Raw genomic sequence first — 55,950 nt, 5'->3', positions numbered from 1 at the left:
GAAGGGAAGTAGACTACTCAAGAATTTCACATTTCATTTATTTTATTATGCCATAATTAAATAAAGAAATCAACTCAGAAAATATACTAACACAAATAAATAAAATGAATCAATGAAATGTTGCTTGACCTTCTTTTGGAACTTGAGTAAGCAGTAGATTTTTTGGGGTTTTTATAGAATTTGATAGTGGAAAAGAAACCACTTTCTTTTCTTTGTCTTTTTTGGTGTAACTACTTGAGCCGAATGAGAGGAAACTTTCACATCCGATTTTGAGGGGGGAAGATCCAATAGGACCCTATCCAAAATTTTCTTTTGCCAGGCCCATAACTGAAGAACCCACTTTCTTACGATTACGAGGTTCATTCGAATATGAGATCAATCCTGGAAATACAGCATCCCACTTTTTTCTACTACCCAAGGCTTAAAGACATTTTGAAATAGAAAAATTTATGGAGCAAGTGCTATCCGAGAACAATTAGCTGATCTAGATTTGTGAATTATTATAGATTATTCGTTGGTAGAATGGAAAGAATTATGGGAAGAAGGCCCACAGGTAATGAGTGGGAAGATCAAAAAGTTGGAAGAAGAAGGGATTTTTTGGTTAGACGTATAGAATTAGCTAAGAATTTTATTCGAACAAATATAGAACCCGAGTGGATGGTTTTATGTCTATTACCAGTTCTTCCTCCCGAGTTGAGACCTATTATCCAGATAGATAGGGGTGAACTAATGAGCTCAGATATTAATGAACTCGATAGAAGAGTTATCTATTCGAACAATACTCTTATCAATCTATTAACCATAAGTAGATCTACGCCAGGGGAATTGGTAATGTGTCAAGAGAAATTGGTACAAGAAGCCATGGATACACTTCTTGATAATGGAATCCATGAACAACCAATGAGGGATGATCATAATAAGGTTTACAAGTCTTTTTCAGATGTAATTGAAGGCAAAAAAGGAAGATTTCGTGAGACTCTGCTTGGCAAACATGTTGATTATTTGGGGCACTCTATTAGTGTTGTAGGTCCTTCACTTTTATTACATCGATGTGGATTGCCTCGCGAAATAGCAATAGAACTTTTCCACATATTTGTAATTCGTGGTTTAATTAGACAACAATTGGCTTCGAACATAGGAGTTGCTATGAGTAAAATTCAAGAAAAAATGCCGGTTGTATGGGAAATACTTTAGGAAGTTATGCAAAGGCATCTCGTATTGCTGAATAGGGCACCCGCTCTGCAGAGATTAGGCATACAGGCCTTCCAACCCATTTTAGTCGAAGGACATGCTATTTGTCTACATCCATTAGTTTGTAGGGGATTCAATGCAGACTTTGATACGGATTAAATGGCTATTCATGTACCCTTATCTTTGGAGGCTCAAACGAAGGCTTGTTTACTTAAGTTTTCTCATATGAATCTCTTGTCGCCAGCTATTAGAGATCCTATTTCAGTACCAACTCAAGATATGCTTATTGGGCCCTATGTATTAACGAGCGGGAATCACCGAGGTATTTGTGCAAATAGATATAATCCATGGAATCACAGAAATGATCAAAATGGAATGTAATTTCTATGATGCAATTGGAGCTTATTGGCAAAAAAGAATCCATTTAGATAGTCCTTTGTGGCTCCGTTGGCAACTAAATCAATGTGTTATTACTTCAAGAGAAGCTCCCCTCGAAGTTCACTATGAACCTTTGGGTACCTATCATGAGATTTATGGGCCCTATCTAATAGTAAGAAGCATAAAAAAAGAAATTTTTTGTTTATACACTCAAACCATTGTTGGTCATATTTCTCTTTATCGAGAAAATGAAGAACCTATAAAAGGATTTTGCGTAGCCTACTCATATGATACCAATAATATGGTATGCAAGCTAAGTAATTCTATGACACCAGTGTGAATTCAAGTCTCTCCGGTTCAAGTAAGACCATAGTACCTGAATTTCTACACGAATCAAGATAAAAAAAGGAAGTTTTCCAATCATTGTCTCAAACCCATTGGCAAACCCCACTTAGCGAAATATGGAGGTACTTATAGCAGAACGGGCTAATCTAGCCTTTCACAATAAAGTGATAGATGGAACTGCCATTAAATGGCTAATTAGTAGATTAATAGACCACTTCGAAATGGCATATACATCACATATCCTAGATCAAGTAAAGACTTGGGGATTCCGACAAACCACTGCTACATCATTTTGTTAGGAATTCATGATCTTTTAACAATACCTTCTAAGGGATGGCTAGTCCAAGATGCTAAACAGCAAGGTTTTATTTTGGAAAAACACCATCATTATGGGAATGTACACACGTTAGAAAAATTACGACAATCTATTGAGATATGGCATGCCATAAGTGACTATTTGTAACAAGAAATGAATCCTAATTTTAGGATGACTAACCCTTTAATGCAATCCATATAATGTCCTTTGCATGGATCCATACATCTCGATCGGAAAAGAATCAATAGAAAAATAAAGAATCAGAATTGATCGATATATTTCTCGAAACAAACGAAAAGGAAAAGAAAGATGAAACATAAATCATGGATCAACTAAGCCCTTTTAGGGACTTGTTTAAGAATAAGAAAGAGGAATCTCATGTAAATACCATGGAATAAGGCTTGATCCTGTTCATGGGGATTAAGTAAAAATTCCATTCCAAAAAGTTTGAAACAATTGGGATTTTATGGAGATTGGATGGAGTTACTAATTCATGATCTGGCATGTTCATAATGAAAACTTCATTATTGATTCTACGAGAATTTTTATGAAAGCCGTTCATTTGCTTCTCTTTGATTGAAGTTTTATTTTCCCAGAATGTATCCCAATTTTTAGCCTAATTCTTCTTCGGATGGTCGATTCAACCTCTGATAAAAAAGATATACCTTGGTAATATTTCATCTCTTCAACAAGTTTAGTAATGAGCATAATGGCCCTATTGTTCCGATGGAGAGAAGAACCTATTATGCTCCCTAGTGTTCCGATGGAGAGAAGAACATATGATTAGCTTTTTGGGAAATTTCCGAACGAACAATTTTAATGAAATCTTTCAATTTCTTATTTTGCTATGTTCAACTTTATGTATTCCTTTATCCATATAATTCTAAAATTGTAGAATAACACAAAAACAAATAAACCAAATAAAGATAGATCAAACCTGAACAAAATTTAGCTCTCATACGAACCTAGGACGACCTGCTCCTAAACCCGTATTATATTAGCCCGGATCTCAATTAAGTTCAAGTTCTAGTGGAATGGACCTCAAGCCCTAACCAACCTGTGGTTAGAAACCTTGGTATAATGTAGACGCCACAATAGGGGATGGAAAATCTATTGATAAGTCAAGCTAAAACAACCAATTCTCTAATGGTGTTTTAGGTGTTCTCAAAGAACAAAGAGATAATTAATCTCACAAGTATTTTCTTAATCAAATCAAAGTTGTATTCTTATGGAAAAATAAGCCTTTAAATAGGTTTTGAAAGAAACAAAATAAACCCTAAAAACCCTAGGTAAAACCGGCCACACACATAAAGAAACCTAGTTGGCCGAAACTATACTTCCTTTCCTAATCTAAGTTTGATTAATTAATTCCTTTATATTAAATTAGGAATTAATTAATTTACAATGGAAAGAATAAAATAAAAACCTTCCTAAAGTTATTTTTCCAGAAAATAACTAAATAAAAGCCAAAAAGTAATGGTAGTTTCCTAAAAAAAAAAGTAAAAACAAATTAGGAAACTAAAAATGCTAGCCTTTTGATCAAGTTGACTTTGATCAATCTTTGACCTCTTTGAGCTTCAAATCAGCTTCTAGGTTCTTTTTAGGATGCCACATAAGCTGAATATGAAGTCCCACACGTTGCCCATGCTTGGAAAAATAAGAAAAGGCTAATACAGTAAAATATAGTAAAGCCAGCAAGCAATACAGCAAATTCGGCCAAATTGTTGATGCTGTCCATACAAGCCCTTTTTGATTGCATTTGAGGCTGCTTTAACTTGATTCCATGACCTCTTAGGCATATGTATTGAACCCATAAAGCATTGGAACCATTTCATGCTTCCTGGACTCCAAAAATGTACCAAAACCGTCACCCGGGTCTGTATCGGCTTCCACCACTTGGATGCTTAGAATAGGCTTTGTATCTTCAAGTATGGACAAGCTCTGTTGAGATTGATTACCCCCTGTGTAAATACTCCCAGTTTGTCCTTAAATCTTTTAATTTAAGCTCTTGTGATTGGCCTAGTCTTTATCCGTGTCGAGTCAGCACCCTAGCGGGTTATCGGTTGAGCGGCCTCGGGCGGAATCACATCACTTCCAAAGAACAAGGCTTTTTTCGAATAAGCCAATTCATTTGGGACCCTGTAGATCCACTTATTTCCTATTCAAAGATCAGCCCGTTGTCTTTGTGTTTTCACATCGAGAATTCTTTGCAGATGAAGAAATGTAAAAGGTGCTTTTTACTTCCCAAATAGATCTTCCTACATCTATATATAAACGCTGGCTTATTAAGAATAGTACTTTGAATTGTTGATTCATTGCCAGAGATGGCTTAGAACCAATAGTTCATTATCTAATAGATTTTTCCGTTCTAATACTCCATTCGAGAGTTATCAGTATTTATCAAAGCTGTTCGTATCTAATGGAATGCTATTGGATCAAATGACAAAGACATTGTTGAGAAAAAGATGGTTTTTCCAGGATGAAATGAAAATTGGGCTCATGTAACAAGAGCAAGGTTTTCCATTCCTTAGCCAGAAAGATATGTGGCCATGAAATAGGGATTAAGTGGAACAGAATTGACCAGGTGATAGAGTCGTGGAAACACCCATTTCTTCCATATTTTGGACCTCAGCTCCATGGAACAATATACTACTGTTGAAACATGGAGTGATACGCACCTAGGACGACCCGCTCCTAAACCCGTATTATATTAGCTCGGATCTAATTATGTTCAAGTTATAATGGTCACCTTGACTCCTAACCAACCTATGATTAAAAACCTTTGTATATAATGAAGACGCCACAATAGGTGATGGAAGGCCTATCGATAAGTCAAACTAAAACACTCATTCACTAATGGTGTTTTAGGTGTTCAAAAGAACAAAGAGAATTCAATCTCACAAATAATTTTCTATATATAATTCAAGCTTAATTCTTATTGAAAAATAAGCCTTTAAATAGGCTTTGAATAAACAAAATAAAACCCTAAAAGGATTAGGAAATTTCAACCAACATAGAATCCTATTACGAAATTGCCTAATTTCACACTCTTTCCTAATCTAATTTGGATTAATTAATTCCTTTATTTTGAGTTAGGAATTAATTAATTTACAATGAAAATAATGAAATAATAACTTTCCTAAACTTATTTTTCCAAAAAATAAATAAATAAAACCCAAAAAGTAATGGTAATTTCCTAAAACAAAAAGTAGAATCAAATTAAGAAACTAAAATACTAGCTTTTTTACTAAGTTGATTTGACTAATCTTTGACAAACTTGAGCTCCAAATCAGCTTTAATATGCTTTTTAAGATTCCAAATAAGCTTATTATGGAGTCCCACACATTTCCCTTCCTTGGAGAAAAGAGAAAAACCAACTCAGCAAAATACAGTAAAGCAAGCATAAATACAGTAATTTTTTGCCAGATTTTGAAGCTGTCTGTATAATTGCGTACAAGTTGGTTTTTCTTCTGCCTTGACTTATTTTCATGACCTCTTAGTGATATTTATTGAATCCATAAAGAGTTGGAACCATTTCTTGCTGCCCAGACTCCAAAAATGTACTAAAACTGCTACTCGGGTCTGTACCGGCTTCCACCACTTGTATGCTCATAATAGGTCTTGGTTCTTCGGGAATAGACAAGCCCTCTTGAGAATGAATAATGCCCTTGATAACTGCAGAAAGGTGATCCCTAAACCTCTTAGCTTGAGCTCTAGTGATTGGCCCCGTCTTCATCCATATCGGGTTGGTACCCCAGCGGGTTGTCGGTTGTGTAAGCTCGGGCGGATTCGCATCATTCCCCTCCTCTTGAAAAGGATTTGCCCTCAAATCAAAGTCATCACCTACCAAAAAAGGAGACAAATCAGCAACATTAGATGTAGCACTAACATTATACTCACCCGGTAAATCAAGTTTGTAAGCATTGTCATTTATCCGCTAAAAAACTTGAAAAGGTCCATCGCCTCTCGGCATCAATTTGGATTTCCGCTGTTTGGGAACCTCTCCTTCCTCAAGTCTTTTCATGAATCTGCATTACAAAATCAGCCTTTTGTTTTCTATCTAGATTAGCACGTTCACTTAAAGGTAAAGGTGTTAAATCTAATGGAGTCAAAGGATTAAACTCATAAACAATTTCAAAAGGTGTATATTTAGTTGCTGAATGTAAAGACCTATTATAAGCAAATTCAACATATGGCAAACAATCCTCCCACGTTCTCAAATTTCTACTAATTAATGCTCTCAACAATGCAGACAAAGTTCTATTCACTACTTTGGTTTGTCCATCAGTTTCTGGATGACAAGTAGTTGAAAATAAAAGCTTGATACCTAACTTAGCCCATAAAGTTTTCCAAAAATAACTTAAGACCTTAGCATCTTTATCCAAAACAATAGTCCTAGGCATTCCATGTAACCTCACAATTTCTTTGAAAATAAATTAGCAACATTAGATGCATCAGTAGTTTTATTACATGCAATAAAATGTGCCATCTTAGAAAATCTATCCACAACAACAAATATTGAATCCTTACCTGTCTTTGACCTAGGCAAACCAAGAATAAAATCCATTGACAAATCCACCTAAGGAAAGGAAGGAATTGGCAAAGGCTTGTAAAGACCATGCGACATCAACCTAGATTTGGCTTTTCAGCACTTCAAGCATCTTTCACATATTTTCTCTACATCACTCCTCATGTTAGGCCAATAAAAAATATTCTTACAGCAAGGATAAAGTTTTAGAAACTCCAAAATGACCTGTTAAACCACCACCATGACTTTCCTGAACTAGTAACTCCCTAACGCTACAATTAGGCACACAAAGTTTGTTTTCCTTGAACAAATACCCCTCAAATATGTAAAATTTATTAAATCCATGTTTCAAACAGGTCCTAAATAATTCGCCAAAGTCACTATCATGCTCATAAAGTTCCTTTGATTGTTCAAAACCAAACAATCTAGCATTTAAGGTAGAAAAGAGAACATACCTTTGGGATAATGCATCGGCAACCACATTTTCCTAACCTTTTTTGTAGCGAATCACATATGGAAAGGTCTCAATAAATTCAATCCCCTTGGCCTGCCTTAGTTTGAGCTTTCCTTGGCCTAGTGTGCTTCAGAGATTCGTGATCCATAAGAATCACAAAATCTTTTGGCATGAGATAATGTTGCCACGTTTCCAAAGCCCTCACCAAAGCATACATCTTCTTGTCATATGTCGGGTAGTTTAGTGCAGCTCCACTCCATTTAATTTCTCACTAAAGTAAGCTATGGGCCTTCCTTCTTGCATTAATACAACCCCAATACCTACACTCGAAGCATCACATTCAATTTCAAAAGTTCTGGAAAAATTTGGCAAAACTAATAAAGGTGCATTACATAGTTTTCGTTCAATAAATTAAAAGAGTTTTCTTGTACTTCCGCCCATTTAAAACCAACATTCTTCTTTCCAACTTCATTCAAAGGTGCTGCGATGGTGCTAAAGTCCTTGACAAATCTTCAATAAAAGCTTTCCAAACCATGAAAGCTCCTAACTTGAGTGATAGAAGTGGGTGTCGGCCATTCCTTGATTGCTTGGACTTTAGATTGGTCAACTTTGATTCCTGCAGCACTTACTACAAATCCTAGGAAAACAAGCTCATCTTTGTAAAAATCACACTTTTTCATGTTAGCAAACAACCTTTCTTTCCTAAGGGTATTTAAAACTTGCCTAAGATGGTCTACATACTCATCCAAGTTTCGGCTATATACTGAAATGTCATCAAAATACACAACCACAAATTTACCAATAAATGGATGCATAACATGATTCATAAGCCTCATAAAAGTACTAGGTGCATTAGTTAAAGTAAAAGGCATGACTAACCATTCATACAGCCCATATTTAGTTTTAAATGCGGTTAACCATTCATCACCTTCTTTCATTCTAATTTGATGGTATCCACTCCTAAGATCAATTTTAGTGAACATGCAAGCACCATGCAATTCATCAAGCATATCATCTAATCTAGGAATTGGATGTCTATATTATTTATAGCCCTACAATCAGCACACATTCTCCAAGAACCATCTTTTTTAGGCACTAATAAAACAGGAACAGCATATGGACTCATACTCTCATGAATATAGCCTTTATCAAGTAACTCACTTACCTGTTTATGTAACTCCTTTGTTTCTTCGGGATTGCTTCTATATGCTGGTCTATTTGGTATGGAAACTCCTGGAACAAAGTCAATTTAATGCTCAATCCCTCTAATTGGTGGTAATCCCTTTGGAATTTCATCCGGAAAGACATCTTCAAAATCTTGCAAAAGAGAAAGAATTGAACTTGGCAATTCAAGTTCTTCAAGGTTAGCTTGATCATTAAAATAATTATCTTTATAAATCATGACCAGCAATGGTTTTTTACTGAAGATAGCTTTATTTACATCTTCAAAACTCAAATAAATTTTTTTATTCTTTCTTTCTTTTCTTTCTTTTGCTTTCTCTCTCTCAGCCACCATACTACCTTCCTCACTCTCGGATTTCTCATTTTTTTCACTCCAATTTCGACCTCTCTTGGTTTTTCCACTCAAGTTGAGTTTTAGAACACTTACCTGGTTGGTCTTGCACGGGTTGGACTCCTTGGATGGGTGTTGTTGTCGTGGGGGCCATACTAGTTCTCTCATTGAGTTGTTCGGCCACCCTCCTTTGTTGTATTTATATTTGATCTTTGTACACCTTTTTAGGAGTTAATGCCTCCAGCTTGACCTTTTTACCTTTAAATCTAAAAGGAATACTATTCTCTCTACCATAATGAATAGCATTTCTATCAAATTGCAAAGGCCTACCAAGTAAAATATGTCCCGCATGCATAGGCACAACATCACACAAAACCACATCCACATATATTTATCAATGCTGAATTTTACTTTGGCTTGTTTATTTACTTTCATCTCACCACTATCATTTAGCCATCCTACTCTATATGGTTCTGGATGTTTAATAGTTTTTAAGCCTAATTTATCAACTACAATGTTACTAATTACATTAGTATAACTCCCACTATCAATAATCATGCTACAAATCTTACCTTGAATCTCACATCGGGTGTGGAAGATGTTCTCTCTTTGAATTTCATCCTCATCTTTGCATGCAGCCAGCACTCTCCTAGAAAGCAAGCTCAAGTCATCCCTTGAAGGTCGGAGTGTCTTGGGTTCCTCATGCTCATCATCTCCGACTTCTCCATCTTCAATTTCAGTTTCAGCATCAATTTCTTCACTTTCGGATTCTAGTTCGCCATTACCTTTCAACGCCATAATCCTCCTCTTGGGGCATTGGCTAGCAATGTGTCCTCGTCCCTGGCCCTTAAAACACACAATGCCATTACCTTCACTTTTGTCCGCTTGGACAGATTCGGTTCTAGTCTTTCTCTTTGGCCGATTTGAACTTTCTTCTCCAACTTTCGACTTTAGCTTGCTTTCATAGGGTGGGTTGTTTCTCCAGCCACTTGGAATTGATCTCCCGCTTCTGGAAACTCCTCCAAACTGTGAGCCTACACCCCTCCTCTTGAATTGATGCTCCAATTTAATAGCCACATACAACATCTCCTCTAATTCCACATATTGTTGCAATTCTAGTTGGTTGGCTATCTCACAATTCAAACCACAAAGGAATCTTGCCATGGTTGCTTCTCTGTCCTCATTCATGTTTAATCTCATCATAAGCATCTCCATCTCCTTGTAATAATCCTCCACGGACTTACTTCCTTGAGATAGGGATTGAAGCCTTTGATGCAGCAACCTATTATAATGGGATGGTACGAACCGCTTCCTCATTGCTCCTTTCATTTGGCACCATGTAGTGATCAAGTCGTCACCAACTCTCCTTCGGGTATTTTGCCCATTGGTCCACCATTGGAGTGCATAATGGCCAAATTCCATTGCTGCCAATTTCACCTTCTTAGCTTCCGAATAGTTATGACAATCGAAAATCATCTCCATTTTCTCCTCCCATTCCAAATATGCTTCCGGATCACTTTTTCCCATGAAAGGTGGAATGTTTACCTTGATATTCCCAAGATCATCATCTTCATTCCTTGTTGGTCTCCCACAGATTGGCCTTTCTTGAGGTTAAAAAATTTCATCAAACCCCTCTTGCAAGTCATCTCCATAGTTACTTCCCCCGAATTCCTCTCTTGGTCGCCCTCAGCCTCCTCGACCTTGACCTTGTCCTTAATGAGCATCTAACCATATATTTGGCACTCCTTGGGATGTTTCTAACCTGTCAAGCCTTTGATTTAATTGGTCAAATTGAATATTCATCCTCTGTAGTTGCTCCAAGACAGCCTTCATATCCGTTTGCTCACCACTCCCCGAAGCTCAGGAACCGCCATGGAATCCTACGAACTCTTTTTCATTAATTCTTAAAGATGGATCTCCTCTTCTCACCCTTGAATTTGCCATGTTAGTATAAATAATGCAAAAAGAAAATAAGACCTCACCAAATTTCACTCCCTCACATGTTTCACTCAATAAAGAACTCGACACTCGTGTTTGCACACTAATTTCGGCTTTTAACCCTCTTTTGTGCTCACACTTTCTTGTTTTTTTTCCCTCAATGAATTATCTCAAAGTTCTAATTAAAACACCCACAAAACAGCAATTATATCACAAGTATGTCTTAATTAAACTTATCAACAAAACAGTAGCAAAAAGTAGGCAATACCCAAAGAAATCAACAAAATCTAGTTTTCAGCTTTTCCAGGCAAAATAAAGCAAATTAATGAGAAAACTTTGGAATTTTTAAGAACTAGACTAGATGGTAAGAGATTAAGGATTCAAGAATAAAATTTAGGAAAAGAATTTTCAAACTCAAACAAGAATCAAATCGAATAAAAATGTAGAATAATGTTGGTTGTTGTTCTTGTAATTCAAGTTTTGTATCAAATCCTTTAACTAATTTTAATCCAATAATTTAAGCACCCAAAATTCCAAATATCCAGCAGCAAAAATAATTCTCCAGCAACTTATCGACAAACCAGCAGCTCCAATAAATTTCCAGCAAACAAATCAAACTCCAACAAACCAAATTTTTTTTTTTTTTTTTTATTAAGGTGCAGAGCGTGTATGGGATGGATGCAACCTTAACCTAATGCTAAAATTGTAGAATAAAAGAAAAACAAATAAAGCAACTAAAGATAGATCAAACATAAACAAAATTTGGCTCCGATACCAAATGATATGAACCTAGGACGACCCGCTCCTGAACCCGTATTATATTAACCCGGATCTAATTATGTTCAAGTTCTAATGGTCACCTTGACCCCTAACCAACCTGTGATTAGAAACCTTGGTATATAATGAAGACGCCACAATAGGTGATGGAAGGCCTATTGATAAGTCAAACTAAAACACTCATTCACTAATGGTGTTTTGGGTGTTCAAAAGAACAAAGAAAATTCAATCTCACTAATAATTTTCTACATATAATTCAAGCTTAATTATTCCTGAAAAATAAGCCTTTAAATAGGCTTTGAATGAAAAAAATAAAACCCTAAAAGGATTAGGAAATTTCAACCAACACAGAATCCTATTAGGAAATTGCCTAATTTCACACCCTTTCCTAATATAATTTGGATTAATTAATTCCTTTATTTTGAATTAGGAATTAATTAATTTACAATGAAAATAATGAAATAATAACTTTCCTAAAATTATTTTTCCAGCAAATAAATAAATAAAACCCAAAAAGTAATGGTAATTTCCTAAAACAAGAAGTAGAATCAAATTAAGAAACTAAAATACTAGCTTTTTACTAAGTTGACTTTTACTAATCTTTGACCAACTTGAGCCCCAACTCAGCTTCAATATGCTTTTTAAGATGCCAAATAATCTTACTATGGAGTCCCACATGTTTCCCTTGCTTGGTGGAAAGAGAAAAAGCCAACTCAGCAAAATACAGTAAAGCCAGCACAAAATATACTAATTTTCGGCCAAATTTTGAAGCTGTCCGTACAAGTTGGTTTTTCTTCTGTCTTGACTTGTTTTCATGACCTCTTAGTGATATTTATTGAATCCATAAAGAGTTGGAGCCATTTCTTGCTGCCCAGACTCCAAAAATGTACCAAAACCGCTACCCGGCTCCATACCGGCTTTCACCACTTGTATGGTTAGAATAGGTCTTGGTTCTCCGGGAATAGACAAGCCCTCTTGAGAATGAATAATGCCCTGAATAAATGAAGCAAGGTGATCCTTAAACCTCTTAGCTTAAGCTCTAGTGATTGGCTCGGTCTTCATCCGTATCGGGTCGGAATCCTAGTGGGTTGTCGGTTGTGCGGGCTCGGGCGAATTCGCATCATGGAGGAATTGAAATCTTAAATCAAAACATTAGGGATGGATGGTATGAACTGCCTAAACAAGAATTCTTGAATAGGGAACAACCAGAGCTATTACTCACTATATCAAAAAATTTCCATTAATGAAAGATATAAATCCATTGGAAAATCAAAAATACGAATGTTGGATGAAATGGTTGTTTCCATCTACTATAATAATGAATCATTGGTTTAACTGAATAACTAAATCAAATAGATAGACATTTCTCTTCGTCTCAGGTCAACGGATATTCTCAATTGACCCCTATATGGATAGTATACATTCCAGTTGACTGACTAATTCTAATTGTTTTGAAGCAATCCATAGAGTGGTTCATCCTATTCAGATATTCACGACCAATAAGTACTGGATTCTCTTTTAGATAGGCCCTGAAAGAAGAAGGAAAGCTAGAATGCCAACAGGCGTCTATTATTGAATTCACTCGACCGGATAGTACCCATTTTGGGAACGTCCAACGTCAAAGTCACCAGATGGGTAAGTCGCCAATCCCTAAAATGGACTATGTAATGTACTTTATCTGTTGGGTTACTAGGGGGGGCATTTTACCTGAGGTTTCTATTGTATCAATCTACCCTTGTGTGATTCCAATTGAAGCATATACTCGAGGGGTGGGGTGGGTGCAGGATGGATGATTTCAAAGCGGACTCCCCATTCATTAGATAGAGAAGATCACCAAGATTTTGTGATCCACTGTCGAACTTATTCCAATTCACTGAGCATTCTCAATACTATGCCTTGAAAAATACTTGAATCTTTGCGCACTTTAGCTTGAGATTTTGAGTCTCATGTGTCTACCATTTCACCACCAAGGCATCTTGAAATTGAATCGTATTCGATGAATATGAAATCTCTCCAATGTGATGTATGGAATATATGACAAAGGTGGAGTGTTAGAGTATTTCTATTGATCGGTCTTGTCATATAGGCTCGAATCGGACATCCAATTGCTTCAATTTGAATTATTTGGAGGGTGCCTTATCTTATATTTATATATTATATAAAAAAGATGGACAATCACACTTATTTCTCGATTCAATAGAAGCCCAAAGAGGTGAGGTGAATAGGGTCCCAAATAATGAGAGATACGTAAAAAGCAGGTCCGATTATGCTTATCCCTAATCTTAAATGGAATGTAACGACGTAGGGATCCATATGAAACATAGTATCTATTTAGATACATTTGAATGACCCCTTCTCAAAATTAGAATGTATATAACCCTATTTCGGTCTAGTCTGCTATGGAATGAACTTATAATCATGGAATCGACTCGATCATCATATTATAGATTATAAGTTCATAACGCTAGCCCAATCCCATTTTGGGCATAACAGATCTGCTAGTTCTTTGATTTCAATTAGTAAGAGGGATTTTGAACTAAGAAATAGTTTCTAGAAGCTAAAAAAAGGTATCCTGAGCAATTTCAATAATCGGGTTCTGATGTGATTCCGCCCGAGCCCGCTCCACCGATAACCCACTGGGGTGCTGACTCGACACGGATGAAGACTAAGCCAATCACAAGAGCCCAAATTAAGAGATTTAAGGGAAACCTGGGAGTATTTATACAAAGGGTAATCAATCTCAATAGAGCTTGTCCATACTTGAAGATACAAAGCCTATTCGAAGCATCCAAGTGGTGGAAGCTGATACGGACCCGGGAGACGGTTTTGGTACATTTTTGGAGTCCGGGAAGCATGAAATGGTTCCAATGCTATATGGGTTCAATACATATGCCTAAGAGGTTATGGAATCAAGTTAAATCAGCCTCAAATGCAATCAAAAAGGGCTTGTACGGACAGCATCAACAATTTGGCCGAATTTGCTGTATTGCTTGCTGGCTTAACTGTATTTTACTGTTTTAGCCTTTTCTTATTTTTCCAAGCATGGGCAACGTGTGGGACTTCATATTCAGCTTATTTGGCATCCTACAAAGCATCTAGAAGCTGAGTTGAAGCTCAAAGAGGTCAAAGATTGATCAAAGTCAACTTGATCAAAAAGGCTAGCATTTTTAGTTTCCTAATTTGTTTTTACTTTTTGTTTTAGGAAACTACCATTACCTTTTGGCTTTTATTTATTTATTTTCTGGAAAAATAACTTTAGTAAGGTTTTTATTTTATTCTTTCAAGGTTTTTATTTTATTCTTTCCATTGTAAATTAATTTAATTAATCAAACTTAGATTAGGAAAGGAAGTATAGTTTCAGCCAACTAGGTTTCTTTATGTGTGGTGGCTGGTTTTCTTTTGTTTTTAGGGTTTTATTTCGTGGCTTTGTAGCCTATTTAAAGGCTTATTTTTCAATAAGAATACAACTTTGATTTGATTGAGAAAATACTTGTGAGATTAATTATCTCTTTGTTCTTTGAGAACACCTAAAACACCATTAGAGAATTGGTTGTTTTAGCTTGACTTATCAATAGGTTTTCCATCCCCTATTGTGGCATCTACATTATACCAAGGTTTCTAACCACAGGTTGGTTAGGGGTTGAGGTCAATTCCATTAGAACTTGAACTTAATTAAGATCCGGGCTAATATAATACGGGTTTAGGAGCAGGTCGTCCTAGGTTCGTATCATTTGGTATCAGAGCTAAATTTTGTTCAGGTTTGATCTATCTTTATTTGCTTTATTTGTTTTTGTGTTATTCTGCAATTTTAGCATTAGGTTAAGGTTGCATCCATCCTATACACGTTCAGCATCTTAAAAAAAAATAAAAAAATTCATTCCTAGTTGAATTAGGATTTCCTAGTTTTATCGTATTTTTGTTTCCTAGTTTGTTGGTTGTCTTTTATCATTGTTCTTGTTAATTTGGTTTCTGTTGATTTTTCTTTGCTGTTTTAGTCTTAAATATTTGCATTCATATATTCAAAAAAAAAAAAAAAAGAAAACAAGAAAAAAAAAAAAATAAAGAAGTTTGCGGCAACATTTAAAAAAAAAAAACTGCACATTTTGTTTATTTGGAGGTCACGGGTTTGGTGTTTGTTTTGGAGTTGGAATTGCAATTTTGGTAATTATTCTTGCTACTGCAGTTGTTTATGTTCTGTGAGTGAAAAAAAAAAAAAAAAGAAGGTAAAGCCGAATAAAATAAAAAAAAAACAAAAAAAAAAGAAGAAAAAAAAAATATTTCGGTTTGTTGGAGTTTTATTTGTTTGCTGAAAATTTGTTGGAGCTGCTTTTTTTTTAGTATTTATTCAATATTTGAGTTGCTGGAGAATTATTTTTGCTGCTGTATATTTGGATTTTGGGTGCTTAAATTATTTGGATTAAAATTAGATAAAGGAATTGATACAAAACTTGAATTACAAGAACAACAACCAACACTTTTCTATAATTTTGTTCTCTTTGATTTTTGTTCGTATTTGAATTTCTTTTTCTGGAATTTTATTCTTGAACTCATAATCCACTACCATCTGGTGCAGTTTTCAAAAATTCCAACGTTTTCCCATTATTTTGCGTTTTCTTGTCTAGAAAGCCGAAAAATTAGGATTTGTTGGATTCTTTTGGTATTACCTACTTTTTGCTACTGATTTGTTGATAAGTTTAATTAAAACATACTAGTGATCTAATTGCTGTTTTGTGGGTGTTTTATTAGAACTTTGAGATAATTCATTGAGTGGAAAAAGGCAAGAGTGTGTGAGCTTAAAAGAGGGTAAAAGCCGAAACTAGTGTGCAAACACGAGTGTCGAGACCTTGTTTGAGTGAAACACGTGAGAGAGTGAGTATTGTGAGGATTTATTTTATTTTTGCAGTATTTTACTAACATGGCAGATTCTAGAATAAGAAGAGGGGATCCACCCTTGAGGATCAATGAGGAAGAGTCCGTAGCATTCCATGGCGATGCCCGAGCTACCGGGAGTGGAGACCAAGTGGACATGAGAGTTGTTTTGGAGTCAATACAGAGGGTTAGTGCTCAAGTTGAGCATGTGAATCAAAGAATGGGAACACAAGAAGCCTCACAAAGAATGACAAATACAAGAAATAGGCAAGAATTCCATGGAGGACGAGGCCGAGGGCGAGGAGGTCGCGAGAGACCAAAAGAGGAATTTGATGAGGAGTCATTCGGTGGAGACTTTGAGGAAGGTATGGACGAAAATTTTGCTATCCAAGATAGAGCTGGCCATGGAAGATATAGGAGGGACGAAACAGATGACAATCTTAGCAATATCAAGATCAACATCCCACCATTCATGGGAAAAAGTGATCCCGAAGCATATTTGGAATGGGAAGAAAAGATGGAGATGATATTTGACCGCCATAATTATTCGGAGGCTAAGAAGGTGAAATTGGCAGCAATGGAGTTTGGACATTATGCACTCCAATGGTGGACCAATGAGCAAAACACCCGAAGGAGAGTTGGTGATGACTTGATTACTACATGGCGACAAATGAAAGGAGCCATGAGGAAGCGATTCGTATCATCACACTATCATAGGTTGCTGCATCAAAGACTTCAATCTTTATCTCAAGGACATGGATCTGTGGAGGATTATTACAAGGAGATGGAGATGCTTATGATGAGATTGAACTTGAATGAAGATAGGGAAGCAACCATGGCAAGGTTTCTTGGTGGTTTGAATCGTGAAATAGCCAATCAACTAGAATTGCAACAATATGTGGAATTGGAGGAGATGTTGGATGTGGCTATTAAATTAGAACATCAATTCAAGAGGAGGGGTGTAAGATCATGGTTTGGAGGTGTTTCCAACAGTGGAAGGTCCAATTCAAGTGGCTGGAGGAACAATCCCATCTATGAAAGCAAGCTAAAGCCGAAAGTCAAAGAAGAAAGTTCAAACTGGGCAAGGAAGGAGACAAGAACCAAATCTGTCCAAGCACCAAAGAATGAGGTAAAATTAGATCCTAAACCTTCTAGAACTCATGATGCTGTGTGTTTGAAGTGCCAGGGAGGAGGACACATTGATAGCCAATGCCCAAATAGAAGAATCATGGTGGTAAAGGGCAATGACGAGCTAGAATCGGAAAGTGAAGAAAGTGAAGATAAAGCCAAGCAAGAGGAGGAGGACTTGGAGGATGAACCCAAAACCTTGCAAGCATCCAATGCTGAATTAAACTTGCTTTCTAGGAGAGTATTTGCTGCATACAAAGATGAGGATGAAATTCAAAGAGAGAACATCTTCCACACCCGATGTGAAATTCATGGTAAGATTTGTAGTATGATTATTGATAGTGGAAGTTGTACAAATGTAATTAGTAACATTGTAGTTGATAAATTAGGCTTAATAACTATTAAACATCCAGAACCTTATAGATTACAATGGCTTAATGATAGTGGTGAAATAAAAGTGAATAAACAAGCAAAAGTAAAATTTAATATAGGTAGATATGAGGATGTAGTTTTATGTGATATTGTACCCATGAATGTTGGACATATACTATTAGGTAGGCCATGGAAACTTGATAAAGATGCTACTCATTTTGGTCGAGAAAATAGTATTGTTTTCAGGTTCAAAGGGAAAAAGGTCAAGCTGGAACCATTATCTCCTAAAGAGGTTTACAAAGACCAATTACAAATGCAACAAAGAGAAGCCGAAAAGCTCAAGGAAAAAGCAAGTATGGCACCAACGGCTTCACCATCCTTTCAAGAAGGTAAGAATGAGGTTGCTGGTCAAGGTAAGGTTTCTAAGGCTCATATTGAGTGGAAAGATCAAGGAAAAGCCGAAAGAGAGGGGAAAGAAAGTGGCAAACCCGAGAGCTTGGAAAAGGAAGGGAAATCCGAAGGTTTGCGCCAATCCAAGGGGGAAAAAGAAAAAGAAAGAAAAGAAAGGTCAAGTAGCAACTTTTATTTGAGTTTAGGGGATATTAATAAGGTTATTGAGTGTAAGAAACCTTTGCTGGTCATGATTTATAAAGAAAATTATTTTAATGATCAAACTAACTTTGAAGAACTTGAATTGCGAAGTTCAATGATTTCTCTTTTGAAGGAATTTGGAGATGTCTTCCCAAATGAAATTCCAAGTGGACTACCATCCAATCAAGAGGGACAAGGTGAGCTTGCTGTCCAAGGTAAGTCTTCTAATACTCAGGTTGTGTGGAAAAATTTTAATAAAACCAAGAGTGAGAATTTTGGTGTAAAATCCGAGAGTGAGGAAGGTGAGATGGCCGTGAGTGAGAAAGGAAAAGGAAGACAAGAAAGGAAAAATACAAATTTTTATCTTAGCTTTGGTGATGTTAATAAAGTAATTATGAATAAGAAATCATTGCTGACCATGAATTTTAAAGATATTTTTTTAAAGATGTCTTTATTGCATAGAACTTTATCTGCATTGTTGAGAGCTTCACTTAGTGGCAATTTGAAAATTTGGAAAATATTGTTTGCTAACTTTAAAAAGTGTAATTTTTACCATAATGAGCATGTATTTCTAGATTTTGTTGTAATAGTATTTGACCCAGGAGAATTGGTTTGGTTGCACTTATAAAAGGAAATGTTTCCTAATCAAAGAAAGTCAAAGCTCATGCCGCCTATAGATGGACCTTTTCAAGTTTTGGAGCCCAATAACAAGAATGCCTACAAGCTTGATTTACTAGGTGAGTATAACATGAGTGCTGCATTTAATGTTGCTGATTTAACTCCTTTAGCTGCAGGTGATGATCTTGATTTGAGGACAAATCCTTTTCAAGAGGAGGGGAATGATGTGATTCCGCCCGAGCCCGCTCCACCGATAACCCACTGGGGTGCTGACTCGACACGGATGAAGACTAGGCCAATCACAAGAGCTCAAATTAAGAGATTTAAGGGAAACCTGGGAGTATTTATACAAAGGTAATCAATCTCAACAGATCTTGTCCATACTTGAAGATACAAAGCCTATTCGAAGCATCCAAGTGGTGGAAGCCGATACGGACCCGGGAGACGGTTTTGGTACATTTTTTGAGTCCGGGAAGCATGAAATGGTTCCAATGCTTTATGGGTTCAATACATATGCCTAAGAGGTCATGGAATCAAGTTAAATCAGCCTCAAATGCAATCAAAAAGGGCTTGTATGGACAGCATCAACAATTTGGCCGAATTTGCTGTATTGCTTGCTTGGTTTACTGTATTTTACTGTTTTAGCCTTTTCTTATTTTTCCAAGCATGGGCAACGTGTGGGACTTCATATTCAGCTTATTTGTCATCCTACAAAGCATCTAGAAGCTGATTTGAAGCTCAAAGAGGTCAAAGATTGATCAAAGTCAACTTGATCAAAAAGGCTAGCATTTTTAGTTTCCTAATTTGTTTTTACTTTTTGTTTTAGGAAACTACCATTACCTTTTGGCTTTTATTTATTTATTTTCTGGAAAAATAACTTTAGTAAGGTTTTTATTTTATTCTTTCCATTGTAAATTAATTTAATTAATCAAACTTAGATTAGGAAAGGAAGTATAGTTTCAGCCAACTAGGTTTCTTTATGTGTGGTGGCTGGTTTTCTTTTGTTTTTAGGGTTTTATTTCGTGGCTTTGTAGCCTATTTAAAGGCTTATTTTTCAATAAGAATACAACTTTGATTTGATTGAGAAAATACTTGTGAGATTAATTATCTCTTTGTTCGTTGAGAACACCTAAAACACCATTAGAGAATTGGTTGTTTTAGCTTGACTTATCAATAGGTTTTCCATCCCCTATTGTGGCGTCTACATTATATCAAGGTTTCTAACCACAGGTTGGTTAGGGGTTGAGGTCAATTCCATTAGAACTTGAACTTAATTAAGATCCGGGCTAATATAATACGGGTTTAGGAGCAGGTCGTCCTAGGTTCGTATCAGGTTCATTGATATTTCTGGAATAGTAGATGCTATCACACAAACAGTCATACTCAATTTGATGGAATTGTTTGATCTTAAAGGGGATCTTCTATAATTTTGCATGTGAGGGGTTATTTCTTGGTTTCATCCAGTCATTAATAACTTGATTACTTTTAGATAATAGTAGATAAAAACAATGCTCATAAAGAGTCCTATTGAAACCAAGAAATATAGGCCTGCCTACCATCCACACCGGAAACAATGCAGTTTTCCGAAAAAACCTGCTAGTGGAGGAAGACCTCCTAAGGATAAGAGATATAGGGTTAAAAAGAGAGTCAAAAAAGAATCTTTCATGTATAATCCTGCATAATCTCGAATGCTATCAGTTCCGATATGTAGACCAAATGATACAATGCAAGCAAAAGTTCCTAGATTCATGGAGATATAGAACAACATATAAGTTATCATGCTTGCATATCCACCATTTAAGTCTCCAACAATTATTCCAATAATTACATATCCAATTTGACCTATGGACGAATACGCAAGCATATGTTTCATGCTTGTTTGAGTAATAGCAATGAGATTCCCCAATATCATGCTAATAATAGCTAGGATTTCCAAAAGAATATGCCATTCGTTTGATGAGAAATAAAAGGGAATAGCAAAAATTCAAGTGGTTGAAGCTGAAGCAGCTACTTTCAAAGTAACAGAAAGAACAGCAACAACTGGAATGGGAGAGTCAGAGTCAAAAAGAGGATTCCTCACTTCTTTCTCTCATTCAAAACCGTTCATGAGACTTTCATCTCGCATGACTCCTAAGTGATAAAAGAAAGAAGAAATTATCTTCTTTCTTTTTTGATTACCTTCCTCGCGTATGTATAAGACCGAAACCCATTCAATTTCTAATAAGGATTACTAATCCTTAACTTTTTGAGGAATCCTTCATCAATGGTTGTGAATGATTGATTTTTCTCAATTTTTTTGACCTTGGTTCCATAGAAGCAAGTCAGAAAGATTAAGAAATAGAACCATCTGATTTGATTCGTTCTCAATAGCCATAAGATGATCATCTTAGGGTGAACCTTTTGTCAATGGATATTCCTATTACACTCGTAGTCTCTGAAGAATGAAAACTAACTATGTAGCATATACATTGAGAATTTTCAAGTATTGTATACATCATTAGTCTGATCTTTTGTAGGAACTACCTGTAATAATGAACTTGCAAAATGAATCTCTTTATCATAAGGAGACTCGGTGTTCCTGACCTTGCTTCACCTTAATTGTTATTTGAATAAGTAAAAGTTATGTCTTGGTCCAAGTGGGGATAGCATTTCTCTTCTGCATGTCCATGGAGTTTTGAAAAATCCAAACATCTCAGGGATAGATAGAGAGGTAGGAATTTATCGAACGAACCGCACTCCTTCGTATACGTCAGGGGTCCATCAACACATTGATTAGAGTTAGTTGAGGTAGTTTGGCTTGGTTGGTTACTTTTAATGCTTTTGTATTTATTGCTCAATATGGCAGCATGCCTTATTGTCTTTTTGATGTATTTAAAAGTATGAAAATTGTAATGAAAAACGTTGAGAAATAAAATATTCAAAAAATAGATTTTGAAAAACAACATTTTTGGCTCTCTCTCTCTCAACTACTACATTTTTGGTTTCTTCTTCTTCCCAAAAGCTAACAACCTTTTCAAGAACCCTAAACCTCCATTAAAACCAGAAACAAAACCTAAACAAACCCAAAAAAAAAAAAAAAACAAAATCAAGAACCAAGAACCAAGAACCAACAACAATCATTCTTGACTAACACCTTGAATGATTGTGCTCTAGGGTACAACAACATAAACCTACACCAAATTCCATCATGGTATCAGAGCATAGTGTAATTTCTTAGGACCTTGTGAGCTTTCAACCTGGACCATTTTATTTGTGAGAGGATCCCCCACCTAAAGCCTTCCAACCAAAACCAAAACCTCCCAAAAAGACTAGTTAAAACTCACCAAAACACCACCACCCGAGAGCTTTTTCTTGTGTCCATTTTTCTAAACTTTTCAAAAACCATTTTTTCAAATGGCCTCACAATCCTTTGCAACCCTAACACCACATAAGTTTGAAGGCCAAAACTATTCCATTTGGAGTATAAAAATGAAAGCCTACCTTCAAGCCTTTGGTTTATGGGAAGTCATAGAAGAAGGTTATGTAGTGGAGGAGTTGAGAGCTAATGCAACCTAAGCACAAAGAAATGCACATGAGGCCGAAGTTGCCAAGGGGTTCAAGGCCCTCACTGCCTTGCACTCCTCCATGAGTGATTCCATTTTTACAAGGATAATGTCATGCACAAGTGCTAGAGAGGTTTGGATAAAGCTTCAAGAGGAGTTCCATGGAAATACTAGAACTCGGCAAATGCAAGTTTTAAACCTAAGAAGAGAGTTTGAGACCTTGAAGATGAAGGATAATGAGCTTGTCAAGGATTTCAGGGAAAGGATGCTCAAAGTGGTAAATCAAATTCGGGTCCTTGGTGAGCAATTTACCGATCAAAGGGTAGTAGAGAAAGTATTGGTGAGCTTACCTGAAAGGTTTGAAGCTAAGATTTCCTCCCTTGAAGAATCTAGAAATCTTAGTGAAATAACCTTGAGTGAGCTCATCAATGCTCTTCAAGCAACCGAAAAAAGGAAAGCCATTAGAAAGGAGGAGACCATAGAGAGTGCATTCTATGGTTGCCACGGCAACAAAAAGAAGAATAAAGGAAGGAAGAGCAACAACACCAACCAAACCGGTTTTACAACCAACAACAACACAAACAACAACAAAAATGGATGGAATCAACAACAACAACAAAGCCATCAAAACCGAGGAGGACATCCACCTTGCCCTCATTACAAGAAGCTTGGACATCCACCATCCAAGTGTTTTTGGAGGCCGGATGCATCTTGTGAAAGATGTGGAGAAAAAGGCCACATTGCCAAAGTATGCAAGCAAAGGAGACAACAAGCCAATGTAGTTAATGAAGAAGCCGAGAACCTATTTGTGGCCACATGCCTTAAAGCCACAAGTAGTTGTCTTGGTTGGCTTGTGGATAGTGGTTGCTCACACCGCATGAGTTTCCAAAAGGATGGCTTTATGGAGCTTGACCGAAACTACAAAACCAAAGTGAATATTGGTGATGGCCGGTTCATGAAAGTAGAAGGCAAAGGAGATGTGTGCTTGAACACCAAGGAAGGTACCAAAATTATAAAAGATGTGCTATATGTTCCTAGTTTGTGTGAAAACTTGCTTAGTGTAGCACAATTGGTAGAAAGAGGCTTTGCTTTAAATTTTGCAAAAGATGGATGTATCATATATGATGCTTGTGGTAATGAGCTGTTTAAGGTACCATTGAAGGAAAAAAGCTATAGATTGGACCTGGTTAAGAATGAACAAGCCTTAAAAACCAAAGTGGAGTCCATTTCTCAACTTTGGCATAAAAGGCTTGGGCATTCTAGCTATGGTGCCATGAAAAACACCAATGCCATTGTGAAGGACATGCCAATGATTGAGGAGATGAAAAGCCTATGTGATGTATGCCAACTAGGGAAATCCACACGGCTTCCATTCCCCAAAGCCGGTTCATGGAAAGCTAAGGAGAAGCTTGAGCTAGTCCATTCGGATGTGTGTGGACCGATGAGTTTGTCATCAATTGGAGAATGTAAGTACTTCCTAACCTTCATTGATGACTACTCAAGGATGTGTTGGGTATATTTTCTAACAACCAAGTCACAAGTGCTTGAGAAGTTCATGGAATTCAAGAAGATGGTGGAAACCCAAAGCAATGCAAAGATGAAGTGCTTGAGAACCAACAATGGTGGAGAATATACAAGCTTGGCTATGGAGGATTTTTGCAAAGAAAATGGAATGGTGCATCAATTCACAACACCATACACACCACAACAAAATGGTGTTTGTGAGAGGAAAAATACGACCTTGATGGAGGTGGCAAGGTGCATGATACATGAGAAGAACATGCCAAAGAAGTTTTAGGCCGAAGCCATATACACGGCTAGCTACATCCAAAATCGAGCATACACCAAAGCCAATGAGTCCAAGACACCCTATGAGATATGGTATGGAGAAAAACCATCTTTGGACAACATAAAAATCTTTGGAAGTGTTTGTTTTCTACATGTTCATCCACACATGAGAGACAAGCTTGACAAAAGGGCAAATGTGGGCATCTTGGTCGGCTTTAGTGAGGTTACCAAAGGTTTTAGGGTTTTCAACTTGGAAACCAAGAAACTTGTGGTAACAAGAGATGTGAGGATTGATGAAGATGCTGTTTGGGATTGGACAAAGGAGGAGCTTCTTGTCCATGAAGATAATGCTCAGTTGGATGATGGAGAAGAAGAAACCAATGACAATGACAATGAAGAAAATGAAGATGATGAGGAGGATGCACTTGAGACCATTGGAGCCGAATTGAAGATTGAAGATGGTGTTAGAGGAGAAAGGCCATTGCTTGAAATATATGAAAGGTGCAATGTTGCCTTGAGTGATCCTACCAATGCTCAAGAAGCTATGCAAAAGAAAGAGTGGATGGAGGTCATGCAAACCGAAATGGATATGATAGAAAAGAATGAAATTGGTCTTTGGTTTCTAAACCTAAAAACAAGAAACCAATTGGTGTAAAGTGGATCTTTAGGACCAAGTTCAACCCGGATGGAACAATATGCAAGCACAAGGCAAGGCTTGTGGCAACAGGCTATGCACAACAAGCGGGTGTAGATTATGGAGAGACGTTTGCACCGGTTGCAAGAATGGAGACCATAAGGCTCATCCTATCCATCTCGGCCTCAATGTCATGGAAGGTGTACCACCTTGATGTAAAGTCGGCTTTCTTGAATGGTGTGCTTCAAGAGGAGGTTTATGTCAAGCAACCCGAGGGCTTCATTGTTCAAGGACATGAGGACAAAGTCTACCATCTACATAAGGCACTTTACGGGTTAAAGCAAGCACCTAGGGCTTGGTATGGCAAGATTGATGGTTACTTGACCTACCAAGGCTTTAGGAGGAGTCCAAATGAGCCAACACTATACATAAGGAATGAAGAAGGCATGATTGTTATCTCACTCTATGTGGATGATTTGTTGGTCACGGGTGAAAATGAAAAGAATGTGGAAGTTTTGAAAAATGAACTTGAAAAGGAGTTTGACATGTCAAGCCTTGGTGAAATGAATTACTTCCTTGGAGTGGAAGTGATGCAATGCTGTAGGGGTATTTTCATATCTCAAGAGAAATACATCAAAGATCTTTTGAAAAAGTTCAACCTTGATGAATGCAAGCCAATGTCAACACCAATGAGCCAAGGAGACAAATACAAGAAGGAGGATGGCACACCAAAGGTAAACCCGACCCCATATAGAAGCATGATAGGAAGTTTGCTCTATGTATGTTCATCAAGACCGGATATTATGCATGCCACATGTGTTTTGTCTAGATATATGCAAGCACCATCCCAAAACCATTTTGTAGGTGCCAAAAGAATTCTTAGATACTTAAAAGGAACACAAGACTTTGGAGTTTGGTATGATAGGCAAGATGTGATGAGATTAAGGGCCTACTCGGATAGTGATTGGGCTGGATGCTTGGATGATATGAAGAGCACTTCGGGGTATCTTTTCTCACTTGGTAGTAGACCATTCACATGGAATGCAAAGAAGCAAGCAACAACCGCTCAAAGCACCACCGAAGCCGAGTACATTGCTTGCTCTTCATGTGCAAATCAATGCATTTGGCTTAGGAAATTATTGGAGGACCTTGGTTATCCTCAAGAGGGTTCAACCATCATCAAATGTGACAACACTTCAGCCATATCAATAGCCAAGAATCCCATTCAACATGGAAGGACAAAACACATACCGGTGAAGTATCACTCTTTGAGGGAGTTTGAAGAAAATGGAGAAGTAAGCTTGGAATATATCAAGACTGAAGATAACCTTGCAGATTTCTTCACCAAGCCACTTCCAAAAGCAAGATTTGAGACCTTGAGGAAGCTTCTAAATATTTCAAGCAAGAACACCAAGGAGGAGTGTTGAAATGTGGTGATCTTGCCACAATGTGCAAGGTAGTTCGGTTACACTTGCACTCTTTGTTCTGCAACATCAAAGACCAAACATTGTTTATGTCTATGTATTTTATTTTATCTTGTAATTTTCAAGAACAATATCCTTTTTGTAATGCCCTAAGCTCATTATCTAGCTTAAGGCCTTTTTTGTCTAGTTGCTGGAATTGTATTTCCAGCAACATAAGTCCACTTCCTTGGATGCCGTTTCAAGTAGGTTTGGTATTTGGATCTGAATTTTGGATACAATAAACTAGATATGCAGAGGAAGCAGCAACAAAAATAATGGCCCAATTTGGAGCTGGGAAGGCTGAGTTAAGCCCAAAACAATCTGACCCTTGTGCAGTGTTGTTGCCCAGAAAACTGGGCAAAACTGCCTCGGGTTTGATTACTTTTGAATGGGTAAATGGACTTTGTTTCATCTGGTTTTTGGGTAGAACATAGTTTAATATTCAAAAAGGCTTCCCTACAATTTTCAAGTGAAATGGAGCTGGTTTTCAAATTCAAATGCCTTAGACAAGCTGAACTGCCCATTAAAGAAGGTTTCTTGCATGCCCAGCACATTGATTAGAGTTAGTTGAGGTAGTTTGGCTTGGTTGGTTACTTTTAATGCTTTTGTATTTATTGCTCAATATGGAAGCATGCTTTATTGTCTTTTTGATGTATTTAAAAGTATGAAAATTTTAATGAAAAACGTTGAGAAAGAAAATATTCAAAAAACAGATTTTGAAAAACAACATTTTTGGCTCTCTCTCTCTCAACTACTACATTTTTGGTTTCTTCTTCTTCCCAAAAGCTAACAACCTTTTCAAGAACCCTAAACCTCCATTAAAACCAGAAACAAAACCTAAACAAACCCAAAAAAAAAAAAAAACAAAATCAAGAACCAAGAACCAAGAACCAACAACAATCATTCTTGACTAACACCTTGAATGATTGTGCTCTAAGGTACAACAACATAAACCTACACCAAATTCCATCAAGGTCCCCATACTACAGAAGGCTGTAAGCAGTGGCAACTATATTTGAAAATGAATTGGTTATCCATAAAGATAAAGAAAGCTTTCTTGTAGTTCCGCTTCTTGCTCTAAAAATGAAGAAAGACTTGTCGTAAATCGCCGGTTGGGTTTAGCCAGGAATAAAGAATAGATGGAGACATCCAACCCTTTAGTGTCCACGAAATCCAATGTGAGGACACTAGAGATTTTTTTGATCAGAACACTCGGGTAACATTCACAGGAAGGTTGAAGTGGAACCAGCCCTGCAATTGTAATCCTTTAGTGGCCTTCCTCAGCAACGTGTTTCAAAATAAGCACTTTTCTTTGGCTGTCATTGAAAGAGCTTTCTTCTCCCTTTGTTACTGACTTTGGTACAGATTCGGACACCTGTTAGGTAAGTAGCTACTCCAGCTGATCTAACTCCAGATGATCCAGCTTCTTTTAAGGATAGGTTAGAGTCACGGATAAAGTGGACTACCCTCGGTGACCCCCCGTTCTTTCTAGTGGGTTTTTTCTCGTCCCTTTTAGGATAAGAATACTGTGACTAGGGAAATGAAAAATGGAATTGAAGGCATAGTCTCAATAAAAAGAATTGAACACCAACCAACGAGTGGCGGATTTTGATGGAGTCTCGCAGAAGAAGAGCCTTACTCTATAGGGGCACCGAGATGCGAAACGCATCATCGATAGGCTGTTGACTAGGATCGTTAGCAAACAATTCAATTAACTGGTCAAAGATCTGGATATCATTAGTAACCAGTTGCTGAAAAGGCCGCATTTCATTGGCTGTCGGATGTAGTTGATTGGGGTTAGACGAACTAGGTTGACCCCCTCCTACCCTTGTGTTTGTGTGGGAGGTCCGCCCGCTCATTCTCCTTTTCCGACAATTGGATAGGCTGTACCAAGAGAAGAGGGAACTTCCATTGGAACTTCCATCGATCGAGTTTCAGTTGCTTTTTCTGTTGATCCAGGTGAGAAAGCTTACTAAGCCTGCCTCTGCTTTTGTCTGTCTCCTAAGGATAGCTCCTTCGTTTGAGAGCCTTTACACGAGTTCATTGAAAAGTCGACGAGGGAAAGGTATCGAGATTTAGCGTAGAATGAAAGCGCAGGATATAAGGGTAGGCCTGTACCCAAGCATCAGGAGATGTGAGAGACCTCGCTTGAAGAAGCTTATTGTGTGTGAAAATCATGTCACGGCAGCTTTCATTTTTTTGAATATAATGGTAGGGCTTTCATGGTATTGGTTGGGGTAAGGGGTAAGGAGTCTCGCCGGCTAATTAACGGTAAGGGACTGGGACGTGTTTCCTACCACGGGGATGGCCCATCCTGAGACTTATGGTGATGTGTTCTATGTTCTGGTCTCAGCACGCCCCCCTTTCATGGTAAGAAATCAAAAATGACAACTCACCATTCGAAATATCTCCCTTCGGGAGCTATTTCTCGTCCCTTTATGGGGTAGCTAATAAGCTTGTTATCTCTCCGTTTCGGTATTTATTAGCTCCGTTACATTCCTAAACCCTTATCCCGCCCACCCGGGGCTAAAGTATGCGCATACATGCACACATGTATGTGCGGGTTACACGGGTGCCTGGGTGCGTGCATAGTTCCAGTTATTTCCGCCAATAAGTTGTTTCGGTTTTCACAAGGCATAAAGGGCTATTGTTTGGCATGAGCTTCTGTCTTCAGTACTTCCTTTGAGCCCCATATACACCATCACCTCTTTTGCGACTGCTAAAGATATTTGGGATTACATAAGTCTTATTCTCAGGGTGGATGATTCTCCATCTTTCCATCAGTTGCAACATGAAGAACATGCCTTAGCTTATGGGAAAAAAAAATAAAAGAAAGAAAAGAAGTGTCTGGCGAAGTGGGAGGCGCATTTCTTTCTGTTGGTCTCGGTGACATTGGAAGTTTCATCCTTGCTAAAGAAAGGAACGGCCAAGTCCTAAGGTCATAGGGGAACGGATGAAGACAAGACGACACTGGTTGTTCAATGCACCTCCAAATGGATTCATGATAGATGATTGGCCCTCCTAACAGATGATGAGATTCTCAATTGATTTGATCGAATTTAGAAAAGTCTTTATCATTATTCAGAACAGTGGAGCTTTCGATCAAGATGTTCTTGCCGGCAATAAACCGATGCATGAGCTGAGGCTCCCATGTCCCGCCGACCCTCCGAAAAAGAAAGGTTGTAAAATGGCTCATAGGGAGTCAGCTTTCTTCATCAACATTTTCATTAACGCCTTCCGCCTTGAATAAGTGGAAATGCTTAGCCCCAAGAAGATGTTGTTAATGGCTTTTTTAAGGTAGTCGTCTAGTAAGAATGAATGAAACTTCAACCTTCGATCGGAATACTTTAGAAGGCATCTAGAGGGCCTCTTTTCGGCTGGTCATACATAACCCGAACCCTTAGGTTAAGGTTAGAGGGACGAGACTAGATGCAAGAAGGGGACAAATTATCCAACTTTCGTTTTTTTTGCTTTTCTCCATAAAATGGAAATCTCTCCGGTCAACATCTTTCCTTTTTTCTTTTTTATGCATTTCTTTATGGGCTTTAGGAAAAGGAGAAGGTGTATAACGTGTAACGGGCCAAAACGCCATTTAAGGAAGAAAGAAAAAGGATGGAGACTTTTCAAACTAGCATAGCATACAGGATTGGGTGAGATCGAAGACCTAGAAGTGGACTCTATCTTTCATAAGACTTTCCTAAAGCGCTATCGGGCTAAGAAGGGCGGTTATTCTGATGAGTTAACCTAGTTCATTAGTTCTAGCTATCCTCGGACTTGCTATCCAATGCATGTATTTTACCCTTATGCGATGATTTAGCTTCTTATCTTAGCTGATAATTCAGAACTGGATGGTATTAAAGAATGGGAGCAGGGCTTTAATAAAGAAGAATTTTTGAAGAAAGGGGGTTTTTGAAAGATATGGACTTGGACCACTAGTGAGGCAGGTGCGGATGGGCTTTCATATCCGGTTGATAGAGGAGGATTTCACTCATTGGATTGCTTCTTTGTCTTGGCTTAGCTCGTTAGGGAGAACGGGATTACTTGAATATGCAGGTGATGGTCCCACTTCACCCCTTGTTTCAACCGCGGCTTGGATAACGAGAAGGGGAATCTGCTTTTCACATTTATATAGACCCTAACAGCTATCCAAGCTCTACTTTATGCTAGTACTTGATCGATCGGTGAAGTCCTCTTATTTGAATAACCCATCAATGCCGCACTTCCTGCTCTAACCGCTACCAGCCATCAAAACATTCCGGACGAGCCACACGAAATAATCCTTTCTGTTTCTTAAAATCACCTCCGGGAGAGGAAAAGCTGAGCAAGGAAGGTCAATATCATAATTACATCTTCCTAAAAGAAAAGGATTTGCGTAAAAAGTCCTTTTTTTTTAGAATTCTTTCTCCCGGAAAGAAGAATCTTCAAAATATATATATAATTTCAATATATATATAGTAAGTAAGTAGGGCCCCAGAACGCTAAAAAGGTGGGGGAACCAGAGTGGTCACGATAGGAAAGATAAATGACTATAAGGAACCAACGATTCTCTCTTCTTAAATAACCTATAGCCTCCACACTGAATCAGCATTTGATAGATTATCCAACCTGAGCAATCTTAGTTATTGGTGGGGGTTCGGTCCGTTAGCTGGTATTTGTTTAGTCATTCAGATAGTTACTGGCATTTTTTTAGCTATGACTATCCCCCCGAGGGGGGTAATGTACCTATCTCCCATGAGTGGATCTCATTATATGACCATTTTTATGTAACCCGAGGGCCTCTTAAAAGTCCCCATAATAGGGAGTGGAGAGTTCATTTTAAAAAGGGTTTAAGTTACTTCTTTTCTGCATCAATCTATGAGAAAGAATGGAGGATCAGACGCGAATCGAGTGAGCTCATTCGCTTTTTTTTGTCTATTCTGGAAGATCTATGATTTGGTAGCAGAGAAGGGTGTAGCTTGGAGGTAGTGCTTTTACCTTTTTTTTATTTGGTCATTAATGCATCAATGGAGTCAACTTAATGATGCGAATCCACCCGAGACTGCTCGACCGACAACCCGCTGGGGTGCTGACCCATTACAAATGAAGGTGGGACCGATCACTAGGGCCCAAGCCAAGAAGTTCAAGGATAATCTTGCTGTTTTCATACAAGGAATAAGTCATAGTCAATAGGGGTTGGCCACATCTAAAGAACCAAGGCCTGTTTTACTCATACAAGCAATAGAAGCCAAAACAGGGTTGGGTGATGTTTTTGGTGATAATAAGGAGGCCGGGTTGTATGAATTGGAACCCCATTTTTATGGGTTCAATTCATATGGAGGATGAGTCATAGAAACCAGCCAAAGCAGCTTCAAAGCCGACCAACAAGGTGGTTTGCGCACAAGGAGAAGGAAAGGCCGGATTTGCTGTATTCCTTGCTGGCTTTACTGTATTTTACTGTATTAGCCTTTTCTCATACTTCCAAGCAAGGGCAACGTGAGGAACTTCACAATAAGCTTATTTGGCATCCTACAAGGCATATTGAAGCTGATTTGGAGCTCACTTTGGTCAAAGATTGGTCAAAGTCAATTTAGTCAAAAAGCTAGTATTTTAGTTTCCTAATTTTATTCTACTTTTTGTTTTAGGAAACTACCATTATTTTTAGTTTTTATTTATTTATTTTCTGGACAAATAAGTTTAGGAAAGTTATTATTTTATTATTTTCATTGTAAATTAATTAATTCCTAATTCAAAATAAAGGAATTAATTAATCCAAATTAGATTAGGAAAAGGAAAGTTTCGGCCAAGGTAGACTTCTTCATTGTGTGGCTGGTTTTTCCTAGGGTTTTTAGGGTTTATTGTGTTTCTTTCAAAGCCTATTAAAGGCTTATTTTTCAAGATGAATACAACTTTGATTTGATTGAGAAAATACTTGTGAGATTAATTATCTCTTTGTTCTTTGAGAACACCTAAAACACCATTAGAGAATTGGTTGTTTTAGCTTGACTTATCAATAGGTTTTCCATCCCCTATTGTGGCGTCTACATTATACCAAGGTTTCTAACCACAGGTTGGTTAGGGGTTGAGGTCCATTCCATTAGAACTTGAACTTAATTAAAGATCCGGGCTAATATAATACGGGTTTAGGAGCAGGTCGTCCTAGGTTCGTATCATTTGGTATCAGAGCCTGGTTTTGTTCAGGTTTGATCTATCTTTATTTGCTTTATTTGTTTTTGTGTTATTCTGCAATTTTAGCATTAGGTTAAGGTTGCATCCATCCTATACACGTTCAGCATCTTAAAAAAAAAAAAAAAAATTCATTCCTAGTTGAATTAGGATTTCCTAGTTTTATCGTATTTTTGTTTCCTAGTTTGTTGGTTGTCTTTTATCATTGTTCTTGTTAATTTGGTTTTTGTTGATTTTTCTTTGCTGTTTTAGTCTTATAAATTTGCATTCATATATTAAAAAAAAAAAAAAAAAAAAACCAAGAAGTTTGCGGCATCATTTAAAAAAAAAAAAAGAAAAAACTGCACATTGTGTTTGTTTGGAGGTCATGGTTTGGTGTTTGTTTTGGAGTTGGAATTGCAGTTTTGGCAATTATTCTTGCTACTGCAGTTGTTTGAGTTCTGTGAGTGAAAAAAAAAAAAAAGAAAAAAAAGAAAAAAAGAAAGAAGAGGTAAAGTCGAATAAAAAAATAATAAAAAATTTCAGTTTGTTGGAGTTTGATTTATTTGCTGGAAATTTGTTGGAGCTGCTGGTTTTTGATTATTTATTCAATATTTGAGTTGCTGGGAAATTATTCTTGCTGCTGGATATTTGGATTTTGGGTGATTAAATTTTTTGGATTAAAATTAGTTAAAGGAATTGATACAAAACTTGAATTACAAGAACAACAACCAACACTTTTCTATATTTTTGTTCTCTTTGATTCTTGATCGTATTTGAATTTCTTTTCCAGGAATTTTATTCTTGAACTCATAATCTACAACCATCTGGTGCAGTTTTCAAAAATTCCAACGTTTTACCATTATTTTGTGTTTTCTTGTCTAGAAAGCCGAAAAATTAGGATTTGTTGGATTCTTTCGGTATTGCCTACTTTTTGCTACTGTTTTGTTGATAAGTTTAATTAAAACATACTAGTGATCTAATTGCTGTTTTGTGGGTGTTTTAATTAGAACTTTTAGATAATTCATTGAGTGGAAAAAGGCAAGAGTGTGTGAGCTTAAAAGAAGGTAAAAGCCGAAACTAGTGTGCAAACACGAGTGTCGAGACCTTGTTTGAGTGAAACACATGAGGGAGTGAATATTGTGAGGATTTATTTTATTTTGGCAGTATTTTACTAACATGGCAGATTCTAGAATAAGAAGAGGGGATCCACCCTTGAGGATCAATGAGGAAGAGTCCGTAGCATTTCATGGCGATGACCGAGCTACCGGGAGTGGAGACCAAGTGGACATGAGAGCTATTTTGGAATCAATACAGCGGGTTAGTGCTCAATTTGAGCATGTAAATTAAAGAGTGGGAAGACTAGAAGCCTCACAAGGAAGGCCGAATACAAGAAATAGGCAAGAATTCCATGGAGGACGAGGCCGAGGACGAGGAGGTCGCGAGAGGCCGAGAGAGGAATTTGATGAGGAGCCATTTGACGGTGATTTTGAGGAAGGTATGGACGAAACCTTTGCTCTCCAAGATAGAGCTGGCCATGGGAGATATAGGAGGGAAGATATAGATGAAGATTTGGGAAATATCAAGGTTAATATCCCACCTTTTATGGGTAAAAGTGATCCCGAAGCTTATATGGAGTGGGAAGAAAAGATGGACATGATATTTGACCGCCATAATTATTCGGAGGCTAAGAAGGTGAAATTGGCAGCAATGGAGTTTGGACATTATGCACTCCAATGGTGGACAAATGAGCAAAACACCCGAAGGAGAGTTGGTGATGACTTAATTACAACATGGCGACAAATGAAAGGAGCCATGGGGAAGCGATTCGTACCATCACACTATCATAGGTTGCTGCATCAAAGACTTCAATCTTTATCTCAAGGACATGGATCCGTGGAGGATTATTAAAAGGAGATGGAGATGCTTATGATGAGATTGAACTTGAATGAAGATAGGGAAGCAACCATGGAAAGGTTTCTTGGTGGTTTGAATCGTGAAATAGCCAATCAACTAGAATTGCAACAATATGTGGAATTGGAGGAGCTGCTGCATGTGGCTATTAAATTAGAGCATCAATTCAAGAGGAGGGGTGTAAGATCATGGTTTGGAGGTGTTTCCAACAGTGGAAGGTCCAATTCAAGTGGCTGGAGGAACAATCCCATCTATGAGAGCAAGCCAAAGCTGAAAGTAAAAGAAGAATGCTCAAATTGGCCAAGGAAGGAGACTAGAACCGAATCTGTCCAAGCACCAAAGAATGAGGTAAAATTAGATCCTAAACCTTCTAGAACTCATGATGTTGTGTGTTTTAAGTGCCAGGGAGGAGGACACATCGCTAGCCAATTCCCGAATAGAAGAATCATGGTGTTAAAGGGCAATGACGAGCTAGAATCGAAAAGTGAAGAAAGTGAGGATGAAGCCAAGCAAGAGGAGGAGGACTTGGAGGATGAACCCAAAACCTTGCAAGCATCCAATGCTGAATTAAACTTGCTTTCTAGGAGAGTACTTGCTGCATACAAAGATGAGGATGAAATTCAAAGAGAGAACATCTTCCACACCCAATGTGAAATTCAAGGTAAGATTTGTAGTATGATTATTGATAGTGGAAGTTGTACAAATGTAATTAGTAACATTGTAGTTGATAAATTAGGCTTAATAACTATTAAACATCCAGAACCTTATAGATTACAATGGCTTAATGATGGTGGTGAAATAAAAGTGAATAAACAAGCCAAAGTAAAGTTTAATATAGGTAGATATGAGGATGTAGTTTTATGTGATATTGTACCCATGATTGTTGGACATATACTATTAGGTGGGCCATGGCAATTTGATAAAGATGCTACTCATTTTGGTCGAGAAAATAGTATTGTTTTCAGGTTTAAAGGAAAGAAGGTCAAGCTGGAGCCATTATCTCCTAAGGAGGTTTACAAAGACCAATTACAAATGCAACAAAGGAGAGAAGCCGAAAAGCTCAAGGAAAAAGCAAGTATGGCACCAACAGCTTCACCATCCTTTCAAGAAGGTAAGAATGAGGTTGCTGGTCAAGGTAAGGTTTCTAAGGCTCATATTGAGTGGAAAGATCAAGGAAAATCCAAAAGAGAGGGGAAAGAAAGTGGCAAACCCGAGAGCGTCGAGAAGGAAGAAAAATCTGAAGGTTTGCGCCAATCCAGGGGGGGAAAAGGAAAAGAAAGAAAAGAAAGGTCAAGTAGCAACTTTTATTTGAGTTTAGGGGATATTAATAAGGTTATTGAGTGTGAGAAACCTTTTCTGGCCATGATCTATAATGAAAATTATTTTAATGATCAAACTAACATTGAAGAACTTGAATTGCCAAGTTCAATGTTTTCTCTTTTGATGGAATTTGGAGATGTTTTCCCAAGTGAGATTCCAAGTGGACTACCACCTATTCGAGGGATAGAACATCAAATTGACTTTGTTCCAGGGGCTGCCATACCAAATAGACCAGCTTATAGGATCATTCCCGAAGAGACCAAGGAGCTGCAAAAACAGGTAAGTGATTTGCTTGATAAAGGATATATTCGTGAGAGTTTAAGTCCATGTGCTGTTCCTGTTTTGTTGGTACCTAAAAAGGATGGTTCTTGGAGAATGTGTGTTGATTGTAGGGCTATAAATAATATTACCATCAAATATAGACATCCCATTCCTAGATTAGATGATATGCTTGATGAGTTGCATGGTGCTTGCATGTTTACAAAAATTGATCTTAGGAGTGGTTATCACCAAATTAGGATGGAAGAAGGTGATGAATGGAAAACCGCATTCAAAACTAAATATGGACTGTATGAATGGTTAGTTATGCCTTTTGGATTATCCAATGCACCTAGTACTTTCATGAGGCTTATGAATCATGTAATGCGTCCATTTATTGGTAAATTTGTGGTTGTTTATTTTGATGACATTCTAATATATAGCCGAAATTTGGATGACCATGTGAATCAACTTAGGCAAGTTTTGCAAGTTCTTAGAAAGGAAAGATTATTTGCTAACATTAAAAAATGTGACTTTTGCAAAGAAGAGCTTGTGTTTCTAGGTTTTGTAGTAAGTGCTGCAGGAATCAAAGTTGACCAAGCTAAGGTGAAAGCAATCCAAGAGTGGCCGGTTCCTACTTCTATCACCCAAGTGAGGAGCTTTCATGGCTTGGCAAGCTTTTATCGAAGATTTGTCAAGGATTTTAGTACCATAGCAGCACCATTGAATGAAGTTGTCAAGAAGAATGTTGGCTTCAAATGGGGGGAAGTACAAGAAAAATCTTTTAATTTGTTGAAAGAAAAATTGTGTAATGCACCTTTGTTAGTTTTGCCAAATTTTTCTAAGACTTTTGAAATTGAGTGTGATGCTTCGGGTGTAGGTATTGGAGCTGTTTTAATGCAAGAAGGAAGGCCCATAGCCTACTTTAGTGAAAAATTGAATGGAGCTGCCCTAAACTACCCGACTTATGACAAGGAGATGTATGCTTTGGTGAGGGCTTTGGAGACGTGGCAGCATTATCTTATGCCAAAGGAGTTTGTGATTCATACGGATCATGAGTCTTTGAAGCATATCAAGGGTCAAGGAAAGCTCAACCGAAGGCATGCTAAGTGGATTGAGTTTATTGAAACATTTCCATATGTGATCCGCTACAAAAAAGGTAAGGAAAATGTGGTTGCCAATGCATTATCCCGAAGGTATGTGCTCTTTTCTACCTTAGATGCTAGATTGCTTGGATTTGAACAATTGAAAGAACTTTATGAGCATGATAGTGACTTTGGAGAAATTTTTAGAATCTGTTTGAAACATGGATTTAATAAATTTTACATATTTGAGGGGTATTTGTTTAAGGAAAATAAACTTTGTGTGCCTAATTGTAGTATTAGGGAATTTTTGGTTCGGGAAGGTCATGGGGGTGGTTTAATGGGTCATTTTGGTATTTTAAAAAATTTATCCTTGCTGCAAGAACATTTTTATTGGCCTAACATGAGGAGAGATGTTGAGAGAATTTTTGAAAGATGTTTGAAGTGCCGAAAAACAAAATCAACATTGAAACCGCATGGATTGTATAAGCCTTTGCTGATTTCTACCTTTCCTTGGGTAGATCTGTCTATGGATTTTTTTCTTGGGTTGCCTAGGTCAAGGACAGGTAAGGATTCAATATTTGTTGTAGTAGATAGGTTTTCTAAGATGGCACATTTTATTGCATGTAACAAAACTGATGATGCATCCAATATTGCTAACTTATTTTTCAAGGAAATTGTGAGATTGCATGGAATGCCAATAACTATTGTGTCGGATAGGGATGCTAAGTTCTTAAGCTATTTTTGGAAAACATTGTGGGCTAAATTAGGTACTAAGCTTTTATTTTCAACTACTTATCATCCACAAACTGATGGACAAACCGAAGTAGTAAATAGAACCTTGTCTACATTGTTGAGAGCATTAATTAGTAGAAATTTAAGGACTTGGGAAGAATGTTTGCCACATGTTGAATTTACATATAATAGGTCTTTACATTCAGCAACTAAATTTAATCCATTTAAAATTGTTTATGGTTTTAATCCTTTGACTCCATTAGATTTAACACCTTTGCCTTTCAGTGAGCGTGCTAATCTAGATGGAAAACAAAAAGCTGATTTTGTAAAGCAGATTCATGAGAAAACCCGAGCAAACATTGAGAGGAGGACCGAGCAATATGCAAGGGTGGCTAATCAAGGCCGAAAATCAATGGTGTTTGAACCTGGAGATTGGGTGTGGCTGCATTTAAGGAAAGAAAGATTCCCCAAACAAAGGAAATCAAAACTCATGCCGAGGGGTGATGTACCTTTTCAAGTTTTGGAGAGGATATACGACAATGCTTACACGCTTGATCTACCGGGTGAGTATAATGTTAGTGCCTCCTTTAATGTTGCTGATTTATCTCCTTTTGCTGCAGGTGATGACTTCGATTTGAGGACAAATCCTTTTCAAGAGGAGGGGAATGATGCGAATCCACCCGAGACTGCTCGACCGACAAACCGCTGGGGTGCTGACCCATTACAAATGAAGGTGGGACCGATCACTAGGGCCCAAGCCAAGAAGTTCAAGGACAATCTTGCTGTTTTCATACAAGGAATAAGTCATAGTCAAGAGGGGTTGGCCACATCTAAAGAACCAAGGCCTGTTTTACTCATACAAGCAATAGAAGCCAAAACAGGGCTGGGTGACGTTTTTGGTGATAATAAGGAGGCCGGGTTGTATGAATTGGAACCCCATTTTTATGGGTTCAATTCATATGGAGGATGAGTCATAGAAACCAGCCAAAGCAACTTCAAAGCCGACCAACAAGGTGGTTTGCGCACAAGGAGAAGGAAAGGCCGGATTTGCTGTATTCCTTGCTGGCTTTACTGTATTAGCCTTTTCTCATACTTCCAAGCAAGGGCAACGTGAGGAACTTCACAATAAGCTTATTTGGCATCCTACAAAGCATATTGAAGCTGATTTGGAGCTCACTTTGGTCAAAGATTGGTCAAAGTCAATTTAGTCAAAAAGCTAGTATTTTAGTTTCCTAATTTTATTCTACTTTTTGTTTTAGGAAACTACCATTATTTTTAGTTTTTATTTATTTATTTTCTGGACAAATAAGTTTATGAAAGTTATTATTTTATTATTTTCATTGTAAATTAATTAATTCCTAATTCAAAATAAAGGAATTAATTAATCCAAATTAGATTAGGAAAAGGAAAGTTTCGGCCAAGGTAGACTTCTTCATTGTGTGGCTGGTTTTTCCTAGGGTTTTTAGGGTTTATTGTGTTTCTTTCAAAGCCTATTAAAGGCTTATTTTTCAAGATGAATACAACTTTGATTTGATTGAGAAAATACTTGTGAGATTAATTATCTCTTTGTTCTTTGAGAACACCTAAAACACCATTAGAGAATTGGTTGTTTTAGCTTGACTTATCAATAGGTTTTCCATCCCCTATTGTGGCGTCTACATTATACCAAGGTTTCTAACCACAGGTTGGTTAGGGGTTGAGGTCCATTCCATTAGAACTTGAACTTAATTAAAGATCCGGGCTAATATAATACGGGTTTAGGAGCAGGTCGTCCTAGGTTCGTATCATTTGGTATCAGAGCCTGGTTTTGTTCAGGTTTGATCTATCTTTATTTGCTTTATTTGTTTTTGTGTTATTCTGCAATTTTAGCATTAGGTTAAGGTTGCATCCATCCTATACACGTTCAGCATCTTAAAAAAAAAAAAAAAAATTCATTCCTAGTTGAATTAGGATTTCCTAGTTTTATCGTATTTTTGTTTCCTAGTTTGTTGGTTGTCTTTTATCATTGTTCTTGTTAATTTGGTTTTTGTTGATTTTTCTTTGCTGTTTTAGTCTTAGAAATTTGCATTCATATATTAAAAAAAAAAAAAAAAAAAAAGAAGAAGTTTGCGGCATCATTTAAAAAAAAAAAAAAAACTGCACATTGTGTTTATTTGGAGGTCACGGTTTGGTGTTTGTTTTGGAGTTGGAATTGCAGTTTTGGTAATTATTCTTGCTACTGCAGTTGTTTGAGTTCTGTGAGTGAAAAAAAAAAAAAGAAAAAAAAGAAAAAAAGAAAGAAGAGGTAAAGTCGAATAAAAATAAATAAAAAATTTCAGTTTGTTGGAGTTTGATTTATTTGCTGGAAATTTGTTGGAGCTGCTGGTTTTTGATTATTTATTCAATATTTGAGTTGCTGGGAAATTATTCTTGCTGCTGGATATTTGGATTTTGGGTGATTAAATTTTTTGGATTAAAATTAGTTAAAGGAATTGATACAAAACTTGAATTACAAGAACAACAACCAACACTTTTCTATATTTTTGTTCTCTTTGATTCTTGATCGTATTTGAATTTCTTTTCCTGGAATTTTATTCTTGAACTCATAATCTACAACCATCTGGTGCAGTTTTCAAAAATTCCAACGTTTTACCATTATTTTGTGTTTTCTTGTCTAGAAAGCCGAAAAATTAGGATTTGTTGGATTCTTTCGGTATTGCCTACTTTTTGCTACTGTTTTGTTGATAAGTTTAATTAAAACATACTAGTGATCTAATTGCTGTTTTGTGGGTGTTTTAATTAGAACTTTTAGATAATTCATTGAGTGGAAAAAGGCAAGAGTGTGTGAGCTTAAAAGAGGGTAAAAGCCGAAACTAGTGTGCAAACACGAGTGTCGAGACCTTGTTTGAGTGAAACACGTGAGGGAGTGAATAGTGTGCAAACACGAAGTCAACTGCCTTTCCTGCCGCCGAAGGAATCTTTTATTTGATTTCATCAAGGAGCTTGGCAACCAATTTGTCTCTTTCATCCGCTGCTACTTTGATTTAGCCCGAGCCGATGCCGGGGCCTGCGTCTATTAAGAAGAGGATAACCAGCTTATTTCGCTCCTAAATCCATTAAATTTAGCCTTTCTCCGGAACTACTTTGTAATACCGATATGGGATGACCTTTCCAAATAAAATGCAACTGATTCAAAAAGAGCAAGAACAGCAGCGGAGTAGGTCGTAACGTAAGGAAAAGAAATAAGGATAGTCATTCATCGCCTTGAGCAGAGCCTGGTCTGGGATCGAGCCCTTCCTAAGGATCATGGGTCACGAGATTCGAATTAGTTCAAATCAAATACAACTGGGCCCATATGTTTAGCACATGAAATTCTTAAAAAATCAGATGCTTTGTTGTTTTGCACGCCTACAGAGAGATATTCCAAAAGTACCGATGCTCAATTGAAAGAAAGAGCAATCAACTATATGCTTAACTCATGCCCCAGGAATCCCTAGACACAGGGGGTACAAGAGATAGAATAAATTACTGGAAAGAAAGCTGGGGAAAAGCATAGAGCGTGCGGGCTCAGCTCTCGCCCCCCCCCCTCCCTTGACGCTCCTAAACCGATCGCTATCATTTTCTTGCTTTCTTGTTGTCTTGAATTGTTATAGAACGCAAGAGAGAACTTATGACTTCGCAGACGGAGAGGGATTCGAACCCCCGGTATTCTATTAATACTTCGGTTTTCAAGACCGACTCTTTCAACCGCTCAGACATCCATCCCCTTCGTGCTTCGCCCACCTTATCTATCTGCGCGCTGGTAGGTAGGGGCTTATCTATGTGATTCGCTACGCTTCACTTGTTTCTATATGATAATATGCACCTTGGTTGCTGCGCTCTCCTTAATTTCACAAAGAATTGAGTGGTTTTTGCTCCTTGCCCTTAGTGAAGCGAGTGGCTTCTGCTCCCCAATTTCGCATTTGTGAGCGGACTAACCCGGAGAGAGATTCAACCGCTAAAGAAAGCTAGCAAATCGATTTGAAGTCAGTTCGGGCCTCCCTAAAAAGTTCTAAACCCAACTCACGTACCACTTGAATCGGCGAACAACCGAACCCTTGGGACCTTCTTCAACCCCAGGATGTGATGAGTCGACCCAACAATTCAATCGGCTATGGAGGGAGGGAATAGAAACAAGCATTTCCCGTTCAGTTGGATGTCAAGATCAGGGGACTCTATCCAATCCATGTGGTGAAATCCATTTGTGGTGGAACAAACTCAATCTATTTTTCTATCTATATATATATATATAATATATATATATATAGATAGATATAGATATAGATACAAGAGATCGGCCCCGAAGCAAGCAAGGTATGGTGGGTGCCAGCTACTTTCACTTGTTAGGAGTAGGGGCTGAAAATAGCTCTTTGTATAGGTTGGGTTTGCTGGGCTTTGATGTTTGCTTACCTTATTATTAGAGAAAGGGGAAAGTTTGATAAAGGAGCTTTTAAGCTTCTTTCCATTCCTGACTTCGACTTCCAGGCCAAGCCATATATGGATTAGATCGGAGTGAGATGTTTGAAAGGAGCACGAACGATTGGCTTAAGTGTTTAAAGGGAGCCCTCTCGTAAGGAAGCGGTGAACAAGAAAGTTGCAGAGTTCTACCAATTGTTTATTCGCAATGGCTTGAACGAATCCGACGAATTCTCTGCTTCTCAACTTTACCGATCCTTCTTCCATTCCATATAAGACCTTCATGTAGAACTATTGTTGTTTTCACATTCCTCTCGCACCTTAGCGCTGCCTCTGGTTTTTCGCCTTGTGCAGCCCTTATTTTTTTCCTTTTTTTTTTTTTTGGTCTTTTGCCTCCTTCCCCCCTCTTTCTTAGAATTCAACATCTCTGATATGTTCTGCATTTTGTTCGCCCATTCTTCATTCAGGGTGGTTAGAACCAGGGCTTCTCTCGAATTCGAGGATGTGACATAAATAATGACTCTCTTCGCTGGAATGTCAGCAGGTTAGGCAGCTGTAAGGTTTTTTATATTTGGTGGAAGGCAGGCTGAAACTCTGCCCCAGCCAAGTGAATTTTTTTTTTAGTCCTTTGCTCTTTACAAACCCCTGACTCGTTCATTCACTCGCTTGGATTCAGTCTCGTTCGGTTGTTGATTAGTTCATCGGTAGTTGGTTAGATAGTCGCGGTTGGGTTATTCACTTGGAGTTGCTTGGTCACTTCCTGGCATTATTCCCCCTTTTCGGGTGTTGGATAGTTGCTCGGGTGGTGTATTGTATTGTGGTTGGTTGCATCAATTGATTCACTCCTTCCTCAGCATTCGTCGATTGGTGCCGTGGGAAAGGGACATTCGATCACGGGCAAAGATGTCGATGCAACTCATTATGCAAGTTTTGAATTCAAGGTAGGGGGAAATATTTGATAGGATCTGTTTCCGGAACGTGGAATGTAAGAGAAATTCAAATGTTATAACTCCAGAAAGTCAGGAAACACCAGGCTCTTCCAACCTCAAATTACCTACGACGCTTCCGATCTTCCCAGTATTGGGGAAGATTTGTATAAACTCGATCGGCATTGTGAATGAGTTGGCTTTTACTTTTTCTATAGAATGAGCACTGTGAACTATCTGCTTCAAAAAGATAGTTGTAAGAATGAATGAAACTTCAACCTTCGATCGGAATACGGATGAGATCAAAAGGGCCAGCATAAAAAACGACTACCTAAAAAAAAAAAAATGAAAAAAACCAAAATGAGGTAGGCAACGAAAAAGTTTTTACTTTCCTACCGGACAGGTACCACTTATCTGGCAGCTATAAACTTAACACATCTATGAGAACACCTTTGATTTTTCAATATGAATACAACTTTGATTTGATTAACAAAATACTTGTGAGATTAATTATCTCTTTGTTCTTTGAGAACACCTAAAACACCATTAGAGAATTGGTTGTTTTAGCTTGACTTATCAATAGGTTTTCCATCCCCTATTGTGGCGTCTACATTATACCAAGGTTTCTAACCACAGGTTGGTTAGGGATTGAGGTCCATTCCATTAGAACTTGAACTTAATTAAGATCCGGGCAAATATAATACGGGTTTAGGAGCAGGTCGTCCTAGGTTTGTATCATTTGGTATCAGAGCTAAATTTTGTTCAGATTTGATCTATCTTTATTAGCTTTATTTATTTTTGTGTTATTCTGCAATTTAGAATTAGGTTAAGGTTGCTTCTATAACCATACACATTCTGCATCTTAAAAAAAAAAAAATTCATTCCTAGTTGAATTAGGATTTTCTAGTTTTATCGTATTTTTCGTTTCCTAGTTTGTTGGTTGTTTTTCATCATTGTTGTTGTTAATTTTGGGTTTTTTTGATTTTCTTTGGCTGTTTTAGTTTTAAATATTTGCATTCATATATTCAAAAAAAAAAAAAAAAAGAAGGGTTTGCAGCAACATATATATAAAAAATGAGAAAAATAAAAAACTGCACATTTGTGTTTATTTGGAGATCACGGGTTTGGTGAATTTCTGGAGTTGGAATTGCAAATTTGGTAATTATTCTTGCTACTGCAGTTGTTTATGTTCTGTGAGTGAAAAAAAATAAAAAAAATTATTTTAGTTTGTTGGAGTTTGTTTTGTTTGCTGGAAATTTGTTGGAGCTGCTGGTTTTTTTTTATTATTATTCAATATTTGAGTTGCTGGGAAATTATTTTTTGCTGCTGGATATTTGGATTTTGGGCATTTAAATTTTTTTGGATTAAAATTAGTTAAAGGAATTGATACAAAACTTGAATTACAAGAACAACAACCAACACTTTTCTATATTTTTGTTCTCTTTGATTCTTGTTCGTATTTGAATTTCTTTTTCTGAAATTTTATCCTTGAACTCATAATCTACTACCATCTGGTGCAGTTTTCAAATATTCCAACGTTTTCCCATTATTTTGTGTTTTCTTGTATAGAAAGCCGAAAAATTAGGATTTGTTGGATTCTTTCGGTATTGCCTGCCTTTTGCTTCTATTTTGTTGATAAGTTTAATTAAAACATACTAGTGATCTAATTGCTGTTTTGTGGGTGTTTTAATTAGAACTTTGAGATAATACATTGAGTGGAAAAAGGCAAGAGTGTGTGAGCTTAAAAGACGGTAAAAGCCGAAACTAGTGTGCAAACACTAGTGTCGAGACCTTGTTTGAGTGAAACACGTGAGGGAGTGAATATTGTGAGGATTTATTTTATATTTACAGTATTTTACTAACATGGCAGATTCTAGAATAAGAAAAGGAGATCCACCCTTGAGGATCAATGAGGAGGAGTCCGTAGCATACCATTACGATGCTCGAGCTACGGGGAGCAAAGACCAAGTGGACATGAGAGCTGTTTTGGAGTCAATACAGCGGGTTAGTGCTCAAGTTGAGCATGTGAATCAAAGGATGGGAAGGCTGGAAGTTTCCCAAGGAATTTCAAACACAAAAAATAGGCAAGAATTCCATAGAGGACGAGGCCGAGGACGAGGCCGAGGACGAGGAGGTCGCGAGAGACCGAGAGAGGAATTTAATGAGGAGCCATTCGGTGGAGACTTTGGGAAAGGCATGGATGAAACCTTTGCTGTCCAAGAGAGAGCTGGCCGTGGAAGGTATAGGAGGGAAGGAACAGATGACAATCTTAGCAATATCAAGATCAACATCCCACCATTCATGGGAAAAAGTGACCCCGAAGCATATTTGGAGTGGGAAGAAAAGATGGAGATGATATTTGACCGCCATAATTATTCGGAGGCTAAGAAGGTGAAATTGGTAGCAATGGAGTTTAGCCATTATACACTCCAACGGTGGACCAATGAGCAAAACACCGAAGGAGAGTTGGTGATGACTTGATTACTACATGGTGACAAATGAAAGGAGCCATGCGGAAGCGATTCGTACCATCACACTATCATAGGTTGCTGCATCAAAGACTTCAATCTTTATCTCAAGGACATGGATCCGTGGAGGATTATTACAAGGAGATGGAGATGCTTATGATGAGACTGAACTTGAATGAAGATAGGGAAGCAACCATGGCAAGGTTTCTTGGTGGTTTGAATTATGAGATAGCCAATCAACTAGAATTGCAACAATATGTGGAATTGGAGGAGATGTTGCATGTGGCTATTAAATTAGAGCATCAATTCAAGAGGAGGGGTGTAAGATCATGGTTTGGAGGTGTTTCCAACAGTGGAAGGTCCAATTCAAGTGGCTGGAGGAACAATCCCATCTGTGAAAGCAAGCCAAAGCCGAAAGTCAAAGAAGAAAGTTCAAACTGGCCAAGGAAGGAGACTAGAACCGAATCTGTCCAAGCACCAAAGAATGAGGTAAAATTAGATCATAAACCTTCTAGAACTCATGATGTTGTGTGTTTTAAGTGCCAGGGAGGAGGACACATCGCTAGCCAATGCCCGAATAGAAAAATCATGGTGTTAAAGGGCAATGACGAGCTAGAATCGGAAAGTGAAGAAAGTGAGGATGAAGCCAAGCAAGAGGAGGAGGACTTGGAGGATGAACCCGAAACCTTGTAAGCATCCAATGCTGAATTAAACTTGCTTTCTAGGAGAGTACTTGCTGCATACAAAGATGAGGATGAAATTCAAAGAGAGAACATCTTCCACACCCGATGTGAAATTCAAGGTAAGATTTGTAGTATGATTATTGATAGTGAAAGTTGTACAAATGTAATTAGTAACATTGTAGTTGGTAAATTAGGCTTAATAACTATTAAACATCCAGAACCTTATAGATTACAATGGCTTAATGATAGTGGTGAAATAAAAGTGAATAAACAAGCCAAAGCATATTTGTAGTTTTATGTGATATTGTACCCATGATTGCTGGACATATACTATTAGGTAGGCCATGGCAATTTGATAAAGATGCTACTCATTTTGGTCGAGAAAATAGTATTGTTTTCATATTTAAAGGGAAAAAGGTCAAGCTGGAACCATTATCTCCTAAAGAGGTTTACAATGACCAATTATAAATGCAACAAATGAGAGAAGCCGAAAAGCTCATGGAAGGTAAGAATGAGGTTGTTGACCAAGGTAAGGTTTCTAAGACTTATATTGAGTGGAAAGATCAAAGAAAAACCGAAAGAGAGGGGAAAGAAAGTGGCAAACCCGAGAGCTTGGAGAAGGAAGGGAAATCCAAAGGTTTGCGCCAATCCAAGGGAGAAAAAAGAAAAAGAAAGAAAAGAAAGGTCAAGTAGCAACTTTTATTTGAGTTTTGGGGATATTAATAAGGTTATTGAGTGTAAGAAACCTTTGCTGGTCATGATTTATAATGAAAATTATTTTAATGATCAAACTAACTTTGAAGAACTTGAATTGCCAAGTAAAATGATTTCTCTTTTGAAGGAATTTGGAGATGTCTTCCCAAATGAAATTCCAAGTGGACTACCATCCAATCGAGAGGGAAAATGTGAGCTTGCTGTCCAAGGTAAGTCTTCTAATACTCAGGTTGTGTGGAAAATTTTAATAAAACCAAGAGTGAGAAATTTGGTGCAAAAGCCAAGAGTGAGGAAGGTGAGATGGCCATGAGTGAGAAAGGAAAAGGAAGACAAGAAAGGAAAAATATAAATTTTTATCTTAGCTTTGGTGATGTTAATAAAGTAATTATGAATAAGAAATCATTGCTGACCATGAATTTTAAAGATACTTATTTAAAGATGTCTTTATTGCATAGAACTTTATTTGCATTGTTGAGAGCTTTATTTCGTGGTAATTTGAAAATTTGGGAAATACTGTTTATTAACTTTAAAAAATGTAATTTTTACCATAATGAGCATGTATTTCTAGATTTTTTTGTAATAATGTTTGACCCAAGAGAATTGGTTTGGTTGTACTTACCAAAGGAAAGGTTTCCTAAACAAAGAAAGTCAAAGCTCATGCCGCCTATGGATGGACTTTTTCAAGTTTTGGAGCCAAATAACAAGAATGCCTACAAGCTTGATTTACCGGGTGAGTATAACATGAGTGCTGCATTTAATGTTGCTGATTTAACTCCTTTTTCTGCAGGTGATGATCTTGATTTGAGGATAAATCCTTTTCAAGAGGAGGGGAATGATGTGATTCCGCCCGAGCACGCTCAACCGATAACCCGCCGGGGTGCTGACTCGACACGGATGAAGACTAGGCCAATCATAAGAGCTCAAATAAAGAGATTTAAGGAAAATCTGGGAGTATTTATACAGGGGGCAATCAATCTCAACTGAGCTTGTCCATACTTGAAGATACAAAGTCTATTCTAAGCATCCAAGTGGTGGAAGCCGATACGGACCCAGGTGACGATTTTGGTACATTTTTGGAGGCCGGGAAGCATGAAATGGTTCCAATGCTTTATGGGTTCAACACATATGCCTAAGAGGTCATGGAATAAAGTTAAAGCAGCCTCAAATGCAATCAAAAAGGGCTTGTACGGACAGCATCAACAATTTGGCCGAATTTGCTGTATTGCTTGCTGGCTTTACTGTATTTTACTGTATTAGCCTTTTCTTATTTTTCCAAGCATGGGCAACGTGTGGGACTTCATATTAAGTTTATTTGGCATCCTAAAAAGCATCTAGAAGCTGATTTGAAGCTCAAAGAGGTCAAATATTGATCAAAGTCAACTTGATCAAAAGGCTAGCATTTTTAGTTTCCTAATTTGTTTTTACTTTTTGTTTTAGGAAACTACCATTACTTTTTGTTATTTATTTAATTATTTTCTGGACAAATAACTTTAGGAAGGTTTTTATTTTATTCTTTCCATTGTAAATTAATTAATTCCTAATTTAATATAAAGGAATTAATTAATCAAACTTAGATTAGGAAAGGAAGTATAGTTTCGGCCAACTAGGTTTCTTTATGTGTGGTGGCCGTTTTTCTTTATGTTCTAGGATTTTATTTCTTGGCTTTATAGTCTATTGAAAGGCTTATTTTTCAATATGAATACAACTTTGATTTGATTAAGAAAATACTTGTGAGATTAATTATCTCTTTGTTCTTTGAGAAGACCTAAAACACCATTAGAGAATTGGTATTTTTAGCTTGACTTGTCAATAGGTTTTCCATCCCCTATTGTGGCGTCTACATTATACCAAGGTTTCTAACCACAGGTTGGTTAGGGGTTGAGGTCCATTCTATTAGAACTTTAACTTAATTGAGATCCGGGCTAATATAATACGGGTTTAGGAGTAGGTCATCCTAGGTTCGTATCAGGAAGTTAGGCTTCACTATTAGAGGTGATGGAGATCTGGTGATTTGTTCTAGACTCTGTGATCCAGTAAGTGAAGGCAGAGAGACAAAAGTCTTCTAAACTTTTACAGCCTTTACCAATCCCATTATGGAAATAGGACTGCGTTACAATGGATTTTTATATTCAAGCTTCCTTCCATAGTTCAGACACATGATAGTATTTTGGTGATAGTGGATCGACTCACTAAGTCTGCACATTTCCTACTTATTCGAAAGAGGTTATCCCTTCAGAAGTTAGTAGGACTCGTTATGAATTATATAGTGAGTTGTATGCGGTGCTAGTATCGATCGTATTTGACAGAAAATCTATGTTTTACTTTGAGGTTTTGAAAGGGAATAATGAAGAAACTAGGCATTAAGTTGAATTTGAGTACTGCTTTTCACCCCAGATTGATGGACTATAAAAGGACTATTTAGACCTTAGAGGATATATTGAGGTCATATGTGTTACAGTTTAAGGAAAATTAGAATGAGTATCTAGTCATCAATTCTTGCATACCAAGCTCTTGGAGCTTGTTTGAGCTCGTACAAAGCTTTATGAAGCTTGTACACTTTCTCCTCCTCTCCTTCTATGATAAATCCTTCAAGTTGTTCAACATATACTTCTTCTTCTAATATACCATTTAGAAAAACTTATTTTACATCCAAATGGTATATTTTCCAAGATTTGTTCTTGTCAATCATGTGAAGCTCCTTGATACGAACCTAGGACGACCTGCTCCTAAACCCGTATTATATTAGCCTGGATCTTTAATTAAGTTCAAGTTCTAATGGAATGGACCTCAACCCCTAACCAACCTGTGGTTAGAAACCTTGGTATAATGAAGACGCCACAATAGGGGATGGAAAAGCTATTGATAAGTCAAGCTAAAACAACCAATTCTCTAATGGTGTTTTAGGTGTTCTCAAAGAACAAAGAGATAATTAATCTCACAAGTATTTTCTTAATCAAATCAAAGTTTTTTTTTTCATATTGAAAAATAAGCCTTTAAATAGGCTTTGACAGAAACAAAGTAAACCCTAAAAACCCTAGGTAAAACAGGCCACACAATAAAGAGTTCTATGGTGGCCGAAATTCTCACTCCTTTCCTAATCTAATTTGGATTAATTAATTCCTTTATTTTGAATTAGGAATTAATTAATTTACAATGAAAATAATAAAATAATAACTTTCCTAAACTTATTTTTCCAGAAAATAAATAAATAAAAACTAAAAAGTAATGGTAATTTCCTAAAACAAAAAGTAGAATCAAATTAGGAAACTATAATACTAGCTTTTTGACTAAGTTGACTTTGACCAATCTTTGACCAAATTGAGCTCCAAATCAGCTTCTAGATGCTTTTTAGGATTCCAAATAAACTGAATATGAAGGCCCACACGTTGCCCATGCTTGGAAAAATAAGAAAAGGCTAATACAGTAAAATACAGTAAAGCCAGCAAGCAATACAGCAAATTCGGCCAAATTGTTGAAGCTGTCCGTACAAGCCCTTTTTGATTGCATTTGAGGCTGCTTTAACTTGATTCCATGACCTATTAGGCATATGTATTGAACCCATAAAGCATTGGAACCATTTCATGCTTCCCGGACTTCAAAAATGTACCAAAACCGTCACCCGGGTCCGTATCGGCTTCCACCACTTGGATGCTTAGAATAGGCTTTGTATCTTCAAGTATGGACAAGCTCTGTTGAGATTGATTACCCCCTGTATAAATACTCCCAGTTTGTCCTTAAATCTCTTAATTTGAGCTCTTGTGATTGGCCTAGTCTTCATCCGTGTCGAGTCAACACCACAGCGGGTTATCGGTGGAGTGGGCTCGGGCGGAATCACATCACTCCTCCTCCATTGCAGCTTGCCATTCTTTGTGTTGTGAAGCATCACTATATGTTGTAGGATCAGGTGTTGCCATCCTTGCACTTGCATAAAGTTCTTCAATTGATTTTGTGCCTTTCTTGCCCACATAATCTTCATTGGCTGGGTCATCATCATCTTCATCATTATTTTCAACATCAAAATCACTTTGATCGGTGGAAGGAGTTCTTGATTGAATATAAGTGTTTGCTTCCACTTTATGCTCCTTCCAACTCCAATATGAGTTCCCATTTATTATAACATCTCTAGAGACAACAACCTGCATCTTAGATACATAAAAGATTCTATAGCCTTTTGAAACTGAGCTATAGCCTACAAGAACACCAATACTTACTTTCTTATCAAGTTTGGTTCTTTTGGAGTCATGGACATGCATGTAACAAAAACTTCTAAAGACTTTTCAGTGAGCAATTGAAGGTTTAAAGCCATACCATAATTCATTTGGTGTTTTGGATTCAATTACCTTACTTGGAAGTCGGTTTAGTAGGTACACACTTGTATTAGCTGCTTTGGCCCAAATTTTCTTTGGCAAGCACTTCTCAAACAGCAAGCATCCTAACATCTCCATGATTGTTCTATTCTTCCTTTCACTCACTCCATTTTGTTGTGGTGTGTATGGAGTGGTGAGTTGATGTATGATGCCATTTGTCTTGTAAATATCTTGGAAAGTTTTGGATATGTACTCTCCACCATTGTCGGTTCTAATTACCTTGATGGTTGTTTGTGCTTGATTTTCAACAAGTGTTTTGAACTCTTCAAATGTGGCTGCGGCTTCTGATTTTTGTTTGAGGAAGTAGATCCAGCACTTCCTTGAATAATCATCAATAAAGATGATAAAATACTTCCTCCCAGCATGTGTTACTTCATTCATAGGTCCATACAAATCCGAATGCACCAATTGTAATTTTTCCTTTGCCTTGCTGATTGTAGTCAAAGGAAATGGTTGTCTTTTGATTTTTCCAAGTTGACATGTTTTGCAAACAGCATCATCTCCATGGATTTGTGGTAAATTCTCAACAATTTGTTGAGTATGCATATGCTTCATGGTGGCATAGTTGAAGTGGCCGAACCTTCTATGCCATAGCTTTGATTCTTCATGGATTTTGGTATTCATAGCCATTTGATTTTATTAATTAAAATCAATTACAAGGCTATTGTCTTTCATATGGACAAGTAATATAATTTTTTCATCCTTAGATATTTCACAACATTTATCTAAGAACTTCAAAGTATATCATTTTTTCATAAGTTGAGGCACACTAAGTAAATTTTTGGACAGATTTGGTACAAATAAAACATCGGTAATTTGAATTGTACCTTTTGGTGTTTTAATGACCAAATCTCTTTTTCCTTGAGCCTCCATGATTTTTCCGTTTTCTTCCCTAATTTTTGTTGCAATTCTTGGGTTAAACTTGACAAACAAGTCCCGATTGTTGCACATGTGATTTTTGCACCCGCTGTCCAAGATCCATGAGTCTGATTGAGCTTACAAGGTTGCAAGTTGCTGTGAAGGTATGTGCATGCTCACCACTTGCCTCTTCGGGTTCATGAGCATGTCTAGCTTCTTGCCTTTGGTTCCTTTGCCTGCAAACTCTTTCCATGTGACCAAATTGCTTGCAAATTTTACATTGAGCATTCGGTCTCCACCAGCATATCCTAGCCGTGTGTCCTTGCTTTTTACAGATTATGCAAGGACCATATGTCATCTTGTTCTCTCTTTGGTTTGTTGTTTCCTTGCCTCTATTTTGCCTTTGGAAAGGCCTTGGTTGCTGGATTGATTTACCTTTGTTATTTGCTACAAGGGCTGCTTCACCCGAGCTTCATTCACCTTGTAGCCGAAGACTCCTCCTTTGTTCCTTGGCTTGCAAGGCATTGATCAATTCAGCAACTGTGAGTTGTGTAAGGTCTCTTGTCTCCTCCAAAGTTAAGATCTTTGCTTCATACTTCTCTGGAAGGCATATAAGGATCTTTTCAACAATCCTTTGATCTGGTAAAAACTCACCATGCAACCGGATTTGGTTGACAATCTTAATAAGTTTGTTGGAAAACTCCTTCATGGTTTCATGCTCGAACATCTTCATATTTTCGAATTCTCTTCTAAGGTTGAGCAGTTGCATCTGTCTTGATCTTGTACTTCCTTGGAACTCCTCTTGAAGCTTTTCCCATGCTTGTCTAGGAGTTGTACAAGTCATAGTTCTCCTCATAATCAACTTCAACAAGCTCCCAAAGGTCATAAGCTTAAAGATAAGATCTTATTTTGATTGCCCAAACAGGATAGTTGTGGCCATCAAACATGGGAGTTGAAGGTGCTGAAAAATGTGAGGAAGCCATTTAAACCGGTCGGTGTTTTGTGAGTTTTGAATCGGTTTTTGTTGAGGGATTGATGAAACCAGGCTTTGATACCAATTTGGAAGGATGAGGGCAAGGTTAATCAAAAGAAAACAAGGTATGAAGGATTGAAATTGATTTGGGGTGAAGGTGTATCTCGCCTTTGATGTAATAAGCTGCTGGAAAAATTGTAACAAGGCCGGTTTTAGTGTTCTCTTGGTTTCAAATGGAAACTAAGGTATATTTCTCCAAAATTCAATATATTCATTCATTGAGATGTAATACATATTTATAGCATACAAAATAGATGTGACAGAACACCATGATCGGTTTTAAGGACCAATACAAACAAGTCCTTCATGGTGAAGCAAAACCACATGTGTAAAGTAACTTAGCCACATGCATCATGGTTGGTTGACAAGTGTTGCTGCCTCATTAGTTGCTTCATGGTGAAGTAGTCCTCATGCATGATGACACATGTCCTTTCATGCATTGGTTGAGAGAGAGGCCGAATGGTGAAGCTCCATGTCACCGAGTAGCTTCCATGTCACCATCCTTGTCACCAAGGTGCTTTCCATGTCATCTAGGTGCTTGGCTTTTCGTAAACCCTAATTTGGCTAGTATACTTTAAACAACATATTTTGCTAGAATATGAAACAAAATAGGTTAATGATTTCGGCCAAGGCATTTAAGCTTTTACCTCGCCTTGGTCTCAGTTTTGCATGTTTCAAGGCTAACACTTGCCATGATTCTCTAACAAATTTTAGGATGACTAACCCTTTTAATCCAGTCTATATAATGTCCTTTTCGGGAGCTAGAGGAAATGCATCTCAAGTACCAATTAGTAGGTATGAGAGGGTTAATGTCGGATCCCCAAGGACAAATGATAGGTTTACCTATTCAAAGCAATTTATGTGAAGGACTGTCTTTAAGAGACTATATCATTTCTTGTTACAGAGCCCGTAAAGGAGTTGTGGATACTGCTGTATGAACATCGGAAGCTGGATATCTTACATGTAGACTTGTTGAAGTAGTTCAACACATTGTTGTACGTAGAACAGATTATGGCATGTCCCAAGGTATTTCTAAGAGTCCTCGCAATGGGATGATGCCGGAAAGAATTTTTATCCAAACATTGGTTGGTCGTGGATTAGCAGACAATGTATATATAGGCCCTCGATGTATTGCCATCCGAAATCAAGATATTGGGATTGGACTTGTCAATCGATTGATAACCTTTCAAACATAACGAATATCTAGCCAAACTCCATTTACTTGTAAGAGCACGTATTGGATCTGCCGATTATGTTATGGTCGAAGCCTATTAATGGCGACCTGGTCGAATTAGGAGAAGCTGTAGGTATTATTATGGGTCAATCTATTGGGGAACCGGGCACTCAACTAACATTAGGAACTTTTCATATCAATGGGGTATTTACAGGCAGTACTGCAGAACATGTATGAGCCCCTTTTAATGGAAAAATAAAATTCAATGAGGATTTAGTTCATCCTACACGTACACGTCATGGGAATCCTGCTTTTCTATGTTATATAGACATGTATGTAACTATTGAGAGTAAAGATATTATACCTAATGTGACTATTCCACAAAAAAGTTTTATTTTTAGTTCAAAATGATCAATATGTAGAATCCGAACAACTTATTGCTAAAATTCACGTGGGAATTTAAAAAAAAGGTTCGAAAACATATTTATTCTGACTCAGAGGGAGAAATGCACTGAAGTACCGATGTATACTATGCACCGGAATTTACATATAGTAATGTCCATCTCTTACCAAAAACAAGTCATTTATGGATATTGTCAGGAGGTTTATGCCGATCCAGTGTCGTCCCCCTTTCACTCCGCAAAGATCAAGATCAAATGAATGTTCATTTTATTTTTTCCGAATGAAAAATGTTTTCTAGCCTTTCAGGAAATCCAATAAATAATGATCAAGTAAAACACAAATTCTTTAGTTTTGGTCTTTCTGGTAGAAAAGAAAATATCATTTCGGATTATTAAGAATTTAATTGAATCATATATAAAGGTCATTGTAATTTCATATTTCCTTTTATTCTACATGAGAATTCTGATTTATTTTTATTGGCAAAGAGATGATGAAGTAGATTCGTTATTCCATTCCAGTGGATTAAAAAACGAGAGAAAGAACTAATGCCTCATCCCACTATTTCGATTAAAACACTGATAAATGGTATTTTTCGTAGAAATATTATTTGTTCTTATTTTGATGATCCTTAATATAGAAGAAAAAGTTCAGGAATTACTAAATATGGGACGATAGGGTTGTATTCAGCTCAGAAAAGAGGATTTTCTTGAGTATCAAGGAGTCAAAGAATTTAAGCCAAAATACCAAATGAAAGTAGATCGATTTTTTTTTCATTCCCAAGGAAGTGCATATTTTACCTAAATCTTCTTCCATAATGGTATGGAACAATAGTATCATTGGAGTATATGGACCATTTTAAATATAAGAAGTTGAGCAAGCAGTTTGGTACGAGTGGAGAGAAAAAAAAATATTGAACTTAAAATCTATCCATTTTACTATAGAGATGGATAAGATATTTTGATACAACAGCATCTTGATACCGTCGGGAACGGTAAA

At 37.3% G+C, this 55,950-nt stretch overlaps 1 non-coding gene and 2 pseudogenes across 1 annotated transcript; 1 reads left to right on the top strand and 2 right to left on the bottom strand.

The window, feature by feature from the left end:
- LOC132804236 (DNA-directed RNA polymerase subunit beta'-like) overlaps positions 1 to 1,572 on the top strand; it is a 4,038-nt pseudogene extending 2,466 nt beyond the window's left edge.
- Positions 1,573 to 13,997: 12,425 nt separating this feature from the next.
- On the bottom strand, positions 13,998 to 53,189 carry LOC125420524 (NAD(P)H-quinone oxidoreductase subunit 2 A, chloroplastic-like; annotated as a pseudogene).
- On the bottom strand, positions 41,554 to 41,639 carry TRNAS-UGA (transfer RNA serine (anticodon UGA)). The gene has a single exon. It is a non-coding gene; the product is annotated as a tRNA-Ser (tRNA).
- Positions 53,190 to 55,950: the final 2,761 nt, after the last annotated feature.

This window comes from Ziziphus jujuba, chromosome 6, assembly GCF_031755915.1.
Source record: "Ziziphus jujuba cultivar Dongzao chromosome 6, ASM3175591v1".
NCBI classification, from domain to species: Eukaryota; Viridiplantae; Streptophyta; class Magnoliopsida; order Rosales; family Rhamnaceae; genus Ziziphus; species Ziziphus jujuba.
Note: the sequence above shows the minus strand (reverse complement) of the source record. Positions and strands in the feature narration are given on the sequence as shown.